The sequence below is a fragment of the Elephas maximus genome, chromosome 18 (assembly GCF_024166365.1).
Source record: "Elephas maximus indicus isolate mEleMax1 chromosome 18, mEleMax1 primary haplotype, whole genome shotgun sequence".
Classification (NCBI taxonomy): Eukaryota; Metazoa; Chordata; class Mammalia; order Proboscidea; family Elephantidae; genus Elephas; species Elephas maximus.
In genome coordinates this window covers 7,326,667-7,398,755 of record NC_064836.1, presented here as the reverse complement: position 1 = coordinate 7,398,755, position 72,089 = coordinate 7,326,667, and positions in this window count along the sequence as shown.

The following is a 72,089-nucleotide window of genomic DNA, read 5'->3' as shown; positions in this document are numbered from 1 at the left end:
ACCTTCAGAAGCACTTCTCTAGCTTTCTTGAGAGATTGTTTGTAGCTGAGAATAAGACTTTGTGGGAGGAGAGAAGTCAAAAAGGAAGAAAAAATAGCAGAGTGCTACAAAAGCTGTGTTCAGATTACCATTTTAAATTAGGTAGGTTGTTTAGCACATTTAATGACGTTTGCATGAAACACTGAGGTCTAGATTCAGAGACGAAATTCCTGATGAGCTAATGGGCAACATTAACATGAACCAGCAGTCAGCATCAGCTTTCCACCTCTGAAAACTACCGTAGTGTCGGGGGAAGATTCTTCTTTGAATGAAGGTGTCTTTTGGGCCTTACTGAGCCCCAGCCAATTCCCTCCCCATACCCTTATGGACAGCAAAATGGCCTCTCAGCCCTTCTCTCTCCTATATTTTAAGATTCTCAAGGAAATGTATTAAACAGTATGAACTTTTTTTTTTTAATTTGGGGTCAAGCTCCTGAGACCTGCCTTACTAGCATGTCAAGTGGTAAGTGCTCCAAAAAATAAAATAATCAATAAGATAGTTTTTGAATGTTGCAACTTTTTATTTCTCTCCCTGAATTCCTCACTTATTTCCTAAGCACTAGTATTGGGAAGCCTGGTGGAGTAGTGGTTAAGAACCACAGCTGCTAACCAAAAGGTCGGCAGTTCGAATCCACCAGGCGCTCCTTGGAAACTCTACGGGACAGTTCTACTCTGTCCTATAGACTTGCTATGAGTCAAAATCGACTGGACGGCAGTGGGTTTAGTATTGTGCCATCTGCTTTCTGGAGGCCCTTTGGTGTTCTCTCAGGGTTGCTGGAAGCTTGTAGGCGCGTTGCTTATCTCAGCCTCTGAGCCTGAAAGAAACCCTGTTTCTTTTCATTATGAAAAAAAAAAATTAAATCTATTATACCTTTTAAATACAAATGACTGTCTATCCATGTATTTCTTGGGGCTTTATTATTATTATTTTATAATTCTACTATTATTAGAGCTTCTTTTTTTTGTTCAAAACACAACCCACATAATCTTTTTAATTTATGGCAAGTTAATAAAACCTCTGTTTATTTCTAATATCAATCCTGTGGTTAAATCACTTGCCATAGTAATAAACAACGGCAGGATTAGAACTACTTCAGTGGATTTGGGTCAATGTATCAATCTTTTAGAACACATTTTAAATTTATCACAATTATAGCCTGCAGAAAATTTGGCTTTTGGCATCCACTAGTTTAAGTCATTAATATGAGAACAAGGTATGTTCAAGCAATAAAGCACACGGCTGAATAAATGGGTTTTGACTGCCTTGGAAGGGTTTAGTTCTCATTCCTCTCATACCAAATAATAATGGTTTCAGGATTTTTTATGATTATATACAATGGTACTTTTTAAAGTTACCTAATGAATCATGTAATAATTATGGATCATATTTATTTAATGTTCATTCTGTGGCAGGGATTGTGCTTAGCACCTTATATCCATTTTGCCATCAAGTAGTTGCTTTATTTTATAGGTCAGACAATTGAGAGTTTAGTCCTTTTCTCAAGGTCATATATTTAATAAGTGGCAAAGTTAGAAATAAAATCCAACAATCCTGGCGGCATAATTTTTAACATGGTAAGTTTCCTCATGAAATAACTTTTGAAGGGTGGAAATATACAAGAATATGCATTGCTTCAGCAAGGTCAAAGGAGGATGGAAATTGAGGGAAAGGCATTAAATTTGAAGATAATGCAGCTTACTAGTGACATTAGAGAGAGCAATGCCTGAGAATGGATCTCTCAGAAGCTAGATGAGAAAGGATAAAGTGATGTAGCCACACATAGTCCTGTTTGGTTTCATCATTCAGCGCCTGTAAATAGGTCCAAAGGAAGTGACAAGTTTGGCATGTTATAGAAACAGGAGAAGACCAACGTGATTGTAACAAAATGAGAAAGAGGGAGGAGGATATAAAATGAAGTTGAAGAGATGAGTAGGAGACATTTCATGCAGAGTCTTAACAGGCTATGGTCAAGGGACTGGAATTTATGGGAGTGGGGTTAAGCCAAGAAGGGCGATTCTATGATGGATAGTTTTAAACTATCACTCTGAAAACTGTGTGAAGAATGGGTTGTAGAGGGGCAAGAGATGAAAAAGAGAGACCAATGAGGAGGCGATTGTATTTGTCTAAGGATGCTATGATGATGAGTTTAGTCAGAGCGGTAGTAGTGGAGATGGGTGAACTCAACCGGAATCGGTGATGAGTTGGATGCAAGGCATGAGAGTAAGATAAGAATCAAGGATAATTCTTTGAACAATGGAGCTAGAGGGCTGGTGGTGGTATTTATTGAGATAGGAAAGATGGGGGTAAGAAAAAATGGGGGGGGGATCTATAGCTCCCTTTTGCATCTTCTAAGGTACTTTTTATAACGTTAAAGAGGAAATTTTAAATGGACAAATATTAAGAGACCAAAATATGGAAGCTGGGTATCTGGGTCTCCCAGAAAGCTGATTCAGGAACAGTGAAGTGGGTGGGGTGTGAATTTCAGTCAGCTGGAGTGAAGGACAGGGTAGGGGAGGGTGTCCTTGAAGGTTGGACACAGGATTCAGAGTGGAGGCTGGGGCTCCTTCACAGCAGTTTTTCATTAAAAAGCGAATCTTCATCATCAAGCTCAATGTAGGCTTGAGCAGAAAGTTTCTCAGCTGCAGCAATCAGTTATTTCAGTTTACACACAGCTATTTCTTAGGTTGGACACTGGTCCAGTGAACAGTGATACGGACTAGTGTGGTACCAGGTACCTTCTAGAATCAGCCCCAGATTTCACAGTGTTCTTTCACTTTCCTGGGCAGAGCTTCTAGACCTATATTTACCCTTATAGCTGAAGTCCCTTCAGTGGCCTCAAGTGGCCTTTCCTTCCAAGGAAAGCTTCCCCAGGTGATTCTAAGGTGACTGACTTCCTTTCCCTTTATTTCTGCATCTCTCTGCACTTCTCTTGGTAATGACTTTTTTTTTCTGTCAGGGCCCTTCGCCCAGGAAGGTATCTGCTACAAATAGGAACTGATCAAATGATCCTAATAACATTGTCTTTAAAATAACTCTGTTATTTTAGTTGCTGAAATGATTCTAGCACAAGCGGGACAACTCCATTACCTCAAACGCTTTGCTTTTTTCTTTCCATGTTACACATAAGGGATAGTATCAGCTGTTTGTGAATCCAGAACATTCCCCCTGGACCTTTCTCAAAGAAACACGTCATTCAAAGCTGTGTCAATAGAGAATTAGAGCTTCCACATGACTAGGTATTCAAAATGTAAATATAGCCAGTCATGGCATTTTAGAAACCCCAAAGTAAAAACTTTACCACCGAAGGGAAAAAATAGCTTGAAAGGAGGACAGCAGGACAAATGAGGACAGCTAGTCTTTTTTCAGCTTATTTTTGTTGGATTCATTTTGAGTTTTGTAAACCAAGCTCCAGTTAGATCTTGAGGAAAAAAAACTGACATAATTCTCTGAGTCAACCTTCACGCAAAAAGGTTTTGAACATCAAGACAGTGTTAGCAGCTTTCTAGTTGCATGTCCTGGTAGCTCAGTTTAAAAGAGACTAAAATATATAACTATAAATACATCAAATAAGAGTAGAAAAAATAAAATGCCATAGGTCATTTATTGTGAAAACTAAAACAGCACCATAAAACTATTCTTCTCTTTTAAGTCTAAAAAGTCAAGTATGAAGTGATATTTGCTTTATTTTTTTCTCTATCATATTTTCACTATGATCTCTACCAAATTTAAATTATTTTAAAATGTTAGGTTATACAAAAAACATGCTACAAAATAATGAAATAAAATATGAAATAGTAAAAGTAATACAGAGCTGCTGGAGGAGACTCTGATTCCTGAGTGAACATGAATAAAATACCATCTTTCTCTCCTAGTGTCACAACCTTTATGTGTCCTCAGTACTGCTACTCAAATCTCCACCACTTATTATATGTTCAATGAAAAGGCAGATGGAGTTCCTTTGGGGACTAAAATTATTTCTTTTGAGTGAGAAAGCCTAAGTTTTTGGCTTATTTTGGAAAACATTTGCCAACTAGGCTTACCCTGTTTGACTCTTCATAAGTGTCTTACGTGCCACAATATAGAATCATGTTCTTCACACATTGGCCCAAAGATGTGGCTTTATGGCCAACAGTTCCGGACCAATATGTAACAATGAGAAGTTGAGAAACTAACTTTTAGAGCGTTCACATGTATCCTTATTTAAATAATCTTCATCCCCTCAGGAGGCCCTCATTATTGTCTAAGTGGGCACCCACTTATAATCAAAATATTTTACTACTCTAAAATATAAGAAGAAGAGGAAACTCGAGTCCCTGGGTGGTGCAAATGGTTAAGTGCTGGGCTACTAACCAAAAGGCTGGCAGTTCAAATCCTCCCAGAGGCAGCTCAGAATAAAGGCCTGATAATCTGCTTCTGAAAAATCAGCCATTGAAAACTCTATGGAGCGCAGTTACACTCGGACACACATGGGGTCACCAGGAGTTGAAATCAACTTGATGGCAACTGGTTTTAAAACTCCAGTGTGATTTCATTGTTGAATATTATTTGTGTGACTTTCAAAGAAAGGCACATCACTTCTCTGTAAGAAGACATGGAACTGAGCAATTAAACTCAGTGTCTTTACACAGTTTTAACTGAATAAATTTCTATAGTATCCTCAGAGTGTACTAAAATTTCAAAGATGGTAAATGCATTAAAAGTAGTTGCATCCTACTCCGTCCATTAAATGAGTAATTACAATTGCTTGTATTTCTTTAAAGTTTCACATACAATCAGCTGAGGGAATGAGATAAAAAAACTTCGTAGAGAAAAATGAAGCCACGAATAGATTTTATACTCCAAAAGAATTTGGCAGTTTGTGTTTCTTCCTTTTTCTTTTCTCGAAAATTTCCTTCAGTTTCTTTTATTTCTAAATAAATATGAGTTCTGGGTATTTAAGTAAAGAGGTAATTATAAGCACATTAACATTTCTACCAGACAGCAAAGATAGTGCTGGCCAGTCAACCCAAAACAGAATACAGCTTGGCACTGGGCCCCAGGCCACTGCAGTGCGTCACTTTGCCTGCCATGCCTGCCATCACCATGTGACAGGAATAAGCTCCCCTCTCTGCCTTGAACTTTCATTAGGACAATACCCTGGTGGTGCAAACCCAGAGATGTGCGTTTATTTTGGGACTTCTTGAGCCCCAGGTTCAAAGCCACAGCAAAGGTGTGGTCTACACTAGGACTTTAAATAAAGTTCAAGCAGAACAAAATTCCCTTACTAGGCTCTATTCCAAACAGCCTTGTTCCGATGGCTTCTTATAGGGAAAGCAAAACAAGAGGGGATACTGGTGTTCTGCTTCCTTTCATGCTGTGATTATTGTTAATGACCCACAGCTGTACTAGCTCCCCACCATCTCTACCTTCTGCCCTTCCCGCCCCCCACCCCACACCTTCTGACTTCCTTATTTAAGCTTTTCTCCAGTAAGCCTTGCGCAGAGGGAGGTGTGAGTAGGTTTTATAATGGCTCAACAGTCAGGACTCAGCCTGAATCTGGCTTCTCACAAAGCCTGAACACAGTAGTGGGCGCCATTCCAAAGGTCTGCAAAACCAAGCAAGCCTGCAGTTCCTGGTTTTTCTGAATGTCCTAAAAACATGTGAGAATTGATCCAAAACAAAACAAAACAACAAGAGTTAAAACATTCCCTTTAGCCTTTCGAGCGTATCATTAGCTCCATCCATGACTAAAGAGTTAGATGAGTTCTGGGGTTAGTGTTGTCAAGAGCACTAATCCTTTCCATCATTCAGCATACGTGGAAAGAGGAACAAGCAGAGGGCAGATGATTTTTGCTATTAAATATTTTTTTTATTTAAAAAAAAAAATTTTTTTTTTAAATTGTGCTTTAGGTGAAAGTTTACCAAGAAAATTAGTTTCCCATTCCATAGTTTATACATAAAGTGTTCCATGACCTGGGTTGCATTCCTCACAAGGTGTCAACACTCTCCCCATTTCTGTCCTGGGTTCCCTGTTTCCCTTTGTCAGGTTTTTCTACTTCTTCCTGCCTTCTCATATTTGCTTTTGGGCAATTTGATCTCGTACAATTTGATTGTTCTGAGAAACGCGTTCCTCTTGGATGTTATTATTTATTTGGGGGGCCTATGTATTACTTGGCTGAAAGGTAGTCTCTGAGGATGGCCTCAGTTCCAGGTCAGAAGGGTGTCTTAGGGCCATAGTCTTGGGGGTTCATCCAGTCTCTTTCAGATCAGTAAGTCTGTTCTTCTGTGTGAATTTGATTTTTTGTTCACATTTTTCTCCTGCTCTCTAGAACCCTCTGTTGTGATCCCAGTCAGGGCAGTCAGTAGTGGTAGCTGGGCACCATCTAGTTCTTCTGGTTTCAGGGTCCTGTAGGCTGTGGTTCATGTGGTCCGTTCATCCCTGGGACTAATTAGTCCTTTGGACTAGTTTTTCCCTTGAGTCTTTGGTTTTCTTCACTCTCATTTGTTCTGGATGGGAAGAGAAATAGTTGTATCTTAGATGGCCTTTTGCAAGCTTTTATGATCCTAAACACTATTGACAAAAGTAGAATGCAGAACACTGTCTTTATGAACTATGTTGTGCCAGTTGACATAGATGTCTCCTGAGTCTATGGTCCTTTGCCTTTGAACCTAGGAACTTCGTCCCATGAGGTATTTGGTTATGTCTAAGAAATTCCATGGCTCTGCCCCTTGTGTGCTCTATTGTCTATATGAATACACAAGCAGAACCTACAGTTATGTATGTAGAAATACCCACAACCAAACCTATATATGCATGTGGGTGTGCTACCTTACACCTCCCCACACCTCTTTAGCATACCTACCTATGTCTCCATTCATAAATTAGTGTTTGTTAATGCTGTTGTTACAGGATTGTCCATTTTATAGTAATTATCATAAAAAATAAAAAATTAATTTTTTTAGTTGCCTTTTATTCTTGTGTTCTTCTCAGCGTCTTCCTTAGCCTTAGTCACATTGTGCTGACGTCCCCATATTCTGTATTGCCTTTCCCTTCACCAATATTATTAACACATGTCTTCTATCTAGTTAGTAATTTTTCCTCCTTTATCCTCTCATCACTGGTAACCATCAAAGAATTTTTTTTTCTGCGTGTAAACCTATTCTTGAGTTTTATGGTAGTAGTCTCATACAGTATTTGTCCTTTTGTGACTGACTTATTTCACTCAGCATGACGTCCTCCAAATTCATCCATGTTGTGAGATGTTTTGCAAATTGGTTGTTACTCTTTATTGTTGTGTATGTACCACAGTTTGTTTATCCATTCATCCATTGATGGGCACTTAGGCTGTTTCCATCTTTTCGCTATCGCAATGAAGATGGGTGTGCATATGCCTATCCATGTCACGGCTCTTATTTCTTTAGGGTATATACCTAGGAGTGAGATTGTGTGGATCATATGGTACTTTTATTTCTAGCTTTTTAAGGAAGCACCATATGATTTTCCACATTGGTTGTACTATTTTCCTTTCTCTCCAGAAGTGTATAAGAGTTCCAATCTCCCCACAACCTTGCCATCATTTGTTATTTTCTGTTTTTTTTTTTAAATTATTATTAGTAGTACTATTATTATCAGAGTGAGATGGTATCTCATTGTAACTCTAATTTGCCTCTCTGTAACAGCTAAAGAACTTGCACATTTCTTCATGTGTTAGCTGCCTGAATGTTTTCTTTGGTGAAATGTCTGTTCTTATGCTTTGCACGTTTTTTAATTAAATTGGTTTTGTTGTTGTTGTTGGGGTGTCGAAGTTTTACATAAATTTTAGAGATTAGACCTGTGTCAGATAAGTCAAAGCTAATTTTTCCCCCCAGCCTGTAGGTTCTTTTTACTCTTTTGGTGAAGTCTTTTGATGAGCATAAATGTTTAATTTTTAGGAGGTAGCATTTGTCTAGTTCATCTTTTGCTGTTTTTGCATTTTTAGTTATGTTTGGTAGTCTATTTTTGCCATATAGTAGGACCCATAGGGTTGTCCCTGTTTTTTCTTCCATTATCTTTTTAGTTTCAGGCTTTATATTTAAGTCTTTGATCAATTTTGAGTTAATTTTTGTGCATAGTGTGAGGTATAAAAAACCTCCTGGGTCCTGTTTAATTTTTCTGCAGGTGGACATCCAGTTTTTCCAGCACTTTTGTTAAAGAGGCTGTCTCCTCCCTATTCAATGAACTTTGGCCCTTTGTTGAAGATCAGCTGTCCATAGGTGCATGGACTTAGGACCGAGTTCTCAGTTCTGCTCCGTTGGTCTATGTGTCTGTCGTGCCAGTACCAGGCTGTTTTGACTACTGTGGAAGTAAGGTAGGTTCTAAGGTCAGGTGGTGTGAAGTTTGTTTTTTTTCAATAATGCTTTACTTATCCGGTGCCTGTTTCCTTTCCATATAAAGTTGGTGATTAGTTTTTCCATCTCATTAAACAATGATGTTGGAATTTAGATTGGGATTGCTTTATATCTATAGATAGCTTGGGGGAGTATTGACATTTTCGCAATGTTAAGTCTTCTTATCCATGAGCACAGTATGTTTTTCCATTTATGTAGGTCTCTTCTGGCTTCTTGCAGTAGTGTTTTGTAGTTTTCTTTTTATAGGTCTTTGGTTAGAAAATCCCTGGATAGATTTATTTCTAAGTATTTTATCTTTTGGGGGGAGCTATTGTAAATTGTATTGTTTTCCAGATTTATGTTTGAAGTTCTTTTTCTTGCTGTAGAGGAATCCAACTGATTTTTTTTTTATGTTGATCTCATATCCTGCTGCTTTGTTGAATCCTTCTATTAGTTCCAGTAGCTTTCTTGTGAAATCTTTAAGATTTTCTATTATCTGTGAATGTTGTTATCATGTGCTGTTGAGTCAGCTTTGACTCACAGCGACCCTATGTACAACAGAATGAAAGGCTACCTGGTTCTGCACCATCCTTACAATTATTGCTATGTCTGAGTTCATTGTTGGAGCCACTGTGCCAATCCATGTTGTTGAGGGTCTTCCTCAGTCTCTCTCTGTTGAGAATAATGTTGGCTTTTGGATTTGTGTAAATGCCCTTTATTATGTTGAGGAATTTCCCTTCTATTCTTATTTTGCTGAGAGTTTTTATCAGGAATGGGTGTTGGACTTTTTATACAAAATGCCTTTTCAGCATCAATTAAGATGATCATGAGATTCTTTTGTTTTAATTATGTGGTGGATTAAATTGATTGATTTTCTAATGTGGAACCATCCTTGCATACATGGTGTCAATCCCACTTGGGATTATCAATAATAATGATGTATTATTTTTTGATATGCTGTAGAATTCTATTGGCTAGAATTTTGTTAAGAATATATCTATATTCATGAGGGATATTAGTCTGTAATTTTCTTTTCTTGTGATGTCTTTGCTATCATGATTTTGCTAGATTCATAGAATGAATTCAGGAGCATTCCTTCCTTTTCTATGCTCTGAAACAGTTTGAGTAGTACTGGTGTGACCTCTTCTCTGAATGTTTGGTAGAAGTCTCCATTGATGCCATCAAGGCCAGGGCTTTTTTTATTGGGAGATTTTATTACTTCTTCAATCTCTTCTTTTGTTATGGGTCTGTTAAGTTTTTCTATCTCAGTTTGTGTTGGCTTACGTAGGTAGTGTGTTTCTAGAAATGTGTCCACTTCCTCTTGGTTTTCGAATTTATTGGAGTACAATTTGTCGTAGTTTTCTGTTATGATCCTTTTTATTTCAGTTGGTTCTTTTGTAATGTCACTCATCTCATTTCTTCTTTGGGTTATTTGCTTCTTCTTTTGTCAGTTTGGTTTTCTTTAGTCAGTTTGGCCAGTGGCTTGTTGATCTACTTGATCTTTTCGAAGAACCGACTTCTGATCCTGTTGATTCTTTCTATTGTTTTTCTATTCTCTATTTCTTTTATTTCTACTCTAATCTTTATTATTTATTTTCTTCTAGTGATTTTGGGCTTCTTTTGATGTTCTGTTTGTATTTGTTCAAGTTGCAGGGTTAATGTTTTGGTTTTGCTCCTTTCTCCTTTTACGGCATGGGCTTTTATTGTATGCGCTTTTTACTGCATGAGCATCGCTTTTACTATGTCCCAAAGGTTTTGGTTTATTGTTGTTGTTGTTGTTGTTTTCACTCTCTTTTGATTCTAGGAATTTTTTTTTTTTTTTTATTTCATCTGTGATTTCTTCTATTATCTGGTTGTTTTTAAGCAAGTTGTTATTCAGTTTCCATGTGTTTGTTTTTTTTTTTTCCTTACTCTTCCTGTTATTGATTTCTCCTTTTATAAAGTGTTGTGATCAGAGAAAAAACTTTGTATTATTTTGATGTTTTAGATTTTATTGAGGCTTACTTTGTGGCCTAAAATATGGTCTATTCTAGAGAATGATCCATGTGCATTGGAAAAAAATGTCTACTTTGCTACTGTTGGGTGGAGTATTCAGAATATGTCTATGAGTTTGAGTTGGTGACAGTTAGATCTTCTGTATCTTTGTAGAATTTCTTTGTTCTGTCCTTCGCCAAAAGTGGTGTGTTGAAGTCTCTTACTGTTGTTGTGGAACTGACTATTTCTCCTTTCAATGGTGTTAGAGTTTGTTTTATGTATTTTGGAGCCCTGTCATTGGGTGTCTGTATATTTATTTATTACGGTATGTCCTCTTGGTGGATTGACTCTTTAATCATTATGTAATGTCCTTCTTTGTCTTTTATAGTGGATTTTGCCTTAAAGTTTATTTTATCAGAGATTAACATTGCCACTCCTGCTCTTTTTGGTTATTTTTGCTTGACATATTTTTTCAATCCCATGAGTTTTTGTTTATTTATGTCTTTATGTCTAATGTGTGTCTCTTGTAGACATCATATTAATGGGTCAGGCACCCAAGTACAATCTCTAAGTTGCACCTCCCCCCACAACTTCAAGATGAATAGATGTCAATAGTGGCAATGCATCAGCAAAGACGCCTTTCCCCATCTTGTCCAGCTGCCTCAGTTAGGTGTCTTTCATATTTGTGGTGCCTTGGAATGTTATTCCACATCTTCTCTGGTACCCCCTTGGACTTGTGCCTGGGAGCAAGTGCACACCTCTGCCCCCTCCCCTGCCACTTGCTACACCTCTGGGAGGGGAAGGGAAAGAGCAATGAGCTTGGTTTGGTTATATACATATATATATATGTGTATATATGTGTGTGTATATATTTACATATATACACATATATGTGTATATATGTAAATATGTGTATATACGTATATATGTGTATATACGTATATATATGTGTGTGTGTGTGTGTGTGTGTGTGTGTGTGTGTATATAAAACCCTGGTGGCGTAGTGGTTAAGAGCTATAGCTGCTAACCAAAAGGTCAGCAGTTCAAATCCATCAGGCGCTCCTTGGAAACCCTATTGGCCAGTTTTACGCTGTCCTATAGGGTCACTATGAGTAGGAATTGATTCGACAGCCATGGGTTATATATGTTTATGTATATCCCGTTGCTGATGAATCACTTCCAACTCACAACAATACTATAGGACAGGATAGAACTGCCCCATAGGGTTTTCAAGGAGTGGCTGGTGGATTCGAACTGCCAGTGTTTTGGTTAGCAGCCATAGCTCTTAACCACTGTGCCACCAGGGTCGATGGCAGTGGGTGGGATATCTATATCTGTGTCTGTGTCCGTGTCCATGTCCGTGTCCGTGTCCATGTCTGTGTCCGTGTCTGTGTCTGTGTCTATATCCGTATCTGTATTTCTTATAAGCGTTTCATTATCCTTTATGATTATTATGTTAGCCAAATCATTTCATAAATATAATCATTTATTTAGTCTGTCCCATTTACAAAACCAAACCAAACCTCAGTCTGCCTATCATGCGTCTTCAGTTATCATTCTATTTCTCTTCTTTTAGACTCAAACTTTTTGAAAGAATTGTCTATTTTCTCTACCTTTACTTCTTCCACATTCATTCATTTCTAAAAACACTACGAACAAAAACCAAACCAAACTCATTGCCCTCCATTCAATTCTGACTGATTGTGACCATATAGGACAGGGTAGAACTGCCCCATAGAATTCCCAAGGAGTGCCTGGTGGACTTGAACTGCTAATCTTTTGGTTAGCAGCCATAGCACTTAAAATGCTATTTTCAAGGTCACCAAAAACCTTTTCACTAAATCTAGGGAGCAATTTCTATTGCTTATATTACTTGACTTCATGGCCATATTCAAGACCATCGATTCACTTCCTTCTGAAAACACCCTTTCCTAGGGTTCCATGATTGTGTACTAATGTGTTTGCATGTCTGATTGTGTGTGTGTGTGTTTGTGTGTACATACTTTCCTACCATCATAGCCAATTTTTCTCAGTTTCTTTTGTAGACTTGTCACTCCCATTTGCCTATCTTTTCAATATTTATTTTCTTGGGCACGTATCTCAATAATAATAGTAGAAAACTAAACTTAATGAATGCTTATTTTCTGTCAAGAACTACTTTATACACTTTTACATATATTAAGTCATTTAACTGTCATAACCCTATGAATAGGAAGCATACATACTGCTGTACTGTGAATTGTCTGATATCCAACAGAAGACACTCAAGGAAAAAAATATAAGCAACTTGCCAAGGTCACAGAGCTAGTAGGTGGTGAAGCTGAGGTGTGAACCAGGTAGTCTGAATCCAGAAACCACATGCTTAGCCACTATACTCTCCTTCTCATATACTTCCTAGGTGACCTTATCCCCTTACATTGGATGGAAAGGTAGGCAATTCAAATTAACCTAAGAAATATTTCCTCAGCTAATATACAGTGCCAAGAACTGCGCTAAATGTTGGGAAAAAATGTGAAGAAAGTATAGTTTCTTACCTAACTCTATAGGGTGATTATAGCCTTGTACCTGTGCAAATGCTTTCTTGGCATGAAAAATTGTCAATTTTTTTAAATCTCTTTAAATATTCTGAAGTCTTAACATATCTCTGCTCATTATATCTTCTGACTACCATTCATCTAATTATTTTGGTATCCCTCCAGGATGCAGTTATATTTGTGATATTCTCCATAATATTGAAGACTTACACTACTCCCTGGATGCTTGCTGTGATGGTTGAGGTGGTGTGTCAACTTGGCTAGGCCATGATTCTCAGTGGTTTGGCAGTTATGTAGTTTGACAGTTGTATGATGTGATTGCTTTGTGATGAGATTTGATATAGTGTGATCATCTCTATGAGATCTGCTGTGAGTAGCCAATCAGTTGAAAGGGAGTTTCCTTGGGTGCGTGACGTGCACTGAATATAAATGGACATTCTGGCAAGATTTGGGGACTTTCGCTCACTCTGGCTCCTGCAGCTGGCTCCTGCTCATCGACCTCCAGTTTTTGGGACTTGAGCTAGCAGCTTACCTGCAGTCTTGCCTGTTGCTCTTGAGTTCCGTCCATCTTCACAGCCTGTGAGCAAGAACCCTGCTCTCTGATCTGCCAGCCTTGGGTTCGCCAGCCCCTGAAGCTACGTGAATCAGGAAACCTTTATCCTGGCCCATGAACTTGGTATGTTCTAGCCTCTACAACTGTGTGAGCCATTTCCTTGATATAAATCTCTCTATATATACATATATATTTATTCACTTTACTGGTTTTGCTTCTCTAGAGAGCCCAGCCTAAGACATTTGTTGTTACCTGTTATTGTTGTTAGGTGCTGTCAAGTCAGTTCTGAGTCATAGTGACCCTGTGTACAACATAGTGAAACACTGCCTAGTCCTGTGCCATCCTCACAATTGTTGTTATGTTTGAGCCCATTGTTGCAGCCACTGTGATATCTACCCTACCTTTATTTGAACAGTCCTGTGAAGGAAATCTAACTTACCTAAAATTTGCTTTAGCATCCAGCATAAAACTCTCCCTTTGTTTCTATTTTGGCAAGTCAAGCAGTATTATTTACACAGCTTTCCTATGAATCGACTTAATGGGACTGGGTTTTGTCAACCATGGTAGGCACAGAATTAAGTGGTAGGAATAGAGGGCCCAGTGTAATAAAAAAACACAAGGTGTAGAACATACTCAACTTCTTGTGATAGAATATTGCAGATTGGACATCATTTGTGTTTGATTGTGATTTAGTAACACTCACTAGCTTACAGTGCACAAAATTTTTACTCTGAATTCTTATTTTTGTTAGGTGTCATCGAGTTAGTTGAACTCATAGTGACCCTGTGTACAACAGAATGAAACGCTGCCTGGTCCAGCACCATCCTCACAATTGTTGTTATGCTTAAGCCCATTTTTGCAGCCACTGTGTCAGTCCATCTCACTAAGAGCCTTCGTCTTTTTCATTAACCCTCTACTTTACCAAGCATGATGTCCTTCTCCAGGGACTGATCCGTTCTGACAACATGTCCAAAATATGTGAGGCATAACCTCATCATCCTTGCTTCCAAGGAGCATTCTGGTTGTACTTCTTCCGAGACAGATTTGTTCATTCTTTTGGCAGCCCATGGTATATTCAGTGTTCTTCTCCAACACCATAATTCAGAAGCGTCAATTATTCTTCTGTCTCCTTTATTCATTGTCCAGCTTTCACATGCATAGGAGGTGATCGAAAACAACATGGCATGGAGCACCTTAGTCTTCAAGGTGCCGTCAGTCCTTGGAGAGGGATATCATGCTTGGTAAAGTAGAGGATCAGTGAAAAAGAGGAAGACCTTCAATGATATGGACTGACACAGTGGCTGCAACAATGGGCTCAAGCATAACAACGATTATGAGGATGGCACAGGACCAGCCAGTATTTTGTTTTGCTGTACATAGGGTCGCTATGAGTTGGAACTGACTCAACAGCACCTATCAACAACAACAATATTAGAAATTGGATTCCCTGGTGTTGTAAATGGTTAAGCACTAGACTACTAACTGAAAGGTTGGCATTTTGAACCCACCCAGAGGTGCCTCAGAAAAAAAGACATGGCAATCTGCTTCCAAAAGGTCACAGTCTTGAAAACTCTATGGAACTCAATTCTATAGTCCGCAACACATGAGGTTGCTGTGAGTCAAAATCAACTCAGCAGCAACTTTTATATATATATATTAGAAATTACATAAAATAATGCAATTGAAGATAAGGATTGCTCAGCTGGCAAAAACTAAAAAAATAAAAATCCAACTCCATGTTACCATCAAGAGACATACTTTAAATATAAGTTGAAAGTTGAATGAAATAGCATGGAAACCTTATGCCATGCAAATGCCAAACAAAAGAAAGCAGATATACCTGCATTAATATCAAGCAAAATAGACTTCAAGACAAGAGGCATTTCTAAAGTTAAAAACAGGTGTATCATAATGATAAAAAGCTTCAATTTAATTCAATTTACTAGGAAGATATAATAATAATAAACTAGAAAGAAATTTATGTGCTCCTCGGACTAAAGAGAAGGAGGCTACCAAGGGTGAAGATCTAGGTCAATTCTGCATAATATTTTTTGGGTCACAGAGACCTTCGGAGAAACTGATAAATATTTTTGTCCTTTTCTCTAAGACAAATGAACATAAAGCAAGATTTTTTGCTTGCAATTTGATGAGCTCAAGAGTCTCTGAAACCAGAATCAGGAATTCCTGATATACTCTATTTTGAGGTTTAAAGGAAGAAAGCAAAGTTTCTAATTTTAATGTTTTTTGTTCATTTGTTTGTTTTTAAGTAAGGACCTAAGTTCTCCTAAGAGTGAAAGCTGGGACAGAATTGGGGGCATGAGAGACTTGTATGAATTTTGGAGAGTTGGAGTGGACTATGAAAAAGGATGGTGATTTAAAATCAGTGAAAATGATCCTGTGCAGATTTAAAGTTCTAACTGAAGTTTGAAATAACATAGTCATAATATAGCCTTTAAACACGAGACCTTGATTTTCCCTAACATTTCCCAAAAGTCTGGGAGAAAAAAAAAGGAGATAACAAACGGATTGATCTAAAATTTGAGAGTAGTGTGGTACTGGGCCTTCAAGAAGTCAAGGGAAAGAGAAATTTGAAGCTATTATAGATTGTATTTGTTAAATGATTGACAGGGTAGGAAGGAAAGTATAGAAGATTGATAGCGTATTTTTTGGTGATTAAGAGCAAGAACTTTTTATTTTAGTGGACCCACTTACAAAACCTAGTCTACTTAAATAAATTTTCTAAACCGAATTTTCCCTATTTGTCAAATGGCGAAAATTAAAGGATCTATCTATGAGTTGTGAGTTCATATGGAGGAACTATATATAAAATGCTCAGTGTAAGCTAGTTGTCTTCATCATCATATCAGTGAGTAGGCATGTAAAACAACTGAAGATTATGGTAGGATCGAAGAACAACTTTTATATGAGAGCCCTATTGCCGTGCAGTCGATTCTGACTCATAGAGACTCTATAGGACAGAGTAGAACTGCCCCATAGGATTTCCAAAGAGTGGCTAGTGGATTCAAACTGTGGACCTTTTGGTTAGCAGCTGGTCTCTTAACCAGTACACCACCAGGGCTCCTTATATATAAGAAAGGATGGAAAAGTGAATGGGAGGAAGTTGAAATTATAGGGAAGAATTCAAAAGGGGAGCTATTTTGAATAAAAGTTTTCAGAATGTGGCCTTAGGAAAAAAAAAATAGGAGTGGAGCCCTAATGGCATAGTAGTTAAACGTTTGGCTGTTAACCAGAAGGTTGGCAGTTGGAATCCACCAACTGCTCCTTGGAAACCCTATGGGGCAGTCTTACTCTGTCCTATGAGGTTGCTACGAGTCAAGATCAACTCAACGGCAACAGGTTTCTTTTTTTTTTTTTTAATTGACCTTTAGATGAAGATTTACAGAACAAACTAGTTTTTCATCAGTTAGTACACACATTTTTGTATGACATTGGTTAACAACCCCACAACATGTTAGCACTTTCCCTTCTCAACCCTGGGTTCCTTATTACCAGCTTTCTTGTTCCCTCCTACTTTCCAGCCTCCACCCCAGGGTTGACACACCCCTTTAGCCTTGTTTTGTTCCATGGATCTGTTCAATCTTTAGCTGAAGGGTAAACCTCAGGAGTGGCCTCATTACTGAGCTGAAAGGGTGTTCAGGGTCCATACTCTCAGAGTTTCTCAAGTCTCTGTCAGGCCAGCAATTCTGGTCTTTCTTTTTGGAGTTGGAATTTTGTTCTACATTTTTCTCCATCTCTGTCCGGGACCCTCTATTGCAATCCCTGTCAGAGCAGTCAGTCATGGTAGCTGGGCACCATCTTGTTGTACTGGACTCAGTCTGGTGGAGGCTGTGGTAGAAGTGGTCCGTTAGTCCTTTGGACTAATCTTTCCCATATGTCTTTAGTTTTCTTCATTCTTCCTTGCTTCTGAAGGGGTGAGACCAGTGGAGTATCCTAGATGGCTGCTCATAGGCTTTTAAGACCCTAGACCCTACTAACCAAAGTAGAATGTAGAACATTTTCTTTATAAACTCTGTTATGCCAATTGAACTAGATGTTCCCTGAGACCATGGTCCCCACAGCCCTTAGCCCAGTAATTTGGTCCCTCAGGGAGTTTGGATATGTCTATGGAGCTACCAGGGCCTTGCCTTATACAGGCTGTGCTGGCTTCCCCATTATTGTGTATTGTCTTACCCTTCATCAAAGTTACCACTTATCTATTGTCTATATTAAGTGTTTTTCCATCCCCACCCCTCCCCACCCTCATAACCATGAAAGGTTGTTTCTTTTTGTATGTAAACCTTTTCATGAGTTTTTACAGTAGTGGTCTCATACAGCATTTGTCCTTTTGTGGTTGACTTATTTCACTCAGCATAATGTCCTCCAAATGCAACCACGTCATGTGATGCTTCACAGATTCATCGTTGTTCTTTAGTGTTCCGTAATACTCCTTTATGTGTAGGTGCCACAGTTTGTTTATCCATTCTTCTGTTGATGGGCATTTAGGTTGTTTCCATCTTTTTGCTATTGTAAACAATGCTGCAATAAACATGAGTGTGCATATGTCTATTCATGTGACAACTCTTATTTCTCTAGGATATATTCCTAGGAGTGGGATTGCTGGATCATATGGTATTTCTATTGCTAGCTTTCTAAGGAAGCACATATCATTTTTCCAAAATGGTTGTATCACTTTGCATTCCCACCAGAAGTGCATAAGAGTTCTGATCTCCTTGCATCCTTTCCAACATTTATTTTCTGTTTATTGATTTGTGCCAGTTATGCCGGGGTGTGATGGTATCTCACTGTGGTTTTGATTTGCCTTTCTCTGATGGCTAGAGATCTTGAACATTTCTTCATTTGTTTGTTGGCTGTTTGAATGTCTTCTTTGGTGAAGTGTCTGATCATTTCCTTTGCCCGTTTTTTAATTGGATTATTTGTCTTTTGTTGTAGAGGTGTTGGATTTATTTTTTTTTTGGTTGGCCTTAGGAATGAAATCCCAAACTAGAGATAAAAGTCCATGAAATCATACAGTCAATATGAGCAGTCACATAGTCACCCGTGTGTTAGCTTCCTAGGAATGTCCTAACAAAGTACCACAAAGTGGGTGACATTAACCTGTTGCTGTCAAGTCCATTCCCACTCATAGGACAGAGTAGAACTGCCCCAGAGGATTTCCAGTGAGCAGCTGGTGTATTCAAACTGCTGACCTTTTAGCTAACAGCCAAGTGAAATTTATTGTCTCATGGATTTGGAGGCTGGGAGCCTGAGAACAAGGTGTCCCTAGTGTTGAGGGAGAATCTGTCCCATGCCTCTCACCTAGCTCCTGATTGCTCCTGGAATTACTTGGCTTCCAGCTGCAGTGTCACGCAGTGTCCTTCCCCTGTCTCTCTGTGTCTCATCTACTCTTTTTTAAGGACACCACTCGAATGGGATTAGGACCCTGCTACTTTAGTATAACTCCATGTGAATTTAACTGATAATACTGCCAAAGACCCTACTTCCAAGCAAGATCATGTTCAAAAGAACCAGCAGTTAGAACTTCAGCATAACTTTTGGGGGACAAAATTCAATCCATAACAGCATGCCTTCCTCCCACCCACCCACCCCCGACTATTCTAAGGATTATTGGCCTCTTTTAGGCTGCATAAATTTTTTTCTCTACATTTTTATAATTGCTTTAAATTCCCAACCTTTTATATCTTATTGTTGTTATTTATATTCAGCAATTTTATTGTTGTATCAATTAATCACTTACAGACACTAAGCATGAGGAAAATAACAGAGGTCAAAAGGCAAGAAACATGAAATATTGCATTGAACTATGCTAGTCTGACACATGCCTGGTTAATATAGAATGATGACAATGAACTATTTCTGATAGTCGTTATAATTAAAAACAGCATATTTTTCAAGGTTCCAAGAAGAAGTGAGCTGAATTCCTATGAACCCTGAAAGGTTCAGTTCAGTTCAGGGAAAGGTTAAGCTTGCGGTTATTTTCTGAATTAGCTTACCAGGCCCTAATTGCCATAATAGACATTAATTGCAAACTTGGAAAAGGTTCAGTCATGTGACAGATCTAAGAATCAATGTTGCTGTTATCTTTCTTTTCCTTTTGTTTTTCGAATACTGACTCTGAAAAACAGAAATAAGAAATGATTATGAAGAATAGCTCAAGGAGAGGAAATGCTATGTTCTCTTTTTCCAATTTATATTATTAATTGCATGACCCTATAGTGATTCAGACAAAGCACATTCCTTTCTAAAAGTTAACTCTGGACAGAGTAGATAATATGCACTAGCCTAGGGATACAATTTATCAGAAAAACCTACTGATGCCATGATGATACAAAACTTACTTAATGTATAAACAACTTATTTCTAGAAGGAAATACCTCTCATGTTAAATAGAAGTTTTTTTTTTTAACATTTTTTTTTAACCAAACATGAGGACTGTTTTTCTTTTTAAGAAATAACTATAGAAACGGTGTTTACCTTCAAATAAATCAAAGAGGCAAATATAGGTTGAGGCTGTATCCATATACCATATACTTGAGGTAGCTTTAGTTCTTTTTTGTTTTGGGGGGCAGCAGGGTCCCCTGAGATGGGACAGCATTACCAAGGAGACTATTTGAGTGGGTACCTCCCACTCATACACAAAACGTGGCAGGGAGACTGAAGACGTACAGTCCCTTTTCCACCTATCTGTGCAACTTTTGCCCATGGTTCATTCCTGTAAATTATTTATGAAATCACAGAATACATCATATTTACTTGCATAATTTAATTCACCCTAAGTAGAGATTCGTTAAGAAAGAGGAGGATATGGGAAGTATGGGCATACATCTTGGTTTTAATACGTGGTTATGTTCTGACAACCTTCATTAATCTCTGTGTGACCCCATGTAATAGGTCTTCTGGAGTCAACCCTGCTGTTATTACAAGACCAACCTGAACATTTCTATTCATTCCAAACCAGATCAAATCAAACCCAACCCACAAATCTGATGCCAAGCCCTTGAAAAGTGGCATTGAACTTTAAAATGAGTTCCTGGGGAGGATGAGAAAGGGTTTACCTGACTAATAATAGAGAAATATTTCAAAATTTCTCTTTAAATACTTATGTATTTTCTTCAGAGTTCTAGTTTTCAGCACCCACCAGCCATATCTCCAAGTTTTTTACAGGAGTATCTTGAATCTGACAATTGAAATTTTGATTCTGTCCTTGACTAATCTTCGGCAAGCTCTTTATCCTCCTCAGTTTCTGTATCTGTGAAACAGATATTAAAAGTAAGTACTTCATAGTGTTGTGGTGAGAATTAGGTAAATTAATAAGTGTAAATTTAGAATACAAAAAATAGTGTTGCCATCCAGTCAGTTTTGACTCATAGCCACTGTATAGGGCAGAGTAGAAGCAAACTGCCACATCTTTCTTCCGTGGAGCAGTTGGTGGGTTCGGACCACTGACCTTTTGGTTAGCAGCCAAGGGCTTAACCACTGTGCAACCTGGGCTCCTTAAACTTAGAAAAATGCCTGCCATATTAAAAAAATATCGTTGCTGTTGGGTCGATTCCAACATATAGTGACCCTACAGGACAGAGTAGAACTGCCCCATATGGTTTCCAAGGAGTGCCTGGTGGATTTGAACTGCCAACCTTTTGGTTAGCAGCCATAGTTCTTAACCACTACGCCGCCAGGGTTTCCTCCTATCATGTTGTAAGAGCTTAATAAGTGTTAGCGGCTGCTGTTATTATTATTCCAGAACTTTTCAAACATTTAGATGAAGTCACTGTTACTACCTACAGGAATCTCAAAGGTACTTCTGCTTATTTCAATCTAATTTTAGCTTGTTGCAGTTTTACACTTAAATTTTTCCATTTTGAAAGGGTTTGCATACTTTTAGCTAAACCTAATCCTTTAGTTTCCATCTCTTAGTTTTCTTCTTTGTTTAGTTCCTTTCACTTTTGTTTTTATCTTAGTAATTTTTTCTTCCTAGTTTTTTAAAAAATTCTTTTCTTTCTCTGGCTTTAATTACCTTATATTAAAAAAAAAGTTGCCTTTGAGTCAATTTCAACTCATTGCAACCCTATAGGACAGAGAAGAACTGCCCCATAGAGTATCCAAAGAACAGCTGATGGATTTGAACTATGGACCTTTTGGTTAGCAGCCAAGCATTTAACCAGGGCTCCGGCTACCTTATTAGTTATTTATTTTTCTATTTGTTGTGTTGCAATTGTTCTTTATATCTTTGTGGTATTTAAAAAAACTATAATTGTGGCAACACTTGCTAATATTTACTGATTGTATTCTATTTACAAGGCACTGGCCTAAGAGATTTATGTGTATTATCTTATTAATCCTCACAGTAGTTCTAATAATTCCCACAATAGTCCTCTGAAATATATATATTTTTTAATTTCCATTGTATGGATGAGGAAATTGAGATATAGAGAGGTTATGCAACATGCCAAAGTTTGCATAGCTAGGAAGAGGAGAAAATGGGACTTATTATACTCTGTAACGTATTTTATTGTTGTGATTACTCTTTCATTTTAATCTAATTTGTCATCTTATTTTGGAAAAAAATTTTTATTCTATTAGCTATTAGATTGGCCAAGGTGGTAATATTGTGAAATTGCCCACCACCTAAATAGGACATATTGATGTACATTTTTCTTCCCCTTGATGCTGCAGTAACCATTTTCAGATTCACCATCATGACAGAGTGAGAAAAAGCATGGAATTTGGAGTCAGATAAGGCCTTCTAGCAGTATTACAAGAGGGTATTTATTATAAATATGTTGCCCCAAATCTGTATCTTTATGTGGACTAATTAAAGTTGGCTAATTCTGAATTTCACCTAGTAGAATTTCAAGATAAAATTTATTAACTCTGTTAATGGACATCAATAAACAAGTATTTAGTGGAGAATCCAGAGCTACTTGTTGGTGCTCTTGCTGGGTGCCGTCACGACAGAAGGAGGCACGGGCTGGCCCTGTGCGTTACAATCCGTGTTATGCTTGAGCCCACACTTGCAGCCACTGTGTTAAACCAGCTCGTTGAGTGACTTCCTGTTTTCCACTGACCATGTACTCTACCAGGCGTGATGTCCTTCTCCAGGGACTGATCCCTCCTGACAACATGTCCAAAGTATGTAAGACACAGTCTCACCATCCTTGCTCCTAAGGAGCATTTTTGTTGTACTTCGTCCAAGACAGATTTGTTCATTCTGTCTTGAGAGCTATTTAAAATGCTGAAACCCAATGTGAAATGCTTTCCTTTCCTGACTACAAATTTCAAAACCAGAAAACAAACCAAAAAAAAAAAAAAAACACCCAGATTTTTAAAATATTTTTAACCATCTTCCTGAGAGAACTGGATTGTGGATCATTGGCTATAGTTTCCTCAATTTATCACTGTTGTCTTCTCTCAATTTCTAACTCTCCCCTTGTTAAGTCTGATTGTTGTGAAAAGCCTCTCCATTTAATGGAATTCAACTAATTGACAATGTTATCAACCAATCAATTTTGGCTATATTATGATTACTTTCTAAATCATGTCCAGGTTTTCCCTTGCTACATTTAACTCCGCGTACTGATTATATTATTAGTATATATATTAGTGTTTACTCCCACAAATGCTTTAGTCTAGAAAGCCTGAAGAAAACCTTTTTTTTTTTTAAATCAAAACCTAGGTTGGAAACATTCTCATGTTGCTTATGTGAACCAGGTTTACCAGTTTGGGACCAAGTCAATCAACTAGCAGTTATAATTCTATGTATTGTATTTTTTACACAAATAACACATGCCTTCTACATTTGTTTGCCAACCTCACCCTTCCCCAGTAAGGTATTTTCATAATTGCCACTATGCCAGTTCTTTTTCACATGTTGCTATAAAAAAAAAAACAAAAAAAGCATAGTGTGCTTAAGAAGATACCTCATTGTGAGGAAGGGCGTCGTTGGCAAACAAATGTAGAAGAGGGGCATTATTTGGATAAAAATATGATAACCCTAAACTCTGTAGGCTAATAGTTTTATCATTAATAACCCAGTATTTTCTGGAGTGAACTTCTTTTGTGGAATGCAACTGTGTGGGATCCTAAATGTAAAGCTCCCTTCTTTATTATTTTTCTGTGACTGAACACCCTCCAGTCTGCATGTCTTGTAAAGTATGTTTCCAAGAAATGCAAGTGTCATCTGACATTGCTGGCTACTGCCTTTGTTAATGATGTCCAATAACCAATTCTCCTTTGATTTTTTTTATTTTTGGCAGTCATATCCCGGTGTCAACTGAGCTCGAACAGAGAAGACTATAGCTTCTAAATATATTACTGTTAAACCATGGCTTCTACACTTATATAAGGACACAAATATTTAAGCGCTCAGTTGCTAACCAAATGGTTAGCAGTTAGAACACACCCAGTGGCTCCCTGGGAGAAAGACCTTGCAATTTTCTGTAAAGATTATAGCCTAGCAAACCCAATGGGCCAGTTATACTCTGTCATAGGGGGTAGCTATGAGTCAAAAATTGACAATGTGATGACATCTAACAACAAAAAACTATGTCTTCTACACTTACATAGTTTTTAGTTTTCTTATCCAAGTTAAGGACTGTAATCTTTATTGAATCAAGCCTCATTCTTAATTTCGTCTCTTTCAAACCCAGCATCGGCTCCATGGGAGAAAAGACCTGGTGATCTGCTTCCTCAAATGCTGAAATACTTAGTATCCTAATTTCATCAAACAATATACTAGGACTTGCTCCCAGTTTGATATAGGTTGCATATATCGCAAGTGGGTCTCAGTGTTTTTATCCAAATTATTGAGTCCACACTCAGAATTGCCTTGACACACATGTCTCTTCCTCATCACATTCAGGCCTTTGCTCCAAGGTCATCTTCTCAGCACGGCCTTCCTTGAATGTCCTTTAAAAAAAATGACTACGTGTCTTCCCCCAACCCTTAGTGCTCCTTAGCCCCCTTTTTTGTTTATTTTCTTCTGTAACATTTACCATCATGTTATATATGCTGCAGTTTACTCATTGTTTTTGTATTGCCTTCTTTCCATGGAGGTAGGGATTTTTTTCTTGCTCTGTTCCATGCCCTATCTCCAGCTTGTAAAACAGTGTCCAGCAGATGGTAGATAGTATTTAGTGAATAAGTGAATTAACATTTAGCGCTCTTTGGTTGTGGTTGCTTAATAAAATTCAACTCTAGCTAGTTGTGCTATTTAGGAGCCCTTATGGTGCAAAGGTTAAGCAGCGACTGCTAGTGAAAAATTGGCAGTTCAAACCCACCATCAGCTCTGCGGGAGAAAAGACCTGATGATCTACTTCCTTAAAGATTACACCTACATTACCATTGCCAATAAGTTGATTCTGACTCATAGCGACCCTATAGGACAGAGCAGAACTGCGCCATAGGGTTTCCAAGGCTGTAATCTTTGGTTAGCAGCTGAGTGCTTGAGTGCTTAATCCACTGCTCCACCAGACTCCTTTCTGTAAAGATCACCGCCTAGAAGACCCTATGGGGTAGCTCTAGTCTGTGGAAATTGACTCTACAGCACCTAACGACAACAGTTGTGTTATTTATTCCATAGAGTTTGCAAAGTTTTCTAAAATATTGTATCAGTTTGATAACACTGTGAATATGTTTACTTATCTAATTGGTTAATGTTATGTATCATTATGAGGTTTTTAAAGTCAGGCTGACTAGGTTCAAATGAACCATGCATGTGACCTTGAAAGAGCTTCTAATTTTTTCTTTCTTTTCCTTTTTAAAACATTTCCTCACCTGTAGTGTGGAAAAAAGTCACTATTCAGCCTTATAGAGTTACAAAATTAAATAAAGTACCTGACATAGAATTCCTGGGTGGCACAAACGGTTAAGTGCTGGTCTACTATCTGAAAGGTTGGTGTTTCAAACCCACCCAGAGCTACCTCAGAAGACAGGGCTGGCAACCTGCTTCCAAAAGGCTACAGCCTTGAAAACCCTATGGAGCAGTTCTACTCTGCACACGTGTGGTCGCTATGAGTTGGAATCGGCTCAATGGCAACTAACAACAACAACAACCTGACATCCAGTATGAAGGTACACTTCTTGGAAAATAATATGGAGTCAATAAATAGTGAGAAAAGAACTTGGTATTTTAATGTCTTTTCCTGGAAAAAATTAGATGTGTGTGTATGTGTATACATGTGTGTTGATAAGTAGCTATACAAAACCACTGTTGTGTTCTTCTTATATAATGTTCCAAACCACGAACCTTTCTTTATACCTGGTTATACTTTTGATACCCCAGGAAAATAATGGAATTTACAATTGATATTATTCCATGTACATCATAGAGAGGAGTGTTCCTCCAGTGCCCAAGCTTCCCCTTGGTAATTAATCAGCAAAGACATTCAGAAGTTACTTCCAAAAGTGTCTCGCTCACTCTCAAGTAGCAGCTTCCATAATTTTTAGAATTTGGCTTAATGAGAATAACATTGTGAAACCATGTCGTTCTGGGAGTTACAAATTGTCAAATGAAGAAGATGGGATATAAATGTTAGAAGAGATTGAGAGCTCTTAAACAGTATTACTTAAAAAAAGATATATGGAGTTATGTTTGAGATAATTCAAATTTCCAGAAATCCCAGCAACTTTGGGAAAACAAGTGTGAGGTTAAAAAAAAAAGTATGTATATACGTATAGATTTTTCTTTTTGACGTAACAACTAAATGCAGCAAGCACGCTGGGCTCAGACCAAATTTTGTGCTTTTTTCCGCTTCAAAGCTGAGTGGGTGTTGAATAACTGGTTTTCCCTCTTTATGGGTAAAATTTTTTTCTCCTGACTTTTCTATTTTTCTGCTTTATGTTGGACAGTTTTATGAGAGCTTTATTTAAAAAAAAATTTTTTTTTAGCCCCACAGTTGGAGATAAGACTATGCTTCCAGTCATTTCACATTTGCATTAGTGCAAAATAAGTTATTTTCATTCCAAATCATGCTTTTCATTGTTTGCAAAATATCAATGCGATGATTAAAAGAGATCATACAGGTTAAGCAATTAAAAGAGTGTCTGGCATGTAGTTAAGACTCAAATGTTATCTCTGTTACATCTGTATGTGTATATATATATATACATATGTATATTCGTATATACATACTGTGGTTTTACACAAATAATACACGCCTTCTATGTTTGTTTGCCAAATGCTCCCACCTCCCATGAGGTATTTTCCAAAGCACTGCTATATCAATTTTTTTTTACATGTTGCTGCAAAAAAAAAAAAAGTTAACATACCACCCTTATGAAAATACCTCACTGGCTGAGGGAGTGGTTGGCAAACGAACATAGAAGGCATGTGCTCTTTGCATAAAAATACAGTATATATAATATTTGTATATACATTACGTATTTTTATTACATATCCATATATGTATAATAACTATTACACACATAACCCAAAACTAATTGCCGTCAAGTCCCCCCCATGTATGTCAGAGTAGAACTGTGGTCCATAGGGTTTTCTTTTCTTTCTTTTTTTTTTTTATTGGAATTGTTGGTATCGATAAGTATGTATGCACAAAAGCAATATAATTTACTATTGAACAATCAGAAAATAAAGGTAAGCAATTTGTTAAATGACTCCTAATCCCTCCGTCTGGAAATAATCACTATTAACATGTGGTATATGTCTTTCCAGTGTTTTTTTCCCCCCCTTAATTTTTAAAAAATTTGATTGTGGTGAAAATATACATAACAAATGTATTATCTCAACAATTTATACGTGTACAATTCAGTAACTGATTACATTCTTCAAGTTGTGTAACCATTCTTGCTATTATTTTCCAAATCATTCCACCATCATTAACAGAAACTCAATGCCCCCTAAGCAAAACTCCCTTTTCCTCCCTGCCATCCCTAGCAATGACTAAAATCTTTGGTTTCTGTATATTTGCTTATTTCATATAAATGAAATTATACAATATTTGCCCTTTCGTGACTGATTCATTTCACTCAGCATGGTATGTTTTCAGGGTTCATCATATCGTGGTATGCATCAGGACTTCATTTCTCTTTATGGCTGAGTAGTAGTTCATTGTGCTTATATACCACATTTTGTGCATCCATTCATCCGTTGATGGACATTTCAGTTGTTTCTACCTTTCGGCTATTGTGAAAAGTGCTACAATGAACACTGGTGTACAGCTTCTCTTTGCTTTCCTGCTCCCACTTCTACTGGTTGTATATCTAGAATTGGGATTGCTGGTCCAACTTTTTGAGGAATCATCAAACTGTTTTCCACAGTGATTGTACGATCTTACATTGCCACCAACAGTGTATGAAGGCTTCAGTTTCTGTTTGACCCCACCAACATCTGTTGTTTTCTGTTTCTTTATCATTGTTATTCTAATAGGAGTAAGGTGCTATTATAGTTTTGATTTGCATCTCTCTAATGGCTGATGGGAAACTCTGGTGGCGTAGCTGATGGGAAACCCTGGTGGCGTAGTGGTTAAGAGCTACGGCTGCTAACCAAAGGGTGGGCAGTTTGAATCTGCCAGGTGCTGCTTGGAAACTCTATGGGGCAGTTCTACTCTGTCCTATAGGGTCGCTATGAGTCGGAATCAACTCGATGGCAGTGGGTTTGGTGGCACAGTGGTTAAGAAATTGGCTGCTAACTAAAAGGTAGACAGTTCAAATTCACCAGCTGCTCCTTGGAAACTCTATGGGACAGTTCTATTCTGTCCTATAGGGTTGCTATGAGTTGGAATCCACTTGACAGCAGTGGATTTTTTTTTTTTTTTGGCGGGGCGGGGGGAGAGTGGTTTGCAAACAAATATGGAAAGCATGTTTTATTTGCATAAAAATAGGTAGATACTCATAAAAATGTTTTATCATTAAAAACAAAAAACTTGGGTTCTCAGGAAAGCATTTTCTGTCTTATTTTCATGTAGATTCTGGAATCTGTGTAGCTTGAATTAAAAGAAAAAAAACTCAAATAAACTCCATCCATGTTGCCTTGGCACATTGTAAAAAGGGTGTTTTGCCCATCATGATGTACGAAAAAAAGAGAGAAAATTTATCAGATGTCAGGAGTGTTGTGTCTGAGATCAAAGTTTGTCACTAATGAACTGTGGGAAAGTTGCTTAATAATTCTGTGCTTCAGCTTTCACAACTACAGATGGATACGTGAGGTTTTCTTTTAGCAAGCTGGAAGATGCAGCTTATGCATAAAGGATTCCTTACCTCCAGTAATACAGCAATGTTGGAATAGATATGCAGATAGATCGATCGATAGATCCACTTTTTTATATATCTACATCTCTTTCTATATATACATATACATATACATACACACACACACAAACACATGTATATAACCCAGTGCCATCTTTAAATATGTATTACACTTAACAGAAAGAAAGAAAAATTCCCAGTTGAATTAAAAGGAACTCAAAGCCAGAGTAGTGGTAAACAAAAACTGATACCACAGATAGATAGTTAACCACATATAGAAGTGTAGGTTTGAGCCTGGAAGACATGGTTTTGAGGCTAAACCAGTGGAAACCTGTTACTGGTTTCTTTGTATAAAGTTGGAATCAGGTGCTATGCAAACCATCAATAAGGGATGAAGAAAATTTTATCTTCTGCCTGGAGAAGCAGCAAGGAAGAATTTGCTTAGTCCATAGCCAGGTGGGGAGAAAAATAAAAAAGCTACCTGTGAAAAATCAAAGCCCTAGAACGGCATGGATGTAGGTTCTAAACGTACACTTCCTTTGTAGCACAGTAAGTTTAAAAGGAAAAGAAAAAAATTCAGAGCTTTTCAAACCAGTAGGATAGAGCAGTGACATATGTGAAACCTAGGCACAAGAAATTTCAACAGAAAAATCAGAACAAAATGGAGCAACAACACAAAACCCATACAATTCTGTTGAGTATGAGTACACATGAAAGAATTTATCAACCTTATGTGTAAATAAACCACCTGTATGGGAGAGTCAGCAGATTCATTAGGATCTCAAGAACTAGACAGAATGGAATAAACTTAGAGGGGTTATAAAATAAAATAAAAATGCCTAAAATGATTAAAGGGATCAAACAAGGGCCTGAAAACATAACTGGATAATTGAATAGCATGAAAATAAAATGAAAAATAGAGCTTTTAGAAATGAAAACTACAGTTACTAAAACTGAAAGCATACTGAGTGGGTTTGAAAGTAGATTAAACACTTAAAATATTACTGAATTAAAGAGTAAGTCTGCAAAGGATTCATCCAGAATTCATCACAGAAAGATAAAGGTCAGGAAAATCTGAATGAAAGCTTAATATATATGACAGATAGATGGAAAAGTTATCTATTTCTAATAAATGTTTCAGAAGGGGATAATGAAATGATTTTGAGAGAGGTGTTGGATAAAAATTATGTATTTTTCTATGTACTGTATAGGAGCTCTGATGGCACAGTGCTTAAAGCTCTCGGCTTCCAACAGAAAGGTGGGCAGTTCAAGCCCGCCAGCTGCTCTGTGGGAGAAAGATGTCTCTGCCTACTTCTATAAAGATTACAGCCTTGGAAACCCTATGGGGCTGTTCTTCTCTGTACTAGAGGGTCACTGTGAGTTGGAATCTATTCAACAGCAATGGATTTGGCTTATGTCTATGCACTTTCTTATATTTGAAGAAATACATGGTTCTTTAGACTGAAAAAGTACAATGCACTTTGACCAGGTTAATAGATATAATGAGCCTGTAGTACCCAAAAAGGTGAAACATTTTTTTTTTTTAAGGAATAAAAATTATATTGGTAAATATATAGAGACCAATGGTGATTATTGGTTACCTGGGACAGCAGGGGGTAGGGAAAGAGGTAATCATTCTCTGTAATGCACTGAGTTTATGTCTATGATGATGGGAAAATTGGTTTTGACTAAGGGTAATGGTAACCCAACTTGACTAATGTTAACTGATATCGCTAAGTAGTACACCAGAAAAAGAGAGAAATGCAAATGTTATGTTATATATAATTTTACAACACCAAAGCAACAAAAAAAAAAAAAAGAAAAGGATGCAGTTGATGATACTGCTTAGATACAACCAAACACCTCATGGGATTGGTTCTCTTGATTTGAAGGTTTAGGACCATGGCTTTGTGAGACTGTCCAGTCAAGTGGCTTAATATTGTTTTCTTAGAGTTTCTGTTCTACCCCCTAGCTGGGTCAGTAGTGCCTGCGGGTCTTAACAGCTTGCAAATGGCCATCTAAGATACAACAAATGGTCTCCATTCACCTGGAGCAGCAGAGGAAGTAGGAGACCGAGGAATCGGAGAAATAACCAGATTGCAGGTGTAACTGCTCCCATGAATTACTGTCTCCTTTTCAATGAGACCAGAAGAACTGGATGGTTTCAGGCTACCATTAGTGAATGTTTTGATCAAGGACTCATTAAATGTATACAGATCAAAAGGTGGAAAATCTGGAGCAGAATTTCAAATTTTTACAGAATCCAGACTGAGACTGCTGAGATCTGCTGAGACTGAAGAAACCCCAAATCTATTGCCCTGAGAAAATCTTTAATCCTTGAACAAAAACCATCCCCTGAAGTCACCTTTTAACTAAACAGCAGTTTAGCTAAATTAGTAAAGAAGGTTTGCATTGAGCATTGCACCCTTTTAAAAATTATTTATGTGAGATAAAATTGATAACAGTAAATCTAAAGCATAGATAAGAAGTTTAGGGAGCAGTAAGTCTAAGTCAATGGTGGTGAAACAATAATTGAGTAGAAATAGCAAGAATAGTGACAAAATATGAAAGCTGTAACCAATGTTATAAAACTGTACCTATAGCAATTGTTGAATGGGTATGCATTCTGCTGTGTATGTTTTCACCAAAATAAAAGACATGTTTAAAAAGAAAGAAAGAAAGAAAAAAAAAAACCCCAAATAAATTGAGAAAACATTTAAAAAAATTATATTGAAAGCAGAGTCAGCATTCTATACCCAGCTACATTATCATTCAAGAGTAGAGACAAAATAAATAAAAAGATAAAACAGTTTACTATTTATAGACCTTTGCTGAATGGGTGCATTTGAACAAGAAAATTGAACCCAACAGGAAATAATAGGATACAAGAAGCAATGGGCCCAGAGGTTGGGGGCAGGGAGGGAAGATTGATGAACATATCTGACAATCTAAATAATTACATTTAAGAACAAATAAGTGAGAATTCAACCACAGGGAAGGGGGGGAAATATTAAAGGTTTTCCTTGAAATAACAGAAAATAATAACTGGAATTCTAAGAGATGGGGATATCAGAATTGAAATATTTATTAAATTTTTCATAATTTTGGGAAGGAGGATGAAGGTGGGGATTAACTTTGGTTTTGCTAGTGTGTGCATTAAAAATTTAAAGTTTCAATTGAAAGGTAGAAATAATATATATGACTTCCATATCTGTAGTGGGAAAATGGCCTAATAAAGAAAACTGTTGATATAATTATTTTAAAAGGCTAGAAAGAGAGGAAAGAGAAAATGATCCTAATAGTTAGAACTCGTAATGTATGAAAACAAAATTCACTAATAATTATAATAAACATAAACTGATCCAAATTCCAACAACATTCTTTACCAAAATGGGAAAAAAAAAAATATTAACAATCTTATATGGAAAGAAAAGAAACTCCAAATAGGCAAAGCAATATTTAAGAAGAAGAACAAAGTCAGAGGCCTCACACTCCCCAATCTCAAAACATACTATACCAAAAAAAAAAAAAAACATACTATACAGCTACACTAATCAAAACAGCCTGGTACTGGTTCAATGACAGACACATATACCAATTCAGTAGAATTGAGAGCCCAGAAGTAAATCCATAAGTTTATGGGCAGCTGATTTTTGATAAGGGGCCAAAGTCCATTTAATGTGGAAGAAGCAATCTTTTTAACAAATGGTGCTGGCAAAACTGGGTATTTATTTGCGGAAAAATGAAACAGGATTAATATCTAACACCATAATGCAAAAACTAACTCAAAATCTTTCTAAGACCTAAATGTTAAAGCCAAAACTATTAAATTCCTGGAAGATAATGAGATAATGTAGGGATAAAACTATGCGACCTAATCTTTTTCAGTAATAGATTACCAAACACAACTATAAATGCACGAGCTACAGAAGACAAGTTAGAAAATTGGGACCTCCTAGAAATTAAACACTTATGCTCATCAGAAAACTTCATCAAAACAGTAAAAAGAGAACCCATAGATTGGGAAAAAAATCTTTGGGGATGATAAGGGTCTATTATCTAAAATATATAGAAAACTTCAACAACTCAACAATGAAAAGACAAACAACCCAATTAAAAAAATGAGCAAAGGACACGAAACAAACACATCACCAAAGAAGACATTAAGTGGCCAGCAAACACTTGAAAAAATGCTTGGCATCGTTACCCATCAGAGAGATGCAAATCAAAACTACAGTGAGATACCATTCTTACCCCTGCAAAAATGACGCTGATCAAAAAAAAAAAGACAACAAATGCCGATGAGGTTGTGGAGAAATTGGAACCCTGCTCCACTGCTATTTGGATTGTAAATTGGTTCAGCCACTATGGAAAACAGTTTGGCATTTCCCCAGAAAGCTAGAAATATAAACACTCTTGTTGTTCGGTGCTGTTGAGTTGGTTCTAATTCATAGCAACCAATTGTACAACAAAAGGAAACACTGCCCAGTCCTTTGCCATCCCACAGTTGTTGCTATGTTTGAGTCCATTGTTGCAGCCACTGTGTCAATCCATCTGGTTTAGGGTCTTCCTCTTTTTCGATGACCCTCTACTTTACCAAGCATGATGTCCTCCAGGGACTGGTCCCTCCTGATAACATGTCCAAAAGAGATGAGATGAAGTCTCACCATCCTTGCTTCTAAGGAGCATTCTGTCTGTACTTCTTCCAGGACAGATTTGATTGTTCTTCTAACACTCCGTTGTATATTCAACATTCTTCTCCAACACCATAATTCAAAGGCACCAATTCTTCTTGGGTCTTCCTTATTCATTGTCCAGCTTTCACATGCATATGAGGGATTTGAAAATACCATGGCTTGGGTCAGGCACACTTTAGTCCTCAAAGTGACGTCTTTGCTTTTTAACACTTTCAAGAGTCTTTTGCAGCAGACTTGCCCAATGTAATATGTCGTTTGGTTTCTTGACTGCTGCTTCTATGGGTGTTAATTGTGGATCCAAGTAAAATGAAATCTTCAACAACTTTATTCTTTTCTCCGTTTATCTTGATGTTGCTCATTGGTCCAGTTGTGAGGATTTTTGTTTTCTTTATGTTAAGGTATAATCCATACTGAAGGCTGTAGTCTCTGATCTTTATTGTAAATGCTTTAAGTCCTCTTTGCTTTCAGCAAGCATATCGAAGGTATCATCTGCGTATCGAAGGTTGTTAAAGAGTTTTCCTGCAATCATGATGTCCAGGTCTTCTTCATATAACCCAGCTTCTCAGATTATTTGCTGAACATACAGATTGAATAAGTATGGTGAAAGGATACAACCCTGACACATAGCTTTCCTGACTTTAAACCACACAGTCTCCCCTTGTTCTGTTTGAACAGCTACCTCTTGGCCTATGTACAGATTCCTTATGAACACAATTAAGTGTTCTGGAAATCTCATTCTCTGTAACGTTATGCATAATTTGTTATGATCCACATAGTTGAATGTCTTTGCATAAAAAAAAATAAAAACAGGTAAACATCTTTCTGCTATTCTCTGCTTTCAACCAAGACCCATCTGACATCAGCAATGATGTCTATCATTCCACGTCCTCTTCTGAATCCAGCCTGAATTCCTGGCAGTTCCCTGTCAGTGTACTGCTGCAACTGTTTTTGAATTATATTCAACAAAATTTTACGTGTGTGATATTGATGATACTGTTTGATAATTTCTGCATTCTGTTGGATCATCTTTCTTTAGAATGGGCACCAGTATGGATCTCTTCCAGGCAGTTGACTAGGTAGCTGTCTTCCAAATTTCTTGGGATAGATGAGTGAGTGCTTCCAGCACTGCATCCATTTTTTGAAACATCCCAATTAGTGTTTTGTCAATTCTTGGAGCCTTGTTTATCACTAGTGCCTTCAGTGCAACTTGGAGTTCTTCCTTCAGCACCATTGGTTCTTGATCATATGTTACCTCCTGATATGGTTGAACATAAACGAATTCTTTTTGGTACAGTGACTTTGTGTATTCCTTCCATACCCTATGATCCAGCAATACAGTAAGATCCAGTAATCTGACACTTAGGTATATACCCTAGAGAATTAAAACTACTGATATAAACAGATATATGCACACCTATGTTTATTGCAGCATTATTCAGAATAGCAAAAAGATGGAAACAATCTAACTGTCCATCAACAGATGAATAGATAAACAAAATGTGGTACATGCACACAATAGAATACTATACAGCCATCAAGAATAATGATGAGTTCTCAGAATATACCATAATATGGATGAATCTGGGAGACATTATGCTGAGTGAAATAAGTCAATGATAAAAGGACAAATCCTGTATGATCTCACTATCAAGAATAGGTGTACATACAGAAGGCAACAATGTTTGGTGGTTATAGGGGCGGGAGGGAGGGTGAGGGGGAATCACCTTCTCCATAGTAGATATTCTTTACTTTTGGTGATGGGAAAGGCAATACCTAATAAGGGTGAAGTGAGCACAACTTGTCCAAGGTAAAAGATGACACCAAGAAGTACACGAGAACAAGGGATGATTTTGGTAAATGCTACAACATATACACTTTTGCAATAACAACCAAAAAATATATGCATGGTAACATAGGTATATGTATGCTTATATATGTATAGGTAAGCACATACGAATTCTTTACGCAAATGTATATATATGTTTGTGTGTGCTGCATATGTATTCATACTTAAAATAAAGCACCTAGGGGGCAGTTATGAATACTTCCTAGACATAACCAAACACCTTGCAGGATTGGGTTACTGGGTGTGAGGGCTCAGAACCACAGTCTCAGGGGGCTACTTGGTCAATTGACATAACATAGCTCATAAAGATAATGTTCTACATCCTAGTTTGTTGGGTAGTACCTGAGGCCTTAAAAGCTTGCGTGTGGCCATTTAAGATACAACTATTGGTCTCTACACACCTGGAGCAAAAGAGAAAAAAGGAAACCAAAGACCCAAAGAAGAAACCAGTTTACAGAACTAATAGTCTACATGAAGCACAGCCGCAACTACTCTGAGAACGGAAGAACTAGATGATGCTCGGCTACCACTACCAACTGTTCCAGTCAGGGACACAATAGATGGTCCTGGATAGCATGGGCAAAAAATGTGGAGCAAAGCTCAAATTCCTAAAAAAAGGCCAGACTTATCAAAACAGTAGAGAATAGAGTTACCCCCAAAACTGTTGTCCTGGGATACGCTTTGAACTTGGAATTCAAACCACTCCTGGAGATCATCTACCAGCCAAAAGACAGAGTGGCCCACAAAGTAAATAATTTCACCTGAAAGTACCATGCTTCTCTAAACTATCATCTAAATTAGATCTAATGATCAACATTTACCCTAGACCAAAGGTGAGAAGCTAAGGGGGGACAAGAAAGCTAGATTAATGCGAACAGAACAAACAGAATGGAAATAATGAGAATGCTGACACATTTTAAAAAGTGTAACCAATGTCATTGAATAATATGTATAAAACAGAAATTGTTAAATGAGAACCTAATTTCCCATGTAAATATTCTCCAAAGTCACACACAAAAAATCAAAAATGTATAAATTGGTTAAATTCATATGTATTAGAGATTCTGAGATTCGGATAATAAAAGTACAATGACAAAGAGGTGAAAGCAGAGGGATGGAAAATGGTGCTAAGCAAAACTATCCAAAGAAACCTAGTGATATTAATATCTAACAATTTGGATTTTTAGCTATTATGTTATAAATAGAGTCAATATATAATGATAAAAGTATCAACTCAACAGGAAGATATCTCAATCTTAACATGTACACACCTGTCATGGGTTGAATTGTGTCCCCCCAAAATATCTGTCAACTTGGCTAAGCAATGACTCCCGGTATTGTGTGATTGTCCACCATTTTGTCATTTGATGTGATTTTCCGACTCATAGCGACCCTATAGGACAGAGCAGAACTGTCCTATACAGTTCCCAAGGAGTGCCTGGTGGAGTCTAACCACTGACCTTTTGGCTAGTAGCCGTAGCTCTTAACCACTATGCTACCAGGGTTTCTGTGATTTTCCTATGTGTTGTAAATCCTGTCTCTATGATGTTAGTAAGATGGGATTAGCAGTAGTTATGTTAATGAGGCAGAACTCCATGTACAAGATTAGATTTTGTCTAAAGCCAATCTCTTTTGAGATATAAAAGAGAGAAGCAAGCAGAGAGACATAGGGACCTCATACCACCAAGAAACAAGAGCCAGGAGAATAGCACGTCCTTTGGACCCAGGGTTCCTGCACTGAGAAGCTCCTTGACCGGAGGAAGATTGATCACAAGGACCTTCCTCCAGAACCAACAAAGAGAGAAAGCCTTCCCCTGGAGCTGACACTCTTAATTTGGACTTGTAGCCTATTAGACTGCAAGAGAATAAACTTCTCTGTTAAAGCCATCCACTTGTGGTATTTCTGTTATAGCAGCACTAGATAACAAAGACAATGCCTGTATCAGTTGGTTTAATCAGGAGACAGAAATCATACAGTAATTAACTGGGGAAATTTATTATAAAAGCTTAGTAACTATTTACAGGGAATTAATGAAGTGGGAGTAACAGGGTAATTTCCTCTGAAGTCCCTCTAGGACTGAGGGAAAGTATTCAAAGAAGAAACAAATTTGGAGGGTTGGGCCCTTCCTAGGCTGAGATTCTGATCTCTCTAGAGAGGCTGTGGTTACAGCCCACTGAATGTTGGAGAAGGTTGTTGGCTTGTCCCTGAACAGAGTTGGTCCAAAGACAGAGAGCCATGGCTGCCAGGCTTCTCATGACTTTTCCCGGGAAACTGCCTTTGAGTGGTGCTGCTAAACTTGCTGGGAAGCCCACTGGGGTAACACTCTACTCTCTGGAAAGCTGCCAGGAAGCCAGCAGCCTGGGAGTGTGGGGGGCTATTGAATCACTGGAAATTGTCATTGGAAAACTGCTAGCAAACTTACTGGGACAAACACAGAAAAGCAGAAACAGCCTTCAGGAGCGCCACTTGCTTCTGGGAATCAATCTGTAGTGCTGTCGCTCAACTCATGGGGGTGGGGTGGTCTGATTTCCACTGGGTATCTATCTGTCCTGCACACCGAATACCATGGGAATCATAGGTTGCGGGGGTAGAGGGAAGTGGGGGATACTAGGGGAAAAAAAAAAAAAAAAAAAACTCCTCAAGAGTTTCTCTATCACCCCCTACTGACAAAGCTTGACATCTTGCCAGCTGGCGAAAGAGAAATGTTCCAAAATCACAGGGAGGCAATGAAGGGTGGATTTGGAGTTAGCACCTAGCAGAAAAAGTCAAAAAATCTAAAACAGAAATTGACAATTACACAAGAAGATATTGGCGTGTGAATAAATCATGAGAGCTTTTTATACAGCTCTCAGAAATTGGTAGATCAAACAAACAGTCAGTCACAACATATAACACTGAACAATAAATTAACAAGTTTGGAGTAATAGGTGTTTAAAAACATGAATTCTTTCCAACCCATATGAAATAGTTTTTAAAATTTGGCAAAGGCCACAAAAGAAGTCTCAACAATTATAAAATTAACCCATGTAGATAGACCAATTTATCTGACTCAAAGCAATAACAAAAGGATGACCAAAATAATGAATGTTTGGAAAATAAGATAATAAACTAATTTAGGAAAAGAATGAAACAAATTTTATAAAGACGTACTAAATTAGAACAATTAAAGAACTACATACTAAAATTTGTGGAACCACTCCAAAATGGTATTTACAGGGAAATTTATGCACTTCATATATTAGAGAGAAAGAAAAAAAAAGCATACTGGACAAATCAACCATTGAAAATTTAAGGTGCAAAGATTCAGGGACCATTAGATCTCAAATCCCAGAGTTGCTCACATTTTCCTGCTGTTATCCATGTGAGTCTCAATAGGGTGAAATGCCCCTCACTCAAGGAGAATCTATTAGGATATATTGAGGGAATGTGTGGTTTAAAAATAAAACAGTGCCTTCTTTTTCTTTAGTTTGTTTTCTGTCAGAATATTTAAATTATATATAATTATCTGTATTAGTCAAAGAGTGGGATGTGCTAAGAAAAATATTTTAATGCCGAAATATAGAAATCCAATGCTTAAGGTCCTAAGATTGGCCAGATGTTCTTGAAAAAAAAAAAAAATTGTAGGAAGAGAATACTAAACTTCTCATTTGTTCATTCATTCATTCATATGTCTCATATACTTTTCTAGCCTGTGGGGATTCATTAGCGAACAAAATAGACAGAAGTTTGAACTCACTGGCTGCTCCAACAGAGCAAGATGTGGCAGTCGGCTTCTGTAATGATTACAGCCTTGGAAACCCTATGGAAGAGTTCTACTCCGTCCTGTAGACTTGCTATGAGTCAGAATTGGTATCAAGCTTAACCCCAAGTTTAAGCTCATTGTCGTGGTGTGATTAATAGTAGGAAAGTCTTTCACATTCAACAGGGTTGTAGTTTGGGTAATAAAATCTATTGCCACCCTACTTTTTTAAAGACTTGCATGCACTTTTGCTTGGATAAAATAGGAAGATATCAGAGGGTTTTGAACTTTGGAGTGGCATGACATGACTTAGATTTTAACAGGAGTACTTGAGCTGCTATGCTGAGAAGAGACTGGAGTACAAACTGAAAGACACATTAGGAAACTAGAGCAGTAATCCAGGTAGGAAGTGGTGGTGTCTTGGATTGGCTGGTAGCAATGGGAGTGGGAGGAAATGGTGACAAATTTGATCAGGAGGGAAGAAGAAGAATCAAGGGTGACCTAAAGGTTTTTGATCTCAATGACTGGAAGACTGGAGTTGCCCTTTTTCTGAGACAGGAAGGACCATTGTAGGAGCAAGTTTGAATGAGCTCAGTTTTAGATTAAGTTTGAGAAGCTCATTGGTTATCCCAGTGGAGATGTTGAGGAGGCACTTGAGTATGAGTTTAGATTTCAGGGAAGAGATCTACTGAAGCTACAAATTTGGAAGTCATTATCAAAAACAGTTTTTAAACACAAAATAATAAATGTTAGAGAGGCTGTGGAGCAATTGGAACACTTATACGCTGCTGGTGGGAATGTAAAATGGTACAACCACTTTGGAAATTGATTTGGCACTTCCTTAAAAAGCTAGAAATAGAACTACCATATGATCCAGCAATCCCACTCCTCGGAATATATCCTAGAGAGATAAGAGCCTTTACATGAACAAATATATGCACACCCATGTTTATTGCAGCACTATTTACAATAGCAAAAAGATGGAAGCAACCAAGGTGCCCATCAAAGGATAAATGGATAAATAAATTATGGTATATTCACACAATGGAATACTACACATCGATAAAGAACAGTGAGGAATCTGTGAAACATTTCATAACATGGAGGAACCTGGAAGGCATTATGCTGAGTGAAATTAGTCAGTTGCAAAAGGACAAATATTGTATAAGGCCACTATTATAAGAACTTGAGAAAGAGTTTAAACTGAAAAGAAAACATTCTTTTGTGGTTATGAGAGGGGGGAGGGAGGGAGGGTGGAAGAGGGGAAAGGTGTATTCACTAATTAGATAATAGATAAGAACTACTTTAGGTGAAGGGAAAGACAACACACAATGCAGGGGAGGTCAGCACAACTGGACTAAACCAAAAGCAAAGAAGTTTCCTGAATAAACTGAATGCTTCGAAGGCCAGTGTAGCAGGGGCAGGGGTTGGGGGACCATGGTTTCAGGGGACATCTAAGTCAATTGGCATAATAAAATCTATTAAGAAAATGTTCTGCATCCCACTATGGAGAGTGGCATCTGGGGTCTTAAACGGTAGCAAGCAGCCATCTAAGATGCATCAATTGGTCTCAACCCACCTGGATCAAAGGAGAATGAAGAACACCAAGGACACAAGGTAATTATGAGCCCAAGAGATGGAAAGGGCCACATGAACCAGAGACTACATCATCCTGAGACCAGAAAAACTAGATGGTGCCCGGCTAAAACCGATGACTGCCCTGACAGGGAACACAACAGAGAACCCCTGAGGGAGCAGGAGAGCAGTGGGATGCAGATCCCAAATTCTCATAAAAAGACCAGACTTAATGGTCTGACTGAAACTAGAAGGACGCCAGTGGTCATGGCCCCCAGACCTGTTGGCCCAGGACAGGAACCATTCCCGAAGCCAACTCTTCAGACATGGATTGGACTGGACACTGGGTTGGAGAGGGATGCTGGTGAGGAGTGAGCTCCTTGGATCAGGTGGACACTTGAGACTATGCTGCCATTTCCTGCCTGGAGGGGAGATAAGAGGGTAGAGGGGGTTAGAAGCTGGCGAAATGGACACAAAAAGAGTGAGTGAGTAGAGGGAGAGAGCAGGCTGTCTCATTAAAAAAAAGGTAATTAGGAGTATGTAGCAAGGTGTATATAAGTTTTTGTGTGAGAGACTGACTTTGATTTGTAAACTTTCGCTTAAAGCACAATGAAATTTATAAAAAAAGAAAAAAAAAAACGTTTTTAAGGTTTTGGGGTTAGATGCAATCACCTGGGGAGTGACATAGAAAAGGGAAGCAATACAAGAACTGAGTTCTCTATGGGTCATGTAAAGGTTGGGGTGCTGTCATGGATTGAATTATGTCCCCCCAAAAATGTGTGTATCCATTTGGCTGGGCCATGATTCCCAGTATTGTGTGATTGGCCTCCATTTTGTGATTGTAGTTTTACGTTAAAGAGGATTAGGGTGGGATTGTAACACCCTTACCAGGTCACATCCCTGATCCAAAGTAAAGGAAGTTTCCCTGGAGTGTGGCCTGCACCACCTTTTATCTCTCAAGAGATAGATGCTAAGGAAGAACCAGTAAAGGAGGGTGAGACAGTGTGGTTAGTAAGTTAGGAGGAATTCTGGGGAGTGTGGGATATCTTCGAAACCAACTGAAAAAAATTTCAAACAGGAGTGAATGAATATTCAGCGGTGTCAGAGCTGCAGGTGGGTCGTGCAAAGTATATATTAAGAGTTGATCATTGAATACAGCTTTGTGGAGACTGTAAGTGACCTTCACAAAAGTAATTTCAGTAGAGTGGGTGGACACCAAAGCCCTAGCTTTGGGATGGGCTTAAGAAAAGATTAATAGGTAATAAATCAGAGACAGTGAGCATAGATCAATCTTTCTGTAAAGGAAAGGAGAGAAATGAAACTATACCAGGAGGGGAAAATGTGAGTTACAGGAGTTTTGTTTTGTTTTGATTTGCTTTGTAAGAGAGTGTAATTACAGTTTTCTTATGTGCTTTGTGGAATTGATCTGGGAGAAAGAAAAAAATGCTGATGCAGGAGACAGAAAAATAACAATCGATGTTCTAATGTGCTTGAGTGGGAGAAATGGAGTAGAATCTGCTTCTCAGTTGGACGGACTGGCCCATCTATAGTGATGACAGACAAGGTCAAGGTCTTGTATATCAGCACAAATGAAGTTAGACATGTTGATGTAGTAGTGGGAACTTACAAAGTGCTCTGATTGCTTGTTGTTTTTTTTCTCTCTTTTCATAACTAAAATTAAATTCTATTTAAACATAAAATGCATTGCAAAATTAAAGCAAATAATGATGTTTTCATATACATACAATCCAGATTTAAAGAAAAACGTCTTGAAAAAATGTATTGTATGCTTCAACTACTATTCTTAACTTTTTTCAACTCTGCTTTATGAATGATATTTAGCTCTAATTTTTATGGAAGCAAACTATAATATTCTGGTTATGTAACTCTATCAGGGAGCGTAAACATCTTTAATTTCTCTTTCTTGATCTTGAGTCTCCCTGACAGGTAATATTTCTGAAATAAAAACTGAAAAACAACCCTCCATCATTACTTTTTTTTTTTTTAACTTCCTTTGCTAGGTCTCATGGGAGCTAGCTGTTTGCTGTCAACAGTTTCCTAGGTACTAACAACATCTCTGATAGAAAACTTAAGGTTTTACAAATCATTGTGTTCCGAAACCTGATCTAAAGAGGACCATATATTTTTCTAGAATAAGCTGCATATAATAAGCGTGTACGCAGAAAACTTAAAAGACATTTGATTACATGCAAAATGGTTTTATTTCTTATATTCTCAGGCTACAAGAAAAATGTGTTGCTTTAAAAAAAAAATAACAGGGTGTCTGAATGGCCTAGCAAATTTTACCTCCTTCATTTTCATTTCCTTTGTCTATGTATTTCTTTGTCAAGATAACGTGTTACAATTTCAATCCATTCATTTTTTTTCTTCTTTATTGCAGACAGTGAATTGAATGGGACCAAACTCACATTAAGTCTTACCTTCTTCGTGAAGGCTTTCCAAATACTCTTCTCCCAGTTCTCCTAAATTCAACCTTCTCCTCTCTTCTATAGAACTTACAGTCTCTACAATTGTATGCTTTTTTTTTTTATTAAATATTACTCAGAGTGTTTATCTGAACTATTATGTCATGTTTGGTGGAAGGAGCTATATGTTGTGAGCTTTCTTTATCACCTTAATAACTGAGTCATTTAAGGATTTTCAGACAGTAGCTGTTCAGTGGGAACCTGTGCTGGGAGACTGACTCTACACTACTACCAACTAGTTTTCCAAGTGATCACTTAACTGATGCTGCTGCTCCATGGAGTTAAATAGCACTCTTGTCACTTGCACTGATAGAGGATCTCCTGAATGTTTTCTGTATAGTAAAAGTACAGGGTCAGTATTTGTTATTGCAAAATTGGTCAGAATCATCCCGATGGTTTCCAACAACTTCCTGTAGGTCCCATGACCATAAATCTATTTTATAGCCTGAAAACCTATGAGTCTTACCATTTCGACTGTTTAAAATATGTTTGAAGTATAAGTTTTTCTAGTTTGAAACCTAATACTTTTTCTAATGAACAAGTTTGAATTACATCATTAATATAATTTTAGCTATTTCAGCAAATGGAAAGGGTAGTTCTGCCATTCCAAGAGTCAAGTATTAAAAAATATTTAAAATTAGTATTTGCATTTAATTCTCACAAAGATACCAAGACCTCCATCATATCTAGAATTAAACTCTGAAAAGAGCAATGACATTTATCTGTTCCCATCAAATCTTAAAATGGTGATTCATTTAATTCTTGTGTATTTCTATCAACTTGGCCATTATATCAATAAATTGAAGCAGTCATTGATCAGAACAAATTAGCCTTTAGGTGAGAAAAATTAACCCTCAACTAAATGATAGAAATAATGTCAGAGAAAGAACTCAGTTACGTAATTATGTTTAGTTTCTGAAAACATGGGATGAGTGTTGATGATGGAAACTGGAGCAGAGAAAGCTGACAACACAACCCCTGTAGCCTGAGAAAGTACCTGACATAGAATGAATGTATTGTATGGTTCCTGTGGACCTACTCTTATGTTCTTGGATTACTAAAGCTTGATTCCTAGAACCCTAGAATCATCACTACATTTATTTATGGGAGGAGGGAATAAAAGCTGACCTGTGATCCACCCACTCCCTCTACCAGAGGATACCACTGGGGGATATAAAAGAGCCAGCTCTTCTGTTGAAAAGATACGTTGAAGTCCTAACCCCTGATACCTGTGAATGTGGCCCTGTTTGGAAGTAGGATCTTTGAAGATATTATCACTAAACGTGAGATCAAGCATAAGAAGGGTGGGTCCTAATCCAATATGAGTAGTGTCCTTATAAAAGAGGAGAAGGGACACAAGGAGATACATAGAGCAGAGATGGATAAGGAAAGACAGAGGCAGAGTTTGGAGTGATCTATAAACCAAGGAATGCCAAGGATGGCTGACCATCACCAGAAGCTAGGACAGAGGCATGGAATAGATTTTTCCTCAGAGACCTCAGAAGGAGTCAACACGGCCAACATGCATTTCAGACTCCTAGCCTCCTAGTGAGACAATAAATTTTTGTTCTAGACCACTCAATTTGTGATACTTTGTTACAGCAATCCTAGGAAACTAATGCTATTCATTTCAACTGGACCTCAGGTGAATGGAGTAATAATATTTGCTAAGAGAAAGAAATCTTGTCACTACAATGCCCTTCAAAACCAATCCTGGCTGAGAATTACGAAGAGTAATTAGAACCTAGGATCTATGAGGTGTGACTCTTGGAGAATGTCGCATAGTTTCTACAACTCTCTTTGGTATCACAAAGACATGTCATAGCTGAAATGCTGCTACTATATGAGGAACCCCATGGACCTCACTTAGAGACCTCGTTTATTCCAGATCAGAGGAAAGGAAGGACCTGGGCAGCTGCCCTCAATGTCCTAGTCCTCTCTGCTTTATCTGAGCTTTGTGAGTGCCTGTATCCTTGTCATTATTTAGTAAAGCTTGATACTTGGTAGAAGCTCTCTCTCATGTAAGCCTGATTTGATAATATAACTCCATGTGTTAGCTCAATAACCGGTTATCACTATTATCTAAATCAGTAGTTCTCAAACACTACCATGCCTGAGCATCAGTTGTGGAGCTTATAAACTGCGGATTACTGGGCCCTTCCCATAGAGACGATGTTGATTCAGCAGATTTGGATTGGAGCCCAGTACCTATTTTTTGTCTGAGAAATACGCCAGTGACCAAACAGTTTTGAGATATCGCCAACTCAATCTTTTGTTTGCATAATTTTACATCTTTTGATTGCATTAAAATGTCTTCAGTGTGTAGCATTTTTTCTATTAACTTATTGTTTTTGCTCATTTTTAATGCATTTGTCTAACACACAGAAGTAAGATTAGTAATGGAAATACTAAAGGAAAAATGATCTTGTTATCTTCTATCATGTAGAAAGAGTGCATCTCTCTTATAAAAGGATTATTGAGAGTTAATGGTTTTTCAAACTATTTGATTGGAATTTTTTTTTAATGACATGACTAAATATTTAAAATGCATATTTAGAGTTAGACTATTGAACATTTTATTCCATGTACTATATAAAGCAGAGCTCTGGTGGCACAGTGGTTAAGAGCTCTGGCAGCACAGTGGTTAAGAGCTTCCTACCTTTTGGTAGGAAGTTCAAATCCACCAGCAGCTCCTTGGAAACATTATGGGGCAGTTCTACTCTGTCCTATAGGGTCAGTATGAGTTAGAATCAACTCAATGGTGATGGGTTTGTTTTTTTTTGGTTGTTTATAAAGCACCTTTTAAAGACGATTGATTGTTATTGTTTCTTTTACTCAAGTATTTCTAGACCTTAATGAAGCTCACTGTTTATTTCCAGTGATGGTGGTGAGACTATGTTCAAAGAGAAGTAAGGGTGCTGCAAAGCTAAAAAGTTGTTGAGAAATGTCTTAGTTTCCTAGTTCTGCTCTAGTAGAAATAAAACAACGTTGGTGGTTTTAAAGAACAGAAATTTATTTTCACGCATTTCAGGAGACTAGAAGCTGAATTCAGAGTGCGGCTAAACGGGGAGGTCCTTCCTTGTCTGTTTCAGCTTTTTGTGGCTGGCAAGGAAGCTCTGGTGATGCAGTTGTTCACGGCTTAGCTGCTGACCGAAAGGTCCCTGATTTAAACCCACCAGTCACTCTGCGGGGAAAAATGTGATGGTCTGCTTCCATGAAGGTTATAGCCCCAGGAACCCTATGGGGCAGTTCTACTCTTTCCTATAGGGTCACTCTGAGTCAGAATCAACTTAATAGCAACAGGTTTAGTTTTTTGTTTTATTGGCTGGCAATTCTTGCTGTTCCTGCCCTTGTAGATCATCCGCCTCCATCATTGTCACACGGCGTCGGTCTTCCCCCAGCATCTGCTCTTTTAACTCAGAAGCGATTAGGTTTAGGACATATTCTACATTGGTATGATCTCATTAACATAACAAAAACTCTTTTTCCAGATAGGATTAAATCCACAAGTATAGGGGTTAGGATTCCAAAACATATTTTGTATTTCAGGGGGTAGTGTGTACACAGCTCAGTCCCTACAAGGGGATTGGGGGAAGTGGCAGGGACTTCTGGCAAGTACCTAAATATCCAGTATTAATCCAAAACAGAAATACTTGGCAATTACAACTCTACCTTCTAGCAGATACATGTAATTCTTATATCATTAGGTACAACCTAGGGCAAGTCAGCTTACAGGAACAATATATTCTCCAAACATAACAATTTTCTGGCCACATCCTTGCTCTTAGGTACCATTTTTAAAAGTCCCTTTCTTGGTATTTCATTTTCCCTGCCACTCTCTTTCTTCTTTTACCATAAAACATTTGACAACAAAAACGTAGGCTCAAAATTAATGATTAGTAAAGAGGGAAAATTACATTTAGCCAAGTATAGAAACACTTAAAGAGTTTTGAATTCTCTTTAGCACAAGCAAAGCCCAACTTCCTGATTCAAGTTAAAAAAACATGCATATGGTTCCTTGGTTGTCAACTGGCTTTTACAAAACACCATCTTGATGAATTAAGAGTAAATGAATGAGAACCATATGGATAAGTTTCCTTTGAAATACACCCAGGATTAAGAAGTTTAAGAAAAATTGTTCTTGGCAAATATAGTTTTGTAGTTTTTGCTGGGATGAAAATGTTTGAAAAATAGTCTGAAGTGTTTTGTTGAACCTGAACCTCAAAGTACCAGATTTTCTAATTCATAGGGCTAAGGCAATGATGATAAACTTTCAGGAAGGTGAAGGCAAGGGACTTGTTCTGGGAGAAAGTCAGAGACAGTATCTACCTGATCATTTTTAGGGGAGCCTTGCAGGGAAGCATCGGTCTCAGAGTTCAGACCTGCACATTTGGCCTGTTACTGTGCAGTGTGGCCCACAGGTTATGAGTGCCAGATCTAGCCCAAGGTTTCTCAACATTTTTTCATTATTTCCCTCTTGATGGTGCAAACAGTTAACATGCTTAGCTGCTAACCTAAAGATTGGAGGTTCAAGTTCACCCAGTGGTGTCTCAAAAGAAAAGCCTCATGATCTATTTTTGAAAAGCCAGCCACTAAAAACCCTAAGGAGCAGAGTTCTACTATGACACACACGGTGCCACCGTTCAGTTAGAACAGACTCAACAGCAACGGGTAAGGAGTCTTTTTAGACATTTTTTTTACTAAGCCCCGTATGAAATTCTTACACTACAGATACAGTGTATATCTATTTCTGTACTATATGTATACCTGTTCTTTATGCATAAAGTAGTAAGATTGTTTTTGCCACTCCCACGAAAACTAAGGAAACTCTGGTGGCATAGTGGTTAAGTTCTACAGTTGCTAACCAAAAGGTCGGCAGTTCAAATCCACCAGGCACACCTCGGAAACTATATGGGGCAGTTCTACTCTGACCTGTAGGGTCTCTGTGAGTCAGAATCGACTCGGCAGCAATAGGTTTGGTTTTTTGGCTTCTACCAGAACTACATTTTGCCCTCTGGGGGGCGATATTGCCTCCATTGAGAATGCATACATAGAACAGTGGTTCTCAACCAAGGGCCATTTTATCCCTCAGGAGATATTGGGCAATGTCTGGACACGTTTTTGATTGTCACAACTCAAGGTGGTTGCTACTGGCTTATAGTGAGTAGAGAGACCAGGGATGCTGCTCAACATCTGACATTGCACGGGAAACCCCCTCACAATAATTATTTGATCCAAATTGTCAGTAGCGAAGAGGTAGAGAAGCTCCACTCTACAGCCAGACTGCCTGAAGTTGAGTCCTAGACGCGCCACTTACTCACTGGGTAACCTAAAATTTGTGTCTGTAAAACGATAATAGCAGTTGTACCAATTGTATGGGATTATTGTGAGGTTCGTATGCGTTGATACATATATAATATTTATAACATTGCCTGGCACATGGGGGACACACAGTAAAAGTTAGCTATTCTTATTATTTTAAATTGTGTTATACTGGAAGTAGCAGGGTCTCACATCAAACTGCAAAAGCATATAAAAAATTGTATTATACTGGAAATAACAGGGTCTCACATCAAACTGCAAAAGTATATAAGCATCATAAAATCTTTCTTGAAATTTGCACACATATCTATTCATTTTCATGAAGCAAATATAACCAATTTATCCCTCTTCCAACTTAAATTCAGAATACATTTCTGTAGTGACTAGCAAACTATTAAATTTGGCAGATTAGTGATTATAGGAACAAATACAATGGGAAAGAATCAAGGCCGCTACTGCAGACAAATGTGTTTTCGTTATACCATGAAAGAAAAAATAAAAAAGACTGTAATATAACAACATAATAAATACTTTTCCTGGGCTTCAGGAGACAATCAGGAAGTGTCACTTTGACAGTCAATATATCCTGGTGGCACTTGAGGAAATGCCATTTTTTAATGAGAATTTTCAGGTTCATAGCCTAGTGAAATATGAACTGGGGACTCTGGTGTACTTGTGTTGCAAATATCTTTCCAAAACGTAAGCTGCTGTCTCAGAGGCTCTTGCTATTTATTTCCTTTTGAGAAGGATTGCAGGTTTTGCATGTTCAGTGCAGAGGGTCTGAGTAAATTGGCCTTGCTGGATACAACAAAGCGTGGCTTGTTACAGAAAATTGAAAATTAGCCTCTTTCTCTTCCTTTCATTTCATAAAAAAAAAAAAAAGATGGGGGAACATCCCAGTTGCTTTCGTCCTTGTGCCTTCAGCCAGTCCTACTGACTTGACATTTCCTAATCAGACCTGGTTTTCCAGGTCATCAGTTTGCTTCCTTGCTGCTTCCCCAGTCTTTAATGTGTCCAGTGAACTGAGCAGAAATCATCCGTGAGAGATAGTTACTGCTTGCCAGTTCTTCTTTTTTTCCTCATTTCCTTCAGCCTCCTACAATCTTGACACAACTTTCAGAGAGAGAAAGGACTGCTGTGAAAGTAGGGTTGATGAGTTCTGATCCATGTGACAGCATATATGAACCTTGAGAACATTTTGCTCAGTGAATCAATCCCAAAGGAACAAATACTGCAGGACCCCACATGTACGAAATATCTAGAATAGGCAGATGCATCCAGACCACAATTTATTAGTGGTTACCAGGGGCAAGAGAGTGGGGGGAAAGAGGGAGTCAGTGTTTATATTAATGGTGATGGAAAATTTGCCAGTGGAGCACTGGTGATAGTTGTACAACGTGACTCATGTAATCAGCATCACTGAATTCTACATGTAAAAAAGGTTGACTTGGCAAATATTGTGCTGTATATATTTTTATATAGTAATAAGTAGGTAGAGCTGATGGGTCAGGGTTAGAGAGCATGGTCTTTGGAGAAAAACTGCTTGGATTTGGATTCTGGCTCTACCAAAGCGTAGTTCTCTTCATGTTACCTGGTGAGAATAAATGAACTAATATCTGAAGAGGACTTGCATTTGAGCACTGCTCACTATATAGTGTAAGCTGGTGAGCATTTGCTTATGTTGGCCACACCTGAGCCTCCACTGCAGAAAGCATAGGTGTTCAAGTGTTTGTTGTTGTTGTTGTCAGGTGTCATCAAGTCTGTTCTAAATCATAGTGACCCTGTGTACAACAGAAGTAAACACTGCCTGGTCCCGGGCCATCCTCACAATGGTTGTTATGCTTAACCCCATTGTTGCAGCCATTGTGTCAACCCATCTCATTGAGGGTCTTCCTCTTTTTTGCTGACCCTCTACTTCACCAAGCTTGATGTCCTTCTTCAGGGACTGATCCCTCCCAACAACATGTCCAAAGTATGTAAGACACAGTCTCACCATCCTTATTCCTGAGGAGCATTCTGTTTGTACTTCTATTAAGACAGATTTGTTCGTTCTTTTGGCAGTCCATGGTATATTCAAAATTCTTCTCCAACACCACAATTCAAACGCCTCAGTTTTTCTTGGGTCTTCCTTATTCATTGTCCACTTTCACATGCATAGCAGGTGATTGAAAACACCGTGGCTTGGGTCAGGTGCACCTTAGTCTTCAAGGTGGCATTTTTGCTTTTCAACACTTTAAAGAAGTCTTTTGCAGCAGACTTGCCCAATGCAATGGATCCTTTGATTTCTTGATTGCTGCTTCCAAGGGTGTTTATTGTGAATCCAAGTAAAATGAAATCCTTGACAACTTCAATCTTTTCTCTGTTTATCATGATGTTGCTTATTGGTCCCGTTGTGAATATTTTTGTTTTCTTTATGTTGAGGTGTAAACCATACTGAAGGCTGTGGTCTTTGATCTTCATCGGTAAGTGCTTCAAGTCCTCTTTACTTTCAGCAAGCAAGGTTGTGTCATCTGCATAATGCAGGTTGTTAATGAGTCTTCCTCCAATCCTGATGCCCTGTTCATCTTCGTGTAGTCCAGCTTCTCAGATTTTTTGCCCAGCATACAGACTGAATAGGTATGGTGAAAGGATACAATTCTGACGCACATCTTTCCTGACTTTAAACCACACGGTATCATCTTGTTCTGTTTGAACCACTGCCTCCTGATCTATGTACAGGTTCCTCATGAGCACAATTAAGTGTTCTGGAATTCCTATTCTTTGCAATGTTATCCATAATTTATTATGATCCACACAGTCCAATGCCTTTGCATAGTCAATAAAACATAGGTAAACATCTTTCTGGTATTCTCTGCTTTCAACCAGGATCCATCCGACATCAGCAATGATATCCCTGGTTTCCGGTTTGAAGTTCTGGCAGTTCCCTGTGGATATGCTGCTGCAGCCACTTTTGAATGATTTCAGCAAAATTTTACTTGCGTGTAATATTAATGATATTGCTTGATAATTTTCATATTTGGTAGGATCACCTTTCTTGGGATATGGATCTCTTCCAGTCAGTTGGTCAGGTAGCTGTCTTCCAAATTTCTTGACATAAACGATCGAGCACCTCCAGTGCTGCATCCGTTTGTTGAAACATCTCAATTGGTATTCCGTTAATTCCTGGAGCCTTGTTAATCAGCAATGCCTTCAGTTCAGCTTGGACTTCTTTCTTCAGTATCATTGGTTCCTGCTTATATGGTACCTCCTGAAATGGTTGAAGGTCGACCAATTCTTTTTGGTATAGTGACTCTGTGTATTCCTTCCATCTTCTTTTGATGCTTTCTGAGTCCCTTAATATTTTCCCTGTAGAATCCTTCAGTATTGCAACTCAAGGCTTGAATTTTTTTCTTCGGTTCTTTCAGCTTGAGAAATGCCAAGCATGTTCTTCCCTGTTGGTTTTCCGAAATCTCCAGGTCTTGCACATGTCACCATAATTCTTTACTTCGTCTTCTTGAGCCACCCTTTGAAATCTTCTGTTCAACTCTTTTATTTCATCATTTCTTCCTTTCATTTTAGCTACTCAGTGTTCAATAGCAAGTTTCAGAGTCTCTTCTGACATCCATTTTGGTCTTTTCTTTTTTTTCCTGTGTTTTTAATGACCTCTTGCTTTCTTCATGTATGATGTCCTTGATGTCGTTCCACAACTCATCTGTTCTTCGGTCATTAGCGTACAACACATCAAATCTGTTCTTGAGATGGTCTCTAAATTCAGGTGGAATATGCTCAAGGTCGTACTTTGGCTCTCATGGACATGCTCTAATTTTCTTCAGTTTCAGCTTGAACTTGTGTATGAGCAATTGATGGTCTGTTCCTCAGTTGGCCCCTGGCCTTGTCCTGACTGATGATATTAAGAGTTTTCATTGTCTCTTCCCACAGATGTAGTTGATTTGATTCCTGTGTATTCCATCTGGCGAAGTCCAAGTGTATAGTGGCAATTTATGTTGGTGAAAAAAGGTATTTGCAGTGAAGAAGTCGTTGGTCTTGCAAAATTCTGTCATTTGATCTCTGGTATAGTTTCTATCACCAAGGCCATATTTTCCAACTACTGATCCTTCTTTGTTTCCAACTTAAGCATTTCAATCTCCAGTAACTATCAATGCATCCTGATTGCATGTTCGAGCAATTTCCGACTGCAGAAATTGGTAAAAATCTTCAGTTTCTTCATCTTTGGCCTTAGTGGTTGGTGCATAAATTTGAATAATAGTCATATAAGCTGGTCTTCTTTGTAGGCGTGTGGATATTATCCTATCACTGACAGTGTTGTACTTCAGGATAATCTTGAAATGTTCTTCTTGGTGATGAATGCAATGTCATTCCTCTTCAAGTTGTTGTTCCTGGCATAGTAGACCATATGATTGTCAGATTCAAAATGACCAATACCAATCTGTTTCAGTTCACTAATGCCTAGGATATCAATGTTTATGTATTACATTTCATTTTTGATGACTTCCAATTTTCCTAGATTCATACTTCATACGTTCTGCATTCTGGTTATTACTTACAGCTCTTTCTTCTCATTTTGAGTTGTGCCCCATCAGCAAATGAAGGTTCTGAAAGCTTGACTCCATCCACATCATTAAGATTGACTCCACTTTGAGGAGATGCTGTTTCCCAGTCATATTTTGAGCGCCTTCCAACCTGAGGGGCTCATCTTCTGGCAGTATATCAGACAATGTTCTGCTGCTATTCATAAGGTTTTCACTGGCTAAATCTTTTCAGAAGTAGACTGCTGGGTCCTTCTTCCTAGTTTGTTAAGCTGATTGTTAAGGATGCTCAGCTGAAACCTGAAACCTACCCACCATGGGTGATCCTGCTGGTATTTGAATACCGGTGGCATAGCTTCCAGCGTTAGAGAAACATGCAAGCCTCCACAGTACAACAAACTGACAGACACGTGCGGATCTGTCAAAGGTTTAGGCATCTGGAAAAGAGAGTACATATCCTTCCTTAAAATACTGCCTTCCCAATATTATGCTGATTTGGCAAATACCATTTTCTGTTTCAGAGGAATTTCTTATGAGTGTCAGTTTTTTAAAATGATGAGGTTCTAAATTTTACCGGTGGTGAAAATCAGTTCCAACCAGAAACAAAAGCCAGCAACCTCATTCTTGGTGCTACTAAAAAGTGTCCACATAAACCTTTCAGTGGTTGACTTAGTTTTATGAAGTCCTTGAAGGCTAAATACCCTTCAAATGTCCTCACTATCTTATGAATGAAAGCTTTATTTGGACACTGTTTTTTCCCAGCAGGAATTTTGTTGCTCCTGCTCTGTGAGCATAAGAAAGGGAAGTCAAGAAAGAAGTGAAGGACCTTCTCTGTCTGGTAGCTGGAGTAGGAAGACTAATCTCATCAACATAAAAGTTCTTCCCTCTCTTGTTGCTATCCTATCTGCTCTAGAGTCATAACTTTGTTGCATAAAGCTTCTCAAAATGTCTAGCATTTTCTTGAATATGAAGGTGGCTATTTCTCTTCTTACTTCCTTTGCTTATAAACAAACAAACAAAAAAAATGCAACACACCAGCACCTGTCGAGTCGATTCTCACTCATGGCAACCCCATGTGTATAGAGTAGAACTGCTCTGTAGGGTTTCAAGTCTGTGACTTTTCAGAAGTAGATCACCAAGCCTTTCTTCTGAGGTGCCTCTGGGTGGGTTTGAACGGCCAAACTTTTGAGCACTTAACCATCTGTACCACTGAGGAACTCTTGTATAAACCAGGCCTCTTGTAAACAGTAAATTCTTGAAGGGACGGACAGTGGCGGAGGCAGCGGCTATCTTAGGAAGATAAAGTGTCACATTTTTCAGTCTAATTGTATAGCATTGTCTCGAGAAGCACCCGAGTCATGGAAAGAGCATCGTTCACCATTGAAGATCTAGAGCCCTGCCTTAAAATCCTTAGCTACTCAATAACACAATGATTCTGGAAACATCACCTAACCTCTCTGCACCACAGTTTTGCTCAGCTGCTTAAAACAACCAGGATGGGAGAGGATGAAGATACAGCCAGGGCTTACCTCACCAGGTCATAATGAGAATCCAAATGGAATTAAAAAAAAAAAAAAGTGCTTATAGAGCAGGAGCCCTGGTGGTGCAGTGGTTAAGAGCCTGGCTGCTAACCAAAAGGCGGGCAGTTTGAATCCACCAGCCACTCCTTGGAAACCCTTTGGGGCAGTTCTAACCTCCCCTAAAGGGTTGTTATGAGTTGGAATTGATGTGAAGGTAACGGTTTGGTTTTTTGGTTTATAAATAGCAAGTAGCACGCAGATGTTAATTGGGATTAACGTTAAGAGAGTTGCAGCCACACAAATGTATTTTTCTCTTTAAGCCATCGTGTTCCTTAATCTTATTTAAACTGTGCCCATTTCAGACTGATGGCTCTTTGAAGGTCTGTATCTTATACTGTGTCAGAAATCACAGAGAATAGCTTAGTAACTGAATAAATGTTGGTTATAAATCTAATTTTCTACAGGGTGTAAGAAAATGTCTCTAGATTCCCTCTAGGATTCACCTAATTTGTTCTTGTTGTTAGGTGCCATCCAGTCAGCTCTGACGCATGGCAACCTTATGTATGATGGTATAACAGAACAAAACGTGGCTCGATCCTGCACCAATATCACAATTGTTGCTTTATTTGAGCCCACAGTTGTAACCACTGTGTCCGTAAATCTCATTGAGGGGCTGCCTCTTTTTTGCTGAACCTCCTCTCTACCAAACATGATGTTCTTCTTTAGCAATTGGTCCCTCCTGATGACACGCCCAAAGTAAATGAGACAAAGTCTGGCCATCCTCACTTCCAAAGAGCATTCTGGCTGTACTTACTCCAAGACTAATATACATAATAGAAGTAGTAACTGAGAATAATAGAAGTAGAAACCTGAGAGCTGAAATATTAAGATCATGATTGCAATTTCTTTATATGTGAAAAAATAGAAAAAGATACTGATCATCAAGATCTATCTTTGGAACTGAGACATCCTAATTTTATGATTTCACTGTAAACCATGTTTTCTACAAAAGATCTTAAATTTGCCTTTTAATTCATCAATAAAAAGGCTGCCTCCTTGCCCTGTTCTAGTATATTGCTGGTTTATTCTCAGGTTACATATGTGGGAGATTGCATTTCATTCAAGGAAAACTTGAGCTGAAAGGCAGGGAGGGGAATTTCACAGCTAAGAATGTTAGGTCAACAGACCTCTCTTTGTGCTAGAGAGAGTAGGATATGTACCAACATTTTAGAAATGTCAGATCGTTCATTCAATTAGCTACTCAAAAATCAGAGTTGACAGCTGAGTCTGAAAGCATACTGTCTGTTGTTCAGTTACTTATTTAGAAGACTTCAGTTAATTTAGTGTGGGTGGAGAGGGAATTTGATTTATTTGAAAATGTAATATAGATGGAATGTAAACAATGCACAGACTATGCTTTCTAAAGCTTAAGTATATACACAACTATATTTTGAATATATATTATGTGCTAGCAGCTAGGTTCTTTTTTGTTTATGTTTTCTTTTCTTTCTTTTTTTTTAGTTTAAGAAATATTTCCTTGCAGAGATTGGGCAAAAGCATAAAAACAAACCAAAAAGAAAATATATGATCAAGGGTTAAATGAAAGGGAGAGAACCAGTGTTAGGGAAGTCAGAGGTCAGAGAGATCACAAAGGAACTGAAGTGGCTAGGGAAACATTTAATAAAGAGGTAGAACTTGAACAGGGTTTTTAAAGAGTGGGTGGTATTTCAATTAATGGGAAAAAGGAGTAAGAGGGCCAAGAAATGCTAATGGCAGGTGAGACAACCCATATGAAGTAAGGGCTCCTTGTCAGGATGAAAGCAGAAGATGGGATTATAAAGGTAGGTCTAGATGAGATTGAGATCCCTGGGTGGTGTAAATGGTGTCTGCACTCAACTACTAACAGAAGGGATAGTGGTTTGAACTCACTTTTGGGTGCTATGGGAGAAAGTCCTGGGGATCTGCTTCTATAAAGATTACCCATTGCCATCGAGTTGATCCCGACTCATAGTGACCCTACAGGACAGAGTAGAACTGCCCTATAGGGTTTCCAAGGAGCAGCTGGTGGATTCAAACTGCTAACCTTTTAGTGAGCACCTGAGCTCTTAACCACTGTACCACCAGGGCTCCCTCTGTAAAGATTACACATAAGAAAATGCCATGTAGCTCAGTTCTGCTCTGTAGCACACGGGGTCGCTATGAGTTGGAATCTACCTGATGGCAACAGGATTGGTTTGTTTTTTTAGATGTAATTGTAGTGAGTCCTAATTGTGATGTGATACATGAAGGAACTCCCTCTCTGCCAACCACATAATCTTATTTTTGTAAGATGAATGTTGTCACCGTGTGCAGAATTGATTGGAGCGGAAATAACAGCAAGGAAGATGATGTAATAATGCTGCGAATAAGTGATCAGGATTGGAAATTGGGCAATGGCAGGGACATATGGAAAGAAGAATAATATACAAATTATCTTTTAATATTATATACAACTACTTGCAATACTACCAAGCTGCAGTTGTTGTTATGAGGAGCAAGCCAAATAATCTTTCCTTATCACCAAATAACATTGAAAAACTATGCTTCCCTTCAAATCTTTGTTTGCTATCTGAAGAACCTTCACCTTTTATGACTTCTACTGATGAAATTTTTCTCAATGGCTTCTCTCAAAATGAACCATCTCACTTCTCATTGCTATTCACAAGATGCACATTGCTCTTCCCAGCAGCACAAAGCAGTTTCCCCCATGTGGACTTAAGATGTAATGTGTCCTTTGGTTTCCTGATAGTAATGGGTAGTATAACCAGTTTCCATCGAGTAAATTTCAACTAGTGGCAACCCCTTGTATATCAGAGTAGAACTTTGCTCCATAGGGTTTTCAATGGCTGATTTTTTTGGAAATAGATCACCAAGCCTTTCTTCCAAGGCATCTCTGTTGGGCGGACTCAAACCTCCAAACTTTCAGTTAGCTGCCAGGTGCGTTAATGGTTTACATTACCCAAGGACTCCAGTAAATAGTATAAAACCAAACCCATTGCTATCTAGTCTATTCCAACTCATAGAGACCCTATAGGACAAAGTAAAATTGCCACACAGGGTTTCCGAGGCTATAAATCCTTACATAAGCAGAATGTCACATCTTTCTCCTGTGGAGCAGCTGGTGGGTTTGATCTGCCGACCTTATAGTTAGCCGCCGAGTGGTTAACCACTGTGCCACTGCACTGCTAATTACTTCACAAATGTTATCTCATCAAAGCCTCACAGTACTCCACATCTTATTATGTCCAGTTTACAGATGAGAAAGTTGAGGCCTAGAGGAAAAACTTGCCTAAGTCTACACAGTCAAGAAGTGAATGACTCAGTGTTTTAACACAGGTTCATCCAGCTTCTGTATGCACCCTTTTAACCACTATGCCCAGCTGCCTTTCAGTCACGTCCCATCATGTTTGTCTTCTATCTTCTGTGATTTTTGAAATGCTTTTACATTATACTCTCATTATGCTTGATTCCTGCAATTACCTGGATGAAATATTCATTACTTTGCCAGTGAGAAAAGAAAGGCTTAAACACACTGAGGGACAGCTATTAAAGGTTGTCTCAGGAACTTGAATTCAGGCTCACCTCAGAGTGGCTCCGGTCCATGCTGAGTCCACTATCTAGCCTCCATGCATGTCAGAACTATGTGAACTAATCAGGAAGAAAGAAGGGTAGGGCAGCAGCATGCCATAGCTGCATATTTTGGTAGTTAGATTATCAAATAGTCACAACACTTGCTCAGTGAGATAAAATAGATTAAGATTCTTTTTTTCTGTTTAATTCTTGTAACCCTTTTCTGACGTATGCTAAGGATGCTCTGAGGAAACCAATGCAATGTAAAGTGAGTATTCATACCTGGAAACTCTGGTGGCATAGTGGTCAAGAGCTACAGCTGCTAAGCAAAAGGTTGGCAGTTCAAATCCACCCAGCACTCCTTGGAAACCTCATGGGACAGTTTTACCTTGTCTTATAGGGTCCCTATGAGTCTGAATCAACTCGATGGCAGCAGGTTTGGCTTTATTGAGTCACATCAGCTTTGTTTCCTGTTTATGATTAAATAGAGAAAAAAACATGTTTTACTGATTTATGAAGTAACTAATAAAGGCACTAATATCAGAGTTCATAAATCAATGGAAAACATGTGGGGGGCGGGGGAGTTAAGGCTTAAATATTTCCTCCTCAGGAGGTTGTTGGAAGGCCCCTTTGGTTTTTTATTGGACCAAGGGGCAGTTTCTTTGATGACCAGCTTTCTGAACAAACTGCCTATACCTCAGCGCACTACAGTTTGCTGTCCAAGTCAAAGTGTGACATTCTTATAAGATGCATATACATTTACTATGGAGTGGCTTTACAATTGTATGTTATTCCTCCTAGACACTAGAGAAAGAATGTTAGGTAACTAAGAAAAAGGAGGTTATAAATGCTTAGTTTTCGGGACCATAAAAGGCCTTTTAAAGTTTTAGTAGTCACTTAATGAAAAGATTATCATCTCTTTGTCATTATCCATTTACATCTGCTTATTCATTAACCAAGGAGCCCTGGTGATACAGTGGTTAAGCACTCAGCTGCTAACCAAAAAGGTAGCAGTTCAAACCCACCAGCTGCTCCTTGAGAGAAAGATGTGGCAGTCTGCTTCTGTAGAGATTTACAGCCTTGGAAACCCTATGGGCAGTTCTACTCTGTACTGTGTGGTCATGATCAACCAGAATCGACTCAATGCCAATGGGTTTGCTTTTGGTTATTCACTAACCAGGAACCCTAGTGGCATAAACGGCTAAGTGCTCAGCTAACTGAAAGGTTGGAGGTTCGAACCCACCCAGTGGCTTACAGACTAGGAAACCCTATTGGACAGTTCTGCTCTGTCACATAGGGCTGCTATGAGTCAAAAACAACTTGATGGCACCCAATAATAACATTCATTAACCAAGAGATAGGTGATTCTAGGATTATACTGACAGTTATCTAAAGGTGGAAATATTAGGAAAATAACTAGTTATGAGAATTTTTTAATCAGTCACCACGAGCAATTCCAAATTGTTCAAGTTGACCATGAGTAGCCGTGTGAAGTCTTTCTGCTAAGCTTGCTTTTCCAGAGGACTCTTACTACCTCAGGGAACTTCTGCTCAGCAGGGAGAAAATGAAGCAAATGGGACTGGGTTTGGCAGAACTTTTCAAACAGCCTGTTCAATTTCTAGTAATAGTGGAAAACCTGTCTAGCCTGTAGGCACTTGTCCAGAAGCATCATATTCAGGTTTCTTTCTTTCTTTTTTTTTTTTTCAGGGGAGTGAGACTGTATTTTTCACCATTATTTATCCTTGGATTTAATGGAATATGTATCAACACATTAAAAAAAATCACAGCTTAATCTCTGCTTTCTTGAATATGCCCTTTAAGTCACTAGTGTATTTTGTAGACTACCACCCATCTGATAGTTTGTCATACTGTGGTGACTTGTGTGTTACTATAATGCTAGGAGCTATGCTACTGGTATTTCAAATACCAGCAGGGTCGCCCATGCTGGACAAGCTTCAGCAGAGCTTCCAGACTCAGACAGACTAGGAAGAAAGGCCTGCTGATCTACTTCTGAAAATCAGCCAGTGAAAATCTTATGGATCACAGCAGAACATTGTCCCTCTTGTTTTCTCTGGACATATCATCAAGAGAAATCAATTGCTAGAGGAGGACATCATGTTTGGTGAAGTAGAGGGCCAGGGAGTATGAGGAAGACTTGGTGAGATGGATTGGTGCAACAGCCACAGCAATGAGCCAGAACACACTGGCAAACGTGAGGATGACACAGGACTAGACAAAGATTCACCCTGTTGCACACGAAGTCTCCATGAGTTGGAGCTGACTTGATGGCAACTAACAACAATGTATTTTGCAAATACTTTGGCCTGTGCTTGTCTTTAAAATTCATACTTCATAGGTGTGTTCTAGACAAGGTATTCCTAACTTCTCATTGCGAGCCTATATACAAATTTTATGCATAGATAATACTTCATCAGACTCTAGACGGTTCACAATCCACACAAATGTTAACAACTGCTATCTTGCACAACTGGCTGCCTGACTTCCCAGTCTGCTGTCTTTCCCACTGACAATGCAGTTCTGCCCACTTTCAATCTTTCTCAACATTCTCCTCTACTCCATTCCAATTATTTCTTTACCTTCATTGCTTAGATCAGATTTATTTTTGTTCAGACTCACCAACACATTTTCTTTTACCCATTTAATCAACTAAAGCAGTTATTTAGCTAATGTACTAGAATAACACACAGTAGTTAGTCATATGCTAAACCAAAGAGAAACATCAAAGAAACTGCCCAAATCCTGGATTTAAAAAATAAATTTCAGAGCTTCCTTTGAGGTCAATTAGCACCTATAAATGTTTAGCTAAGCAAGCTCTAATGAGCACTTGAATAATGTGCAATTAGTTAAATCCAAATAAGCCTCTTCTTTTACTTAAAAGGACATTCACATGACACAGCTAATAAGATAATGAGTGCAGACAGTTCTACAGGACTGATGGAGCCAAATACTAGCACAAAAGGACATCCTTGGGATTCTTACAGCCGTGAGGATTGCTAAACAATGGCGTGTGGGGATGATGTGACCAAGTTTCATGGGGCCCATGAGCCCACTTACTGAGAAAGGAAAGCATCGTGTGGCATGTATTAGAAATGTATGCTTTTCATAGACATGCACCTATATATACTTTTAAAAGTTATCCTTAAGTATTTTTTTAATTTTGTCTATTTTGTTGTTGTTGTTGAGGACATACACAAGAAAATACACACCAATTCAACAGTTTCTAGGTATACAATTCTGTGACATTGATTACATTCTTCAAGTTGTACAACCCTCGTTTTCCTCATTTTCAGAGTTGTTCCTCCCCTATTAACATATACTCACTGCCTTCTAAGGTTCCTATCTAATCTTTCGAGTTGCTGTTGTTGATTTGATCCCATATAGATAGTTCTTAAAGGAGCATAATCAAGGCAGGCACATGTTTTGAGGATTTATTTTCTATATGAACAACTTTCTTACCTTGGACACGAGGGAGAGCTAGGTATAGAAAATGTGTACAGAGGCACAGTCTTTCTCAATGGCAATGTAAATGGCTTCTTAAACGTGTGTTTTATTTTCATTATGTCTTATGATCCATAATTTTGTGAAGATATGTCATTGTTATATTTGTTCAATGAGAAAACAAGATGATTTTCATCTTATTTATGATGTTTCATAAATATATATCTCTCTAAAGCCCCTCTGAATTCTCTCTCTTCCAGCCCCACCAAACGTTCACCATTAACTCAACAGATGATCGCTTCTCCTTTGCTGGAGAGAAACCTGGGGACATTTCCTAGAAGCTTGTAACAGTGCTTCATCTCAATACTTTAATATCCTTGTGTCAATCTGTCTCCAAACTCAAGGAAGAAATGCTTCTTTTCTCTCTGAGCAACACTTTTAATGGCAGTCTGAACCCCATTCCTTTGAAAATCTGCTGGAATCAAATTCTCACATGTTCTTTTCAACTTGACCTCTTTGGAGTCTAATTTCCTTCAGTTTTGCCCAGGATTTCTTTATGTAGAGAAATGCATTTGATCTTTCCTTTCTTGGAAGGAGGTTCCCTTCTACTCTTTGATGCTTTACTTACACAGTTGGTTCAGATTGAGAGAAGGAAATGGTCATGCATATATGTCGCCATTCTTTCCACGATTTCTATTTTCTTATTTGCCTGCCTGTGGGATGGGTGTGTTTCATTCTGGTCCAGGTTCTGGATGGTGATCAGGCCAGCATCAGGGACAAAGCTTACATTCCAAAGGCAGGTCTAGAGACCCATCTCTTTTCATCTCCTCCATTGGAACTCAACACATTTGGGGCAGCGGGTGGGTTTTCTCAAGGTTTGGACATGAATGGAGTGTTACAAGAGGCCTGATTGTGGCTGATTCACATTTTCCAGTCCATTTTTAACCAATGATAAAGAGGATAGTTTGAACTCCATCATTTTTTATTTATTTGTTTATTGCTTATTTATTAACTGGTTTTAACTCAGAGCGAGCTAGGGGTATGATTATCCACTTTTAAAACAGCAACACTTTATGTTAAATGCAAACAAACATGCCCTGCTCACTCTGGCTTCTTCATATTGTTGCCATCCCATCAAATGTCTTATTCCTATCAAACTTCCTAAAATATCTGGTCTATACCTGCTACCTTCATTGATCATGTATTTATTTTATATTAACACCTACATTATGCTCATTATATATATTCTTATTTTAGTAATTAATGCATCCACATGGTTGTCTAAAATCAGCTAGTACTAAAAGATTTATAAGGAAAAACTTTACATCTATTCCCTACTCCATCTCCAAACCACTGACTCCCACTTGTCAGAGCCAAATATTTTACTTTTTTTAGCTGTTTCTTCTAGAAGTTGTTTCCATATTAGTAAAGCATGCTTACCCTGTCCTTCTTTGATTTATTGCTACTAGCCGTTATTTATATCTGTTATGATAGGTAATGATTTAGTTTATACCATCACTCACCTCCTCTCACCTAGGCTCCAATACAGTTGTATCATTTAAAAAGAAATTTAATTTAATAAACTATTTTCACATTTTTTTGACTCCTCTCACACTCCATACCCAGTTCATTAGCTACCTTCAAAATATGTCCTGGACCCAACCACTTCATGTTAATTGCACCTGCCACCATCTAAGTCCAGGTATTTTATTTCTTGTCTGGACTGCCAGGCAAGAATTGTGAGGTCCTTTTCTTGGCTACCTGCAGTCTTTTTGGCACACAGCGGCCAGAGTGACCTTTTAAATACATCAATAAAATCAAGTCACCTCCTGCGCTTCAGCTTCCAAGGACTTTTCATCTGATTGGTAAGTCCAAAGTCCCTCACATCGACTAAAGGCCTACATGATTGGGCTTCTGGCCACCATATCACACCACCTGCCCGTTGATCACTGAGTTCTGTCCTGCTGGCTTCCTTGGTATTCATCAAACCACCAAGAAGGCTCTGGACCGCTCTAGCTCTAGACATTCACATGCTTCTTCCTGTCACTTCATTCAGGTTGCTGAAACTCACCTTGTTAGAAAGACCTCTCTGACAATCTTCGCCCTCTAAATAAGTTACCCCCTCCAAAAAATCTGCGTTTTCTTTATGCCCTACTTGTGAACTACTTGGGGCCTGAGGCAATTTTGGCTTTTTGTCATTGCTGTATCTCCAGCTCTGACAAAATGCCTGGCACAAGAGCTCTCAATAAAGATTTGTAGAATGAGTGAATCTGTAAATAGATCAGAGGAAACATAGGGGTTTCACTGCTTTTCTAGGTATGGCATTTTCCAAGTCTTAAACTTCATCTAGACGGTCATCATTCCATAGAAATATGAGAAAGAGGAAATTGTGGTACTTGGTGGGCATGCCTTAATCTTCAAGTATAAACTTGGTAGAAGCCCTGGTGGCACAGTGTTTGAGAGTTACAGCTGCTAACCAAAAAGCCGGCAGTTCAAATCCACCAGGCGCTCCTTGGAAACCCTACAGGCCAGTTTTACTGTCCTATAGGATCGCTATGAGTCAGCTCAACAGCAACAGGTTTGTTTTTACTTTGTTTTGTTTTTTGTTTTAAGGACCCTTTTTTGTCATTTTCATCTAGTTAGCAACACAGTAAGGCTCAGTGTGTCTTACTTCAACCAGGCCAATCTTTTTCTCCTCTTTTTTCATCTTAGGCATTTCAGCAACCTTTCAAGTGCAGACATTCTGAGTATACAAGAAGACGATTAATTTGTAAACTGTGTAAATATAAAATATAATACCATGTGTTATGAATAGAGTCCATATACCTTCCTTTGCCTACAATCTTCAGTTTTGAAATGCGCTTATATAGAAGCATTTCTTTTCTCATTGTGAAAGAGTTCACCATACTGATACATTGTAACTTTACTCATAACAACTCATCCTCACCCTTTCAGCATATCTCATTTTATACACTATCCCATCCAAAGCCGTGGTATTATCATTGGCTATGAAATCTTGGCAAGCTTTGCATTTACCTAGCTCACTGGTCATCTCTATCTAGATTGGTCATGGAAATCTTAAATGAAACATAAAAAGTGTAATTCCTACAAATCTGTTCTTGTTCCTGTATTTCTTATCTAAGAAAACCAGAAGGAATCCTAGACTTCCCTCTTTCATATAATCTGCATAATCAATTGGTCTCCAAATTTTATAGATTGTAACTTCCGAATCCATCTGTTCCTCACTGTTCCTAAAGAGACCTCTGTCCTTCAGAACTCTTATTACTATTTGCTGGTTTAAGGGCATAGACTGCATGACTTAGGTAGGCTAACACTTTGCTTATCTATCTGTATCACAGACAGGTTCACATAAGGGCATGCCTGTCCTGCCAGTGACTCCCCACAGCTCTAGGGTAAAGGCCCAGATATGAGTACAGAGAAGCCTTAGTGGCACAGTGGTTAAAGAGCTTGGCTGCTAACCCAAAGGTCAGCAGTTTGAATCCACCAGCAGCTCCTTGGAAACCCTATGGGGCAGTTCTCTGTCCTATGGGATCGCTATGAGTTAGAAATGAGTCGATAGCAACAGGTCTGAGTACAGAGTTCATGCCCTTCATTACTGGATTGTGTATTGCTCTAGCCCAGTCTCCTGCCACTGTCTATGCAGATTCTTTGCACCTTCTGTTCCAAACTACTAACCGTTCACCAGATACACCATGGTGTTTTTTTCACATGTTGTTCCTTCTACTTCAAATGTCCTTGGCTACACTCTCTGATCAGTTCATTTCTGCTTGTCCTTTAAGACACAGCATAAGCATTTTCTCTGCTATGAATACTTTTCTGGCTTCCCAATGTGATTTATATGTGCCTCCTTGGTGCTCCCATGACAACACGTGCGGATTTCTTTTACAGATTCATTCAGCTATGCTATCTTGCTGAACTATTACTCTTATTGTTTCTCTTTTCACTCTGTCTCCTTTTTGTATCTTGCCGACTAGATTTTAAACTCCCAAAGGTCAGTGATGGCACTCGGATCATCTTTATATGCCTAGCCCTGTAGTGTTCACTAAGCATCCATGGAAAAAAAGAAAAATAAATGAATAAAAGCTTTGCTACCGAGGCCTAGAAGACATTTCCAGAAGTATGTGAACCTAAGATAGGCCATATATGGCATTTTGAGTAAACATTACATGCTGTTATGTATAGTGAGGATCTGCAAATGCAAAAGTATGGGGGAATGGCAATTTTTCCTTTTTTTTTTCTTTTTTGGCCAAACAAAAGTAAGTACTACTTAAATTATGTAATGCAATGTGTGTGTGTGTGTGTGTGTGTGTGTGTGTGTGTGTGTGTGGAGATTGCATGGCAAATATGGCCTGTGGGGTCCTTTTCCAACTCTAGTGTTTTATTAATCATTTTCCACAGGTATTTAAATTGTTGTTGGTGTTGATAATTTGGATGTTACATGTATAATTTTTTTTTATATACATATATCACCATACAATTACCAAATTGCCAAGATCTAAAAAGCATATTAAAGCCACAGAATGAATGATAAAAAGTCAATACAGTTGAAACGCCTCCTCTAATTATACTTAAAGTTAATGAATTAGTGTAGTTTCTTCCTAATAAATGAGATTCGAAGAGCATAGATGTGACTTCAGGCATGCATTTAGCATTCCCTCTTTTTTCTGCCATCTGCCCCATAAGCTTTCTTATGAACATCGTTTGTGTAGGTTTGGTTCTAATTAGGGTCTAAAAATGATTGTTTGACCGTACACTCATAACAACATCAGAAATAAGAAAAGAAAAAAAAAAAACTATTTAGCAGATTAGAATTTATTTAAGCAAGCCATCCAGTGGTTGAATAACCCCAGTGTCCTTCACCTAGAAAACTCTGCCTGGAAGGCCATTCCAAACATTTATTACTTGCAGAGTGAAAAAGTGCTTCCTTATGTCTGTGCTGAATTTATTTTCCTTTAACTTTCATTAAAGGCTCTTTGTGCTGAATGAGCAAAGTCACCTACATTATCTGCACTTAAGATTCTGTGCTCTCTAATTAGATCCTACGCACAAGTGTCATTTCCATAGCAGGAAGGGTCTGTCCCACCCATCCTTGTGATTTATTCCTTTCCAGCTATTGTTATCTATCTTTCATCTTTTATTTAGTTTCATTTCTAAAAATGACTGTTGGGATGTAGATATGTACCCTAAAAATCATTTACTACAGATTTTGTCACATTTAACTAGAATTACACTTGTAGGATAGGTACGTCCTGACAAAAGGAAAAAAAAAAAAAAAAGCACCAGCTCTGACAGGTGATGATAAAAACGTTTCCCTTCTGGCCAGCATGTGATTAGGCACAATGGCATAGAACAGCTTTTTAAGATTTTTGACATTAGGGAACACCTCTTTTATGTGCTCTGAATTGTTACTGGCACCCCATAGGTGTTTAATAAATATTAATTCTACTAAGTTTAATAATAAATGAAGAGGAAAAAACTGATCTAGAGAAAGCCATGTGGTGCATACATGTTGGAAGATATGATTCATTGTTTCCAAAGACAGTCTTCTTTCATATCCAACATAATCTTAAAGACTTAAAACTTTATCTGTTACATTTAAAAATAATATAAAGTCTATTCTTAGCCAACTGCTTCATTGAGTGCAGAGTAAAATTTCATTTTCAAACCAAATAGAAATGGAGCAACGTACACCAAAATTGTAGACCAATTCATGGTATATGATTGTGTACACAGAATTAAGGCCAGATGGGGCAGTAAAACTAGTCCTAAATCTCAACATATAATTCCATATGTTTCAATAGAATGATATGGAATACCAACCAATAAAAAAATAGGTAGGTACAGAATTGTTCTTCTGCAGTTTGTCACTACCTTCTCTTCCCCCATCCTGTCAGGCACACGTTCGTGCACAGAAACTGACCATCTTAGAGTGAGAAGGGTTGGAAAAGGAAACGAATATGACTTTATGTCCCGTAGGGAAAGGAGTCAGGGTGGAAGTTGTATGGGGGCAGTTTTTATTCACTCAGATGTTGAATATAGAAATTAGAAGCATCCCCAGCCCCTGAATAAAGCCCAGTTCCGTCCTGTTGAATTTAATGAAACTAAGAAATATTCATTATATATTAGCGTTACTTACGTGTAGAGACAGAAAGGACTTTAGGCCATAAGATTTGTCTTTCTGCAGAGTGGGGTCGGGTCCTAGGACACTAAAGAAGTGTCTTGTTTTGCCTGCTCTGAGGCTATGTCTATCCAGGGGGTCAGATGGAAGTTTTAACAAAAAGAGCATGTGTAAATTAGTGAAATAACAGGTCTATTTTTACTCACAACCCATCCCACCCTCCCCCAATTAAAAATAAAAAACTGATCTCAATAGAAAGTGTAACTTTCAGGTAAAGATCATTTTTCAATTATCTTAGCTACTAGTCACCTGAATAAGAGACCCATTTCAGAACCAACAAGAGTTTCACTAAGAAAATATATATAATCATAGAGACTACTTACACATAGAGTCTGAGTGGTATAAACAGTTAAATGGTTGGCCACTAGCTGAAAGGTTGGTGGGAAGAGCCCATCCAGAGACACTTTCGAAGAAAAACCTGGCAATCTGCTTCGGAAAAGTCCCAGCCTTGGAAACCCATAGAGCAGCTCTACTCTGCACAGGTGGGGTCACCAGGAATTGGAATCAACTCGATGGCAACTAACAACAACAACATTTACACATAACTTTTGAATAAGAACAGATCAGAACAAGGATTCAGTCAAACTCTTCACCCTTGGATTTGGGGAAACACAGACAAAACAACAGGCGTGTAGGAATTTAAGGAAAGCATATAGAAAAGAAAATAGGTATTCATTTATTCATAATCCCATTTCACTCCAAATGAAATGTAAAAGAATTTGCAAAGTTCAGTACAATGGAATGAACAACTCAAAATCTTTTAAGGAAATCAGGCAAAAAAAAAAAATGTGAGTCCGAACAGACTTGATCCGTAGATTTTTCACAATACTGACTGTAGCATATATAGGACCTAAGTATGGGTCAAATAGAACTGAGTTTACCCTTGAACTTTTCAGTTTCTAAGGTATTCTCGGATGCTTCAATTTTGACTTGAAAGAAGTTGGACTACCTAGTGGAAAATCCCAAATAATGTCAGAGTGCATTATGGCAATTGATGTTAACATTAAGTAGGCTTGAATGTTCTTGCCAGAAATGACACTACAGTTCAGGACCACAGTGACTGGCCAGAACTAGGCATCTCTCTGGAAAGCATTGCTTATCAAAGATAAAATATTTTGACACGCTTGCATGCCTAAAGTATAAGTTCCATGTGGGTCATAAACTGGAAGGCTCGCCATGGCTACTAAAAATGTTCAGCTTGCTCCTTCTCAACTGATTTTGAGACTAATGTGGCAATTTAGGTTACATGCTTATATCCCAATTACAGTCAGTGTGACTGATTATCAAGCTAAAGAGAAAACTGTCACCTGGGTGTACATAGCAGGGCAGTGTTCTCTGAGGTATAACCTGATGATCAGGCTCTCTCTTAAATTAATAAGCCCAGGTTCTCAAATTCTACCTTTTTAAAGTCAGTCCTTTGTTCTCCTTTAAATGAAAATGTCATGGGGAAACGTCAAAAAATAAGTTTTTAGCATCTTTGTGTCCATTAGTTTATCAGAATGCAGTCCTTAATATGAGCAGGGATAAATATCTTAGGGAAGGATCAAGGAAAACTGGCTTAAGAATGGAAAAAAAGAAAGAGGGTAAAGAAACTTAAACCATTTTCAGTTTTGCCAACGGCACTCCTAGAAATTCAGCATAGACAGCCCAAGGCATCCAACCTGCAAGGAATAGGAGGAAAGAAGTAGGACAGAAAAAACTTAACAGCGTGATCATGTAATGGTGGTATTTTCCTTTTTTTTTTAAGGCATTCTATAGTGATTTTCTAAGGTATTAGAACAAAAGAAACTTATCATAACGATAAAAGAAAATCAAGAAACAGAGTGGGTATCACCATACTTCTATTCTTAGCTGCTGCCGAGTCAACTCTAACTCATGGCGACCTTATGTACAGCAGAACAAAACATTGCCTAGGCCTGTGTCATCCTCATAATCACTGGTACGTTTGAGTCCATCATTGCAGCTGTTGTGCCAATCCATCCCACCGAGGTTCTCCCTTACCCTCACTGGCCCTCTACTTCACCAAGCACAGTGTCCTACCCTGGTGATTAATGCCTCCTGATGATGTATCCAAAGAATGTGAATCAGGCAATGTTCTGTTGTGATTCATAAGGTTTTCACTGGTTAATTTTGAAAATAAATCACCAGGCCTTTCTTCCTAGTCTGTTCTAGTCTGGAAGCTCTGCTGAGATCTGTCCACCATGCCGGCCCTGCTAGTGTTTGAAATACCAGTGGCATACCTTCTAGCGTCATAGCAACACACAAGCCACATAGCAACTGTTTCTACTGTTCTTAGACAGCAATTTTCGCTTTTGCGTTTTTTATATTTATTTTGTAGGCATAGTATTTTCAAACTACTTGCAATATGTTTTTTACATATTTTTGTAAGTTTTCACTTAAGATGATATTATACATATTTTTATTTTATCTTCAAAATATTTAATGACTGCAAAATATTCTGTCATCTGGTTGAACCAACCATTCACTAATTCAACCAAAATTTGTTTAATATTACATTTCAGGCACTGTTCAATGAACTGGGCAGACAGCAGTGAACACAAGGTGCAGAGTTTTGTTCTCATGGAGATTACATTCTGCTAGGGGAGGCAGAAAATAAGGAAATAAATTGTAGTAAGATGATGACTAGTGATGAGTGTTTTGAAGAAAAAATGAATCAGGGAAGGGGGATAGAAAACCAGGGACAAGAGGCTGTGGTAGATAAGATGGTTAGGAGAATCTTGCTGAGGTGGAGGCCTTTAAAGAGACACATGAAAGAGTGTGGGGGTGAATCATGAAAATCTCTTGGTGAAAAACAGAGGGAAGGAAGAGAAAGTACAAAAACTCTGACATATAATTCCATTTAAAAGTTTGGAGAAACTGTATAGAAGCCAGTACAGGTGGGATGCATTGGCCAAGTGAGAAAGAGAGAGGTGAATAAAATGGTATCAGAGTCAGCCAGAGGCCAGGGGTAAGGACTTCGTATTGCATTCGGGTGTTGGAAACTTCGGAAGTTTGAGAGCAAGGTTGACCAGACCACATGTTCAGAGTTTTGTGCAGCGTTCTCGATAGGGACGGAGATAAGAGGGAATGTTGGAAGAGCTATTAGGGAGCATTTGTAGTAATCTAGGGAGCCCTGGTGGTACAGTGGTTAAGCACTTCCTCTGCTAACCAAAAAGTCGGCAGTTCGAATCCACCTGCCGCTTCTTGGAAACCCCACGTGGCAGTTCTACTCTGTCCTATAGGGTCACTATGAGTTGGAGTCAACCCCACAACAATGGGTTCTCCCACCCCCTTTTTTTTTTTTGGTAGTAACCTAGGTCAAATAGAGAAAAGTGGTTAAGTGGTGAGTTTTAAAATTAAAGGTGACAGGATTTATTCATGGATTAATTGTGAAATGTAAGGGAAAGAGAGAAGATAAAAATGACTCCAAGGTTTTTGGCCTGAAAAATTGTTGCTATTTATTGTGGCCTGGAAACCTTGGTGACCTAGTGGTTTAGAGCTAGGGCTGCTAACCAAAAAGGTTGGTGGTTTGAATCCACCAGGTGCTCCTCGGAAACTCTATGGGGCAGTTCTACTCTGTCCTATAGGGTCGCTATGAGTCGGAATCAACTTCCTGGCAATGGATTTTTGTTGTTGTTGTTTTATTACGACCCAGTGTATTTTTCAAAATTTAAAAACATAACTGTCATACAAATATCATGGGTGAGAAAACCAGCAGGAGGATAAAGTCAACTTAAAGGAGAATTAAAGACAGGAGTTGCGTAGGGTTAGAAAAAATGTTAGAATTGGATCGCTAGGTTAGATGCCAAACTAGTTAATGCCCTATCCCGTTACCCTTGAGTGGATTCCCACTCATAGTGACCCTATAAGACAGAGTAGAACTGCTCCATAGGGTTTCTGAGGAGCACATTGGTGGATTCCAACTGCCGACCTTTTGGTTTCCAGCGGTAGCTCTTAACCATGATGCCACCAGGGTTTCCTAATGCCCTATAATACAATAAAAGGAGCCCTGGTGGTGCAATGGTAAAGCCCTCAACTGTTAACCAAAAGGTTGACATTGGAACTCACCAGAGTCTCCTAGGGGGAGAAGACCTTGTGATCTGCTCCCATAAAGATTAAATAAAGATTACAGCCTAGAAAACCCTATGGGGCAGTTCTCCTCTGTTCTGTAGAGTCACTGTGAGTTGGAATCAGCTCCTCAGCACACAACAGCAACAACCAAGTGCAAAGAAACCATAACTGCTTGCATCTGCATCTTGATAAGACAAAAATCTTTTGGATTACATGTAATTTAACAGAATGGGTTCCTTTAAACAATAATATATGTGTGTCACACGAAGCACCTCCTTGGATGAGTCTATTCAATAGTACACAATGAATAGGTTTTTGTTGTCTTTATGTGTGGGAGAAAGGAGGGTGCTCCTTAAAGTAAATTCCCAGAA